The following is a 72,089-nucleotide window of genomic DNA, read 5'->3' as shown; positions in this document are numbered from 1 at the left end:
ACTATAAATATTTAGGTTAAGATGGTGCATGTGTGATTTCAAGTCTGAAATGTACTCTTAAGGATGTTTTGTTGAAAATCCTATGCTTCCGTGTTTGTAAGAAGAAATTTCAATAGTCACAGGTGTATCTGAGGTGCTAGCTCAAAATGTTAACTAAATCTTGAGGTGCTGTAAGGTGTCGTCTTTGCTGAGTCCCAAGCATTCTGCCTGGAATTATGTGTAATGCAGGCAACTGATTCTGAGCTGTGGAGAAAATCTTTAATCAATTGTGTATGTTAAATAGCAGATTTAGTGCACTCATGCCAAAAAGCCAAGGAATGTACCAGTGCCTAGCTAAACTGGATATTTTGGAAGGCTGTCCCATGTCTTCACTTCAGGGCTAGCAAGATTGCTTCTCTTCCTTTTATTTCTGGTGGTATTAGAGAGCATTAGTCTTGTTGCATATTGGTGTATACCTAAATACAACTTTTGTTACGTACTTTGTGTATGTTTACAGTGGAGTCTGAAATGCTACTGCAGACTGATGGATCCCACCTAGCATTGTCTGCCTTATTTGACTGCTTGTAGCAGACCAGAAAGCTGAGGTTTTGGGCATCAAAGGAATGCTTCAAGTCACGTGCAGCCTATCTAGCCTGCAGTGAAGTCAGTGTATTCCTCATTTATGATTCCTTAACCCAACTAACTACGTTATTAAGTGAGCACAAGCCTTCCTGCTGTGCTGTGATTAGTTAACAGCTAGCATGCAAAGTTTTAGGATAAAGCAAACACATTTCAAACCATGTTTCTAAGCTACTGGCTCTTGATACTGGTTCCTGGAGAGCTAGCAGAGAAAGCATCAGAAAGGAAAAGGATTTCAAATCACTCTTTAAGATTACTAGTTCTTACTAGTGTGGCTCAAGTTGAGATTAATGTCATCTGTTAGCTGAAATAGTCAATTACCAGATAGTTAATGGAAAGGCAAAGGTAAGTCACTAAACTAATTGCTGCTAATTAATACAGTAGCTTTTTTGCTTTCTTCTGTAACCTTAGGTGTAAAGAGGTAAGGGGTGATTGTAGATATTTGTCTCGCTTTAATTTTAGAAGTCACTGCAGTTGCCTTAGAAATACCATTTGTACAGCCAGATAACTTAAGCTTAATACAAAACGTTATCTCTAAATTTTTGTAATGGATGTTATCTGTATTTTCTTATCATTTGAACCAAGAGAAGTCTTGTTTAGAGAGGAAAGTGAGTTGTGGTCTGCTATGTGTCTGGATATTGCAGTTCATAGAATTAGCTGCATTTCTCTGGTGTCTGAAATCTGCTGTAGTGAAGCTCAGATACAGCATGCCTTGTGTTACTGACCTCAGGGTTTGACACATCTTCTCAGTGTTTGAACCTACCTACAGGAACTCTGTGGTGTGGAAAATAGATCTGAAGATTGATATGCCGGGCTCGTTTGAGAGACTGGTACTCTGCTTACTCTCTTAGTCTTACTCTGCTAAACTTAGTTTCCCAAGAAGAAAAGTGGTGTAAAGATCCCAACAGTGTTGGGTAACAAAGACTTCGTCTTTGAATGTGCTCAAAGAAAGATGACTGGAATTAAGTGCATTTAAGATCAGACTGTGAATTCAGTGCAGCCTTGAAGCAATTGTGCCCTATCTTATATTTTTGTTGCCTGAGTTTATTTACATGTGATTTAAAAAAAGAAAAAGGATTTGTTAACAGCTGCTTGACTTTACGTGGAAGTCAATCATTAACTAGTAAGCAGGCATGAACATCTGTACAATTAAGTGCAGTCAATGTTAGCACTCTCCTTGGCTCCTCCCAGCATGGTGTACATGCAATATGGGCTGTGTCCTTCTCAGAACTGCTCTTTACGTCTTAACACTTTAATCATAGCTCCAAATTGGTATGAGGTGACAATCTGTGAGCACAGGATGTTGAAAGCTAATCAAGAGCCTTTAGTGCCATCCCTGTTCACATTCCTTGTGCTAGTTAGCTGCACAGCCTGCTCTCCAGCAGTTGTCCCAGTGAGGTGGGCAAGTGCTGAGATGCTGGGACGTGAGTCTGCAAGTTTGATCTCATGAGACAAGGCCATGCTGGAGAGAGGTCTGAGATGAGATCGAAGCAGGTCTCCTGCCCAGCCTGAGCTTCTTCATGTGTACCTACATTTCTTTTGAGTGCAAGAACTGTTCAGGCTTTGCAGCAGTCTGGGCTGTGGTCTCTGTCAGAATTGTGGCATAGCACCACAGGTGATTGCGCCAGAACTGCTGACAGGTATCAGCCCTGTGCTGGTGCAAATGGAGAACTGCAGAGGGATGTGCCTCTGGGATATGTGCCACATACTACCATCAAGATCTGCTGCATGTACATCGCGTCCAGCTGACCTGTTTGGGGGACTGTCCTGTCTCCTTGGTTGCAGTATGGTTTTACCCAGTGAAGTGTTTCATTCTTCTCACAACAGGCTTGTGTTTCAGTAATTAAAAGTTCAGTTTGAAAAAAATGGCTAATGAACAGGCATTTATCAAATTAAGGCATTTACTGAGAACTGTAGTAGTAAAGCATAGTTCAGAACATGTTGCATACTGGAAGCTAAGTTGCTTAACTTCTCTATTTGGGGGGGAAAAAGAACCACATATATTGCCGTGTCATATTCCAGCCTTGGTTATGCAATTGTCTTTCCAAAGAGTGATGATGCAGACTGATCTATTTTTATTCTTTTTGTACCCTGCGGCACGCTCCCTAGAGCAAATCACCACAGTGGTTTATTTCAGAATCTCAAACCACAGTAATTATGATAAAATCTCTTTAAAACTGTTTTGTTTTGTTTCACGCATGACGTGACACTTGCTTGAGTTGATTCTGACAATAACATTAAGCAACTCATTGGCCTCTGCAAAACTCAGGAGAGTTTTCCCTTGGCTATGTAGGGCTCCAGAAAGTGCTTCAATTTAGTATCAAAGTGTTTAGTTAAATATTATCTGTTCTATTCATATGTTATACATACAGATATTACAGCACTGTGGTTTAAGATTACTTTATGTAACTGATTCACTACCTGAAATTCCTTGGCTATTCTCCATTTTTGTCATGGAAGCTTGATTGCTTTTATGTCCAGTCTTTAATCTATCATTTTTGTTTCAAGTAAATGCCCTATTTAATGTAGAATATAATGATAGCATCACTAGCTACAGCAAATGTAAACATTCACATGCACATTGTTCAGAATATTTAAACGGGAGCTGAAGATACCAGTAGCAGTTACATCTGCCTTCAGCTGAAACTAGATGCATAAGAACAGACTATGGTGGGAAGTTGTTTGTAAGTCTTTTTCTCTCTCTCTTTTTTTTTTTTTTTTTTTTTTTTTTTTGGTCACAAGATGATGTTAGTAGAAGAATTTTAGCCCTTGTTTGGAATATCTGCAGAGGATGATAAAGTGCATGGGAGGGATACAGTTTTCTTGAGTTGGAGGAGTGTATATCAAAAGTAGAGTTGAAACGAAAGACAAAAGGATATTTTTGTTGTTCCTCAGCAATGTCTTGATTTTTACACAGACTTTAATAATAGACCTTGAACTTGACATTGTGGAGCCAATGATAGGGACAGTGGTTTCTCTCAGGATTTTAACTTGTTTATTGAAATAGAAATGTTTTTCTAAGTGTTGGCGACATTGCAGTACAGTGACAAAGCATCACTACTAGAGACAGAAATGTTTTAAAGATATCTTTTGAGAGACGGTAAGTACATAGGCATAGTGAAAAATGGGACAATTCTTTGATTTGCAGTGATCTTCAGGTGAATGTAATGATGTGTATCTACAAAGTGAGAATGGTAGTATGATGCTAATGTGGCAGTGGAGGCTATCATCTTAGGATGATAGCTACTGTCTAAGTGACCTGTCCTATTGAGCTTGTCACTGTAGTGCCGGAGAGCAACCAAGGTGCTCAGTGTTGCCTGAGTGTGCATAGTAAGAAAATGCCAGCTGCAAACCTGCTTCTGCTGTGGATTCTCTAGTGAACTCCACCATAGTTAAATTTGTTGTTGTAAAGCATCTGTACTTATTAATGGATCCAGACAATGTATTTCATGCCATGTATTCACTTAAGTGACTTCTTGTCATTGTAAAATATAGAAGTATGTTTTACTGTATCTGTTTTGTTGACCCATAGGTCTGAGAATCAGACTTGGCAATGGCTGAATAATTAGCTGCACCAGCAGTGGTGCTGGAAAGTTTTAGGGTCATTTTTGGTTCCTCCATCTGTTCATTTACATGATGTTCAAGAGTACTGAGCTCTCTGCAGCATTGCAGATACTGCGGTGAATTGAACCCTCAGAGAGAGCTGTCTTTTCAGAAGTCTGCAATGCTTACTAAGGGTAGGGGGACAAAAGTAATGCCATTTGTTGCAGCTTAAACTTTGCTGTGCTATATCAAATAATGTGATGACAAGAGTAGCAGGAGCAAACTTGGAAGGAGTGTTACTCCAGCTTGACTGGAAATGGCATACCTGAGACTAGTGCATCTCTGCTGTGCTGAATTCTGCTGAATTAGTGCAAAGTATGATTAATAAGGTCGTCTTTATAAATCTGTGTACAGAGACAAACTATCCTCAGATACCTAGGTTTCAGTGGGAAAAATTCCTGTTGCTGCTCACCCAGAGTAGGATTGGTTTAAACATCGTCTGTTAATGTGTTTGGCACTGCAGCTCCTGTGCCTATTATTGATAACGTCTTAGTTTTCTAGTATGAAGGATCCCTCTCTAGGGAATGAGAATCTTTTACCTGGTCAAAGGAGGCAGGATTATTTGCTTTTAAAAAGATTATCCATACTTGTTTGAAAGTAAACCAGATTTTTTTTCTTTTTTTGCAGCAGTATAGCTTAAGAATGCCAAAAATAGCAAGTTCGAACAAGGGGTTGTACAAATACTGCACAGAATCATTTGTCTATTTGCTATGATAAAAATAGAGAAATAAAAGCCTTGGGTCGCTGAGTAATAATACTATCTTGCAATGCCACACAATAAAATTTAGATGATTTTAAATACTATGTAAAACTAGTATTAATTTCTTTTGTATGGGAAGCCATAATGTCTGTTAGGGTTGTGGAAAAAGGACCTGTTATTCACTAATTTGTGATTTAGTTTATTCATATGATGTTTTTAAAAATACAGTGAAGTATTTTCTTTGATAGTTTTTGTATTTCATATATTAGAACATATATGAACAGATGTTCATATATTTGTTATATAATAGGTATATTTTTTTACTGACAAATCATTATCTTAGTATAAAAGTTAGATGTGAATAAATTACTTCTGTTTCTCCATTCAGATGTTCTGTTTTATAAAGGATATTGTGCAGTTTGTCACTGCCTATTAGTGACAAAATAAATGTACAGCATACATCTGTATAACGTCTTTATGGTAAAACATAGGATTATAAAGAATGAAATATATAATGTAGGCAGAATACATGATATGTGTATTTAATATAGGTTTTTATATATGTAAAACAATGCATACATAGCTGAAAATGTTCTTCAGCTTACTTCTGAAGGTTCTTTCTGGAGTCAGGTGGGATTTATGCTTTGTGTATTTCCTTTCAGCCTAATATGCCTGTATATGGTTTAAATAAATGCTTTTGCAGGGATGAAAAGAATATATTATATAGTAAAGAAAGTCATTTTGAGACACATTTTCTTCCAAAATGTAAGAATTTTTAATCAGGCTTTTTTTCCCCAAATCCTTACTGTGACACTACAAGAATTTGAACACGTCTTGCATGATTTAAGTTTTGACTGTAGAAACTTAATTGGTTACTTAGTCTGTCATCCATTGGGGCAACTCTTTCTTGCTGCTTATCCTACTGCTAGAAGAAAATCTAGAGGATGTTTTTTAAAGTGTGTAAGACCTCCTTGATGTTGTAACTTGAGAGCTTGCAAGTTGGAAGCTGTATGTATTTCTTGTTCAACTGAGACTGGCATTGAAAAATACTCTTTCAGATCATCTTCTTGAAGCATCTGTGTAGAGCTTTGCTGTACTGTCATGAAAGCAATAAGCATCCCCTTTTGAGGTGTTCATAGCTATCATCAAAGTGGGCAAAACTGTATCCTAGGTGTTTGCCAAAATTACTGCTTGAGCCTTGAGTTGCATGTCCAACGGAGTTCATCTTGGGGAAAGAAGAATTAAGAAGGAAAGTTTTTCCCTGATAGCCTGCTGTCTGAGTGTAAACTATAGAGAAAGAATAGCGTATGCCATTACAACATTTGCAAATATGCATAATTATGCTTCTTGCTGCTCTTAGTGTCCAGTGGAACTGCTAGAAGCCAAAACTAATAACAACTTGTTTCCTGCTCACGTTTGATGAAAATTTGTTTTGCACAATGGAAGGGGAGAGGTTGAAGCCTGTCAGGGAGTTCAGTCTCTTGTGTCTTTTCTGGGTGTGGAAAGGGTACAAGGCATTTAACATCCTGAATCAAGTGCGATGCTTTACAATCCACAACTTTTCTGAAGCGATTCATGAATTGAATCGTGGTTACTTGGTGGGCAAGTGGCATTGCTTGCAAAGTCTTTTTGCCCTTCTTTCTTCTATCAGGAAAGGAGTCTCCTACCAGGTCTCTCTGAAAGTAATGCCTTCTGTGTAACGCTAAAGAACGTAATAACTCTCTGATAGAGCAAATTCTCAGCTACAAAACATCATTTTTTAGGGTTTTTTGCCAGTAATGAAAAAGAGCCCTCAACAACAGAGGTGACCCGCTGTCATCACTGCTGAAACACACCACCCACTGTCTTGCTGTGCTCACATCCACTGTTTGGTCTCCATAAACATTCAGAAAGCATCAGTGAATGTCATTGGATGTCACTGTTTTCCACACAGAGGAATTCAGTGCCACACCTTTGCTCCATAGATACTCCATAGATACATTGTGTCAGAGTGCCCCTCTGCTGCCATCTGTCACAGCAATGCAATGTAGTGGAATATTGGTGGGAAGGTTCAGCCTCTGCTGCCATACTGCTAGCATCCATCTCTGACATTGCAGGCCACCATCTTAAAATAGGAGACATTATTTATGGAGCAGCCCTTGCACATAGGCAAATTGTATTGTATTTGATCTGTGAATGCAGAGTTGGAGAAGTCCAGTAGTTTGTCTTTGCTGTCTACTGTCCAAGTTGGACTGTGTCATAGTTTGATGAAAAAGTGAAGCAGATTGCAAGTCTGAACAGTCACCTAGAGTAACAAGCTAATTTATTTTAAGTAGAGCCTGCTTTCATCTCACTTACCTAAAAGTGAGCCTTCCCCCTTCCCTGTGATGCAGACAGGCTGCAAACAAAATTTGGAAAAAAAGATTCTTGTGCCTTTAGTATTCGAGGAAGCATGTGAAACTCCTGAAGTCATTGAAATAAGTCCTCATTAACTGTCCAAATACACTATTTTCATGCAGTACTATAATAAACTGAGCTGCTTTTGTCATTTTCAGTATGCTTTCTGCATGCTTATTGGTGGCCTGTCTTGAGTAGGGGCGGGAGGACGGGAAGTAGCATAGGTTAGTCTTGTCTGGACCCATGGTGTATTGCAGGAGTAATGTAAGGGCCACTGTATAGTCTTAACATAAAAATGCCATTTAAAGCAATGTTCCTTAACAATAGGACTTTGCTTCTGAGTATGTGCTACAAGCAACTTCAAATAATACTCGTGGAACTAGTAATTATTTTAAAAATGTTTTCATATTGAGGTAGCTCCAGATTTCCTTCTTATAGTGTTTTCTTAAATATTATCTCCTGTTACCCTGTGTGGTTTTACTTGTTGCAGCTGATTCTTAAGAAATGAACTGACTGCGGTACGATGTGCACTACTGGTAACTCATGCAGATCACGTCACGTTGAAGGGTTTTGGCATTGGGATATTGCAGAGCAGGGAGAGTATGAGCTTGAGGGTGGGTGAATGAGGAGAGCTTCCATTTTCCAGTCTGTTGCAGGACCACACATGGTTTCTCTGGCTCCACCAAAGTCACCTGCCTGCTCTTTACCCACTGAGGTGATCTTCTCGATTCAAGAACCTTCTTTTCTCATTTCCTGTTTTCCTTCACATTTTCCTGTCTCCTGAGATCAGTGTAGTATATTAGCTGGGGTGAAATTTACAGAAGTCTCCTGGCTCCTGTAATAGATGTGAAGTGTGGTGGACTTTCACCTCCTGAGTCACGGTGAGAAGGGTGCTGTATATATGAGAATAAATACTAGTGTTACTTACATATACATATATGTGTGGTAAAAGTAACGTTTACAAACCATAGAAGTCCAAATTTTGTTAGACTAGGAAACAATGAAGTTATTCTTATTTATTATGTTCATAATGACTAATGAAATTGAGGTATATGCATTTATCAGCAAAGCAGTAAATTATGAAGAAGAGAAAAGGAAGGCAGTGGAAGAAAATTCACAACTTCAGACTCAACGTATTTCATTTCATTAATGGGAATCCAGATAAAATGTAAATACTTCTGTTCCAGGGAGTCTGTAACTAGCTACCAGGCGGTATTTTGAAAGTGCTTTTTGTTGTGTAGAAAAATCAGGAACTACTTTTTTTTTTCCTGTGTGTTTCTGATTTAGGCCTGCTTCTCATAGCATACTTCTAATGCTCTTACTGCTTTTCTCCTCCTACCTTTTTTGTGAATGTAATCATTTTTTTGTGCCATAAAATTGCTGTAACTATCACTTCTTCCTGTCTGGAATAAAATTTTCAGGTGAGTATTTTGTTATAGCTCATTCTGCGTTCTAAATTAATCTTCAGATCATGCTTCTGTCTAACAAGTAGTTAAAGACCTGTTCCAAATGACACGTAGTTTCTTTGACATCACTGTTTAAATAAAATCAAATTTTATTTTAGCTAAGAATGTACTGATCATATAGAACATCAAATAGATGTCAGAAACAAGGGTGTCATTTAAGCAGCATAGGATTCTTAAGTACCTGTCTCACTGTATTGGGTTCATTTTAAGTTCTTGACTGTTACAGAATTCTTTAAAAAGGGAAATTAAATACATTGTACCCTACATATATTGCATGATTTTTTCCTCCAAAAAAAAAGATAACACTTTAATGTGCATTAGAGCTTCAATGGACCATTAGCATTTAGTATAAAGAAACAAATAAAACCTCTCTGTAATCTTCCCCTCACAAACTCTGTAATGTGAAAGCTGTGCTTCTCTCTGCATTGCTGCTCTCATCTGCTGCATGATAAGTAGCAGCCCAGCTGAAACTTATGTCCTAAGAACTGATGAGACAAATTAATATCTGAAATGAGAATAGGAGGGGGGAAAAAGCTGATTAAGCGCATGCTTCTTAGATTACTGTCGGAGTTAACAAATGCATGCGTAGTAGGGAGAAAATAAGATTTTCTGAATGAAAGTAGAATAATTTTTGGAGTCATATGTTATTACATGAGTGTTTACAGGAGTCTGAGGGAATGAAACAGCAGTTCTGCTAAGTCCCAGTACAGACTTGGCAGGAGGTTATGACAGTTGCCATCATGGAATTCTGTGATCCTGGATAGTTTAGACTTTACAGTAATTTAGACACTCCAGGTTCTTCCAGAGCGAAGTCAGAACAGGCAATAGCAACAGTCATGGTGCTTTTAAATCTTTAAAATTACAGCTGATCCTTGCAGCATTGTGGCTAATATGTAGTTTCGTTTTTGGAATGAGGAATAAGGTAAGTGCCAGGAGTGTTATGACACATTTCTGTGAAGTAAACAGGTGTTGGGGAATCTGCACTTCCATGATCAGGTGGCTCTTGGCTGTCTGACTGAAATACAGAATCTCTTCCCATAGGAGGTGGATGTCTGAGCTGAAGATATGGGTGCTGATGACCCAGTGTAATGAGAATTTATTGCTAAAGGGAAATTTCACATGCAAGGCTGTCTTTATGCACGCCACTTAAAGCATTCTAGTAGTTTTATGTTAGACAGTTCAGAACTGTGGACTTTAAGGAGAGTAGAGGTTTCCTCTTAGTGCCTTAGGACTGATCTTGCTGTTCCTCTTCTGCGTGGATACTTCTGCAGCTACTGCAGTAAAGCTGGCATCTTTGTTCAGTCCGTGGCATAGATACCTCCTCCATAGATACCTCCTACTTTTTTAAAACATGGCCTACGTATGCAAGCAGTCAGACATATAAATAATTTTATTTTCCTAGTGTTGAAAATCAAACGTGAGTAAAATGTCTGCAATTTGACTGTCTCTTTCACTCCTGCTTATCTTGCCTTGTGATTTCTCATGGGCAAGCACTGTGTGCTGGTGAAAGTAATCCAAACAAAAGCTATAGCAGTGCGGGAGGCTGGGAGGAGAGATTTCTTCAGAAACAACATGCAAAGTTTGTCCTCTCGCTTTTGTGCCTCTCCTGTGATACTTAACCTTGGTACTAATTGTTTTATGAAGGTTCTCCAGAAAAACACCTCAAAGGAGTGAGTGTGGACAGCTCATCATTCACGTAGTCAGTTTTGGCATTAAAATTGCACCTTTACAAATATTACAGGCCTATGGAAATAATACTGAATGGTGCCAAGTGATAGGGGGGAACTATATTGGGACAGTGTGCAGTGACAAAGAGTGTGGGAATGTAGCAGTGAAGCTTGCTGATACTGCAGTGTCCAGTCAAAATCATTTCACAAGCTGCAAAGGCAATTCTTGGACTCCTATCTCAAACAGGACAATGATGAAATGATGCATTCCTCAAAAAGCGTGTTCAGAATGTATTTATGGACTATCTTCAAAAAGCTAATGAATTTCATTTGACGCATAGTGTTGGGGCTGCAAAGAGAATTGTGTATTTGATAATAAGGGGAAAACCTAGCACATTTCCCTGATAATAATTGTCAGAACTAGCTGCAAAATTAGGAAAAAGGAATGTATTTCAGGTTATTGTTAATACCGTTTAGTGATGGAATTTGAAGACTGTTGTTCTGAGAGTGGATAGTCAATACCATTCAGAACATTAATTATCTAGTAAGTGTGGCTCAGTTGGAAAGACAAGATGGTACAGGTTTTGAATAGGAAACATCGCTCTGAAAAAATGCCTTTTAAAATTTCAGTTATAGAAGTAATAATAAGTCTGATGTAGCTAGAAATTATGTCGTGATATCCTAGATGAAGCACCATGAGAAAGACTCGGGCTTCTAGGTGATTTGTTCTTGTCTGAGAGGCACTCATGCACTGAATGTTCAATGCAGTGCTTTCTCTGTGGCCTTCAAAAGAACAGTGTAACTGCAGTCTGCACCAAAATAGGTAAGCTCCTTCTGCACTTATAAAGTGCACAGAATTGTAGGTGTTGGAAGGGATTCTGGAGTTCATCCACCCTCCTCTAAAACTGCTTCCCTCCAGAAGATTGCACTGGAAAGTGTCCAGGTGGGCTTTGAGTATTTTCAGAAAAGGAGGTTTCAGAGCATCTCTGGACAACTTGTTTCAGTGTTCTTTCACCCTCAGTTTTCTCATTTATATGAACTTCTTGTGAAACCAGTAGAAAAGTATCCATGTAGAAAGACTATGTGTTGGGAAAGGAAAGGAAAATGTGACTGTGAGATGCAAATGCAGGTAGATCACAATGGTGATATCCTGTATTTTTCTTCTCAGTGCCTATAGTTAAATGTGGACGTGACTTATAAGAAGGAAAATACTTTGCATACACACTTTCCATTTTCTGTTCTCTTTAATTGGTGATCTATTTTGCAAAATATAATGACAAAGAAAAGAAAGGGCACGTAAGGTCTAAACGTCCATGATGAAAGCTCTCTTATTTGAAAAAAACAGACGAACATTTTGCAGAAGTAATTTCAGTCATTTGAGTCTTTTCTGGTTAATTGTCATTGTACATCATCTCCCTCCACAGCTACCTTTGGTCTCTTTGGTGTGAGATAGGAAAAGAGCTGAAGCATGTATGTTCAATTTGCAACTACAGTAACAGAAATTTTGCAAAATAATTGTTCAAGCACATCAGGTTCACATCTTGCTCCTTTGGCTGCTTCCTTTAGCTCAAAGGTTCCTTTTCTAACCATTGAATTATCCTTCACAGAAAATATGGAAGCAAAAACTTCTGTCTGCATGTAGATGTTGCTTTATGCTATAGGACATTCTGCACCTTGATTTCCAGTTCCGTGTGTTTTGCGTAGTAAAACACCATTTGGGAGGCCATCACAAGTGTGGACAGATGTTTTAAAATATGCTTCACCAGCATCTTCTAGTAGATGGATATGTGAAATAACTGCAGGAAGATGTTTCCTTGTATTAACAGCATGTACTGTATAAAAAAAAAAAAAAAAGCAGTATTCTATATCTTGCTGAATTCTTGCTTACATTTCTTTCTTTCTAGAAATGTTACATCTGATTATTAACTTTGAATTTTCTCTTATTTTCTCTGATTGCCTGGTGCTAGAATGCTTTGTTGTAATTGCTTTTGTCATAACCAAAATTGTACATGTAAAATACATTGGTAACTGTTTAGTTTGATTTATCTGCTTTGCAATTATTTCTCACTGAGATGCTTGAAACTTTGGCTCACATAGGTATGTATAAAAGTATTACTGTTAATACTGTTAATAAAAAAAACGGCAGCACAGAAGGGTAAGTGGCTGTCTTCAAGGCAGTAGTGCTTAGGTGCTTACTGTAAGAAGATGAGGAGGCTTGATAACTGGAAGAGGTGAAAAGCGTCAATAAAGACTTCTGACTTTTCAAGAGAAGTATGTAGAACTCTTATTTTCTCTAATATTGCTGTTTGAAATTACAGGCACAAAAAAAACCACAACAAAATTGGGGAAAAAAAAAAGAAAAAAGAAAAAAACAAACAAAACGAAAAAAACAAACAAAAACAAACAAACAAACAAAAAAAAAAAAAAAAAACAAGAAAAGAAAACACCAACAGTAAAAACAACAGAAAACATGAACTGTGCCTATCATGAGTTGTAATGAAAAATTCTGCCCAAAAGTTTGGGAGCATGATCCCATGCACTCGTGCATTGTTGAGGGTCCCTATACAGCATATCTGACACAGGTGTACCAGCTGCATGTTGGAACTAGTAGAATGTGTGTGTGTGTGTGTGTGTGTGTGTGTGTGTAATCTGTTTTGCTAGATGTGAAGGCTGATATTCTCTCTGTATTACAGAATCGCAGCATGGCCCAGTTGGTAGGGACCTAAAGGATCATCAAGCTCCAACCTTTCCACCTCAGGCAGGGTCATCAACCTCCCTATTTAATACTAGACCAGGTTGCCCCCATCCAACCTGGCCTTGAACACCTCCAGGGATGAGGAAGCTTGTGGTCCACCTGATAATGGTTGTAAATGTGTGAATGAGATAAAGCTAAGAGGGGGCAGTCTTCAGAATAGCTTGACATAAGTAGAAGTTTGCCTGCTGCTGAGGTCATCTGAGCAGCAAGGGGCTTCTGCATTGCAGATGCCAGTGTGCTTGCACGGGCCCTCTCACTGCTGCTTTGTAGATACACTTCTCCAAGCTTTTTTTCAGCTCAAAGTAAGTTGTCTCTGCAACTGAGCTTGTTTGTGTTATGTTAATTCTGACTGTGTGTGTCACTGCCATTTTGTATAGGCAGTAACTACCTGATGGTAGAAAATGAGGCCAGACTTGAATATCTTAGGTCCCTTTTCTGAGTTAAATGTATATACCTGTCTTGCACAATGAACTGACTTTTCTGCTTGTTGGGACAAAAATACCTGTTTTGTCATGGGGATAAAATAATTTTTGTCTTTGTTGGCTTCCTTATGCCATAACTCTACACTGTCAGATATAGATTTTCTATTTTTTCATCCCCTGAGTATCCTTTCTGACTGTCCAAAGATAATGGCATTGCCTGTCTGTTTTTAACAGATTAAAGCTGACAGCCTTTTCTATCGTGAATAGGATATACATGAGTATTTCCATTCTAATTTGGATCCTGTGCTCTTCGTGTGTCTTTCTTCCTCATTCTTCTCCTCCCAGTTCAGCAATGCAGAATCTCTTACTGAGTCTCTCTCTGCTCTTTTCACCTGTTTTTCTCTTTTTTTTCTTTTTTGTTTCCCATCTCGTTTTGCTCTCTCTTTTCAGTTGTACCCTTTCCTTCTTTGAAGTGAAAAATGTGTTCTTCAGCAGGTTTTAGTTTTCTTCCTGTGAAGATATAAGCACAACACAGTAAATGAGTAAGGTGTAGGCAAGCACAGACCAGCAGAGTTTCCATGGCTTTGGCATCATTCTGAGCAGTTGAGGGGCTTCCTCACTTATATGTGACATGCGGATATAAAATGTCCCATAGATTCTTCTTCCATCTGCCCATCTGGGCATGTGTCAGCTCTTTGTGTCTGTTTTTATGAAGTGGAATGTCTGTGTTTCCCAAAGCTTGGTGATGTGGAAGTAGCTCCAGAACTGTGCAGGGAGCTGCCTGCTTAGTGCTGTGAGGGGTTGTCCAGAGGCAGCTGTCCCAAAAGAGGCAGATTGCTTAGTAGAGCAAGTAATCAGAGATTGTTTAACTAGAAAAATTCATTACATCCATGATACAGGTAAATTCCCAAATGTAGAGTCAACCAAAAAGCACGCAGATCTTCTGTCACTGATGATTTACCACTCTGAAGGGATTGTGGTTTGCCAGCTGCCACCAGATTTATGCTGTGTCTTTGTTCTTCATAGCCTCACTTGGCATCCATCACTCTACAAGCTTCTTCATCCTCTTGAGCCAAAATGCTAGCTTAGTCCTATATATAAGGCTGTCTTATCTCTGAAAAAGGGCGTTCAGCTGAAAGCCATTTTCTTTGTAGGGAGATGCGTATAATGTCAAGTTTTTCAGGTGCCTATGCTAGACTGGTGTTAGACACTGCTTGTTAACAGCAGCTGTTGTTGTCGTTTGTTTTGTTTTTAGACTTCTTGATGTCTCATCTTCCACTCCACGTGTCACTCTTGCATGTACATACTCTATCACGCGTACCAACACACCAGCTAGATTACTTCAGGAAAAGCCTTTAGCTGATTTCCTGGTTAGCTTTTTGAACTAATGGCTTTTTCTTACAAGCATTTGGATAATCCTGTGCCTTGCATGAAGACTGTTCACACTGTCATTCACCATTTTTGTTATCTTCTGCCTGCATCTGCAGTGAGGGGACATCTGTCTGTCTTGTGTCTCATCTTGCTGCCAGAATGATCAGGAGGGGGTAGGCATGTAGGATTGTCTGGGTTGCTGTTACTTGTCTCAGTTATCTTCATGCCCTTCATTTGGTGATCCTAATTAAAATGTTCAGGTTTGCAGTAGGATGATCTTAGAGTGGTATTATACTGCAAGCAAACTGAAGTCTGATCTCTGTATTTATTATAAATCAAAAGCATGGCAAGACAGTTCCAAATATTGGTGGCTGTCCTTTTCTAGTTACATAGGTAATCATCAGGTTGTTTTCTTCTAGGAACAAGACGTATCGGTGGCTGAGGAGGCAATAACTGCATTTTGGTAACAGCAATTGTTGAAAGTCAATTTTCTTTAAATATTGTAAAACATTGGTGCTGCTCAATATACTGACTTTTTTAAGTTCAAGGTGATATAACCATCCAATAGCAAGTAAATTTTTTTCTGACAAAAAGGTATTAAATTGATTTAATTAGGCATTCCAGCTGTTTAATGTCAAGTAAGGCATATCAGAAACTGGAGTATCATGTTGTGTGCGTTAAATCACAAGAACACTGTGTTCCTGTGAAGGACCTATTGATTTGATTGCTCTTTTATTTTTTTTGCAGTTCGGTTTATGGAAATTATAAATGTTTGCAGCTAATGACTGTATTTTATCCTGCTGAGATTTTGTTCTCTTTTTAGTTAATGGTTCTTAAAAGTATATAGATTACGTAAGAGGGATGGAGTTCTTATAGTGTGATTCATGTTTTTTTTTTTCTTCATGAATGCTGAAATCTCTTTCAACTTTCGAGAACTGTGATGTAGCTTATTAACTGAGCTACAGATAGCACTGTATACTTATTCTAACCAAGTCATAATGAAGTATTGAGAGGTACAGACAGTCCTTCAGAAGGCTTCTGTGTGAAGCAGAGATTCTTATCGAGACCTCTCAAGAAATCAGAGACCTCTTTCATTTGTGGGAAAACTTACACTTGTTCTCCTTTGGAAAAGCTGACAGGTTCTGGTCTGTTTTTAAAGTTCAGCGGTGTCAGGCTTTATGTAGTTCTGCAGAGTACAACTTGTGCTGGTGGATATTGGAGAATTGTCTCCTTTTCTGATCGAGTCCTATTCTCATTGTTTTCACTATTCCCTGTGTGCTATTATGAAGCTGGTTTATGTGATAGTTCCTTTGCTCACAGTTACAGCTCAAGATTTTGCGTTTTCCCACATTAAAAAAAAAAAGCAATGCAGCTAGTTAGTTGAAGGGGAGAAGAGGATGGTGTTTTACGTATTGTTTGTGAACCTGTGTATGGGGTATTTTTTAAAATATGTGTAAAATGTTCATATTGGTGCAATTAATGTGGATAAATGCCTTTACTTTCTTGGTAGCAAAAATGTTCAGGGTCAGGGTTTTTAATATGGTTTGGCAGTTGAAAGTCTGTTGATAGTTGTTTCATTTGGCTGCAAATCGCTATTTTAAAATGCTTATTCGAAAATGTTTGTGTTGAGATTTAAAAATTCCATGGCTGGTTTTCCATGCCTGTGTATGTATGTATGTGTGTATATATACATATATACACACACACACACACACACACATATATATATATACACAGCTGTTTATATTCCTTGCCAAAATATACATGTTTCTTAATGCCAGTCATATGCACTGATGTGTTCTTAATTTGTTAAAGTACAGTAGAAGTACATTTGTAATTTCAGATTATGGCCAAACTCAGCATACTGTCAGGCTGCTGTCTGGATTAAAAAATAAAAAATAAAAAAATACTTGGATGCTCATTCTGGTCTGCCTATTTAAATCTGATTCAAAGAACAAAGTATACATTTCCTTTCAGTAGTACTGTATCTGTAAGAATTAATGCTTATAACTAGTAGTAACTTATACTTTTAAAGCAGCCATGTGGTTAGAGTGTGATGTAACTCGGAAAAACAAAAACAACTCTGATTTACTACGCTTGTTGGTGCACTTATCTATTCCAGTGGATATAGAATTGCAGTCTTACTTGGATGACAGCTAGACAGCAGCCATGAAAGGCAGCAGCTATTTCTTTACACACTGAGAGCAACTCTTTCCTATATTAGTTTCAAAATCTGACTTTACTGTATTATTCTTGTTTTTTTTTTTTTAAGCTTCTCTCTTGAGACAGCTTCTCAAATTATATTTTATCCTTTGAAGTTTTCTCTGTAGTTTTAAAAGAAACAGTTGAGAAGACTCTTAAAAGGTCTGCGGCTTGTGTATTTTGTAGACCATTTCATAAAATAAGGTAATTCTCTCCCTTTCCATGTTTGCATATGCTTCTGAATGGTCTCTGAGCAACTTCTGCTCCACAGGAAGCTGAGAACATTTAATCTAATCAGAGGAATTTCACTGATGTAGCAGTTGTTCTGTGCTGAGAATGGTATAAGAGGCTTTAAAAAAATATTATTATTTAACTGTTCTCCAAGAATAAAGTCAGTTTTCTACTAAATTCTAACTAAAATTAAACTGGAGGAGTCCAGGGATTTCTACTAATTGAGTTTTAACTTCTCTGAGGAAAAGTTGTGGGCTTTTTAAAGCCATAATAGACTTTATTATTCAGTAAAGTGACTTAGTGTCTCTCCTCTGAATTTAGATGTAATTTTTAAATTTGGTGCTTACATCAGTCTTCTGTATCCATTCTTGAGTGGCTTTATTTTTCAGGCGTGCTTCATTCCAGAAAAACAAGTCACTGTGTAAATATACCTTAAGGAAGCTAGGCTGATAAATATGTTACTGCTGGTCTTTCTCCTGGATTCATTTTGAACTTAATTCTGGTGCTGATTTTAACACTTTGTTCATCTGTCTCATATTTACATATCAGTTTTGTCACAAGCGAACTCACAAATAAGAGGTTAAGCTGAAGTGTGTGACTGAAACAATGATACAGTGGATCTCTTGTTTAACAGGGATGAAAGGTCTGACATGCTGCATTGCCTTACATTGCCTTCTTGATTATCTTCCCAAAGCTGAAAGGCCTTTGAGGTGGTCCTGCACCACATCTTTATTTCTAACCTGGAGAGAGATGGATTTGAAGGCTGGACTGTTAAGTAGATAAAAAATTGGTTGTATGGTCATAGCCAGAGGGTTGTTGTCAATGTCTCTACATATCTGGGTGGAGTGTGGTCGTCATGAGTGGTGTCTTCCAGGGGTTGACCTTGGGACCAGTACTCTTTAGCATCTTTGTCAGTGGCCTAAACCAGGCATGTCCAGCCTCTGGGCTGCATCTGGCACAGGTTGCAGCAGAGTGTAGTTCACACTGCTGGGCCTTCGTGGAGGTGACTGCCCTGCTGAGTGCGAACCCATTGCTCAGCAACAACCAAACATTGGTACTGATTGCATTATCTGAGCTCAGACCAGCAAATAAGGCAGGCTCAGTGCGGCCCTAACTCAAGTGATGGCAAATAACTGTATGCATAGTGATACTCTGGCTAAACACAGTCCTGTGAACATTGGAAAAATATGCATCTGTGCTACCCATTCTGATCAAGGAACTTAGAGTAGAACTTAAAAAGAGTAGGTTTCCAGATTGCTTATGAAGTCATCAACTTACGTTTGCAACTCCATTTTCAGACAGTGTAATTATGTTATCGGCAGATTTTCAAATGGAGCGTACGGAGCTGACGTTATTGCTGTATGCTGAACATTTATGGAGACCAGACAGTGGATGTGAACAGTGAGGTCGTGAGTGGTATGTTTCAGCAGTGATAGCAACAGCTGAGAATTTTTCTCTATCAAATACAATGAGCACACTAATTCTATCTGTTGTATTTTCCATGGAAATAAATAGGTGACATTATTTTTGGAACAGCCTTACATATATATGGCCAAAATAACTCTTCTTCACTCAGTGTGGCCCAAGCAAGCCAAGGGTTGGATACCTATGATATAGATGATGGGATCAAGTGCACCCTCAGCAAGTTTGCAGATTATACCTACGTACTGACACAATAGAAGGGAGAGATGCCATTCAGAGGGACCTGGATGTGCTCAAAGGGTGAATCCATCTGATCCTAATGAAGTTCAACTAAGTCATGTGCAAGGTGTTGCACTTGGGTAAGGACAATCCCAGATACAAGTACAAGCTGGACATGAGGCAGCATTGCTGGCTTAAAGCCTGAGAAGCCAACAGTACCTGGGACTGCATTAGAAGAGGGGTGGCCAGCAGAAGGAGGGAGGTGTTTTTCCCACTCTGCTCTGCCAGTGTGAGGCCCCATCTGGAGGGCAGTGTCTGAGCCTGCGGCCTGTCATGCAGGATTGATGCAGAGCTGTTGGAGCAGGTGCAGAAGAGAGCCATGGAGATGAGCAGAGGATGGGAGCACCTCTTACGAAGAAAAGCTGAGTGATTTGGATGTTTTTAGCTTGGAGGAGATCGTGGGGAAACTCACTGTGGCATTCTAATACTTGAAGGGAGCTTATAAAAAAGGGAACTCACAATTTACCTAGCCTAGTAGTGATAGGACAAGGGAAAATGGTTTTAAATTAAAATAGGGTAGATTCTGATAAGATATTAAGAGGAAATAAATTCTTCACTTGTAGGTAGTGAAGCACTGGCACAGCTGCCCAGAAAGATTGTGGATGCCCATCCCTGGAGAGGCCTTCAAGGCCAGGTTGGATGGCATGCTGGGCAGTCTGATATGGTGGGTGGCAGCTCTGCTCACAGCATTGGCGTGTGGAGCTTGATGATCTTAAATGTCTCTTCCAAACTAAGCCTTTCTATAATTCCCATTTTTCCCATTTCTTTTTATCTCAGGGGAGTCCATGTGAAAATCGCACTTACAACTGTGAGGAGTTCCCTCATGATTATTATTAGTTTCTTTTTTTTGTTAGTTTGATTTTCTAGGTGAGTTTTTCTGGAGCCTGAGGAATATTGGTGTTGCAGTAACTAATCTTGCAAATGCATCCTGGGAAGGTAGGAAAATAAGGGCAGCAAATGTGATTGCAGATCTACAGCCTAAATGTTGCAATATTGCTGGGAGGAATCATATCATGACATGGGAACAAGGCCTTTCCCTTCAAAACAGTACCAGCAACATTTAAATTATTTGTCTAATCAGTTCCAAAATGTCTGGTGTTACCACATCACAGACAGTCTGTTCCGTTCTTCAGCTGTCTTTTGCAGCTATGGAATACCCTGAAATGGGATATTTAGAGCCTTTCATTTCCTAGATAACGTGGCTTCTGAAAATCTAAGTTTAACTAACACTCATTTAAAGAATGTAGAAAAGTTATGCTTGCAGGAATCGGATAAGACATAGAAGACTTTGAAAATGATAATAATTCACTTCAGTATCAATACCTGTGTTTCCATAACACATTTCTGCAAACTTTTCTAGGTTTATGTGCTAATAAGCTAAAGGAATTAAAAATAATTGCCAGAAGCATTTCACTTGCAAGTTCTAACTAACTTGTAGAGAACTGATAAACATCTGTTTTAGTGCATGTTAGTTATTTTGGCCACAGATATTTCGTGTCGTCTATCAACAATCTCTCAGGGAATGTTCAGTTTAGATAAGCAAATAATTTCAGTTAACTTCTTAATTTCTTAGTTATATGTGTCTGTTGTGTATTTAGGTTTGCATGGCAGTTCTGAGTTAGTGAAGAGAAATATGGATGACATTTCGTTGAGGTTACAGTGAATGAAGAAAAGGCACAGGTCTTAAAAGAGAGCATCACATCTGGCATGAAGTTGTTATTTCATACATATTTTTCATCATGGTAATTTATAAATTTGTGATTAGCTTATCATGTCTTTCTTTCCATCAGTCTTTTCTCTTTATTGTTTGAACTAAATTCCTTTTCTTTCACATCCTCCTGCATAGTTCCTGTTTTACATACCTGATCATTCTTATTCTTACCTCTTGATGATCTGAGGTGTACTTCCACCTTTCCTTAAGTTTGGTACTTAAATTTGAGTGCAGTACTCCAGCATAACCTTACCGATACCACAGAGCAGCTTCACACAAACTTTTAATCTTTTAAGTTTCTGAGAATGTTTCATGGATCCTTTTGAAAACCTGACTGGAGCATTATCACTGCATCCACTTCAGATCTGCTAAACACTACATGTAATAACCTACTAGAGAGAGACAGTATTGGACTCAATTTGTTCTTGTCTTTCTTGTAGTCTTGTCTTCTTTGTACTAACAGCAAGAATATTTGCAAGCTGCCACTCGTAACTTCTAAACAAAAGTTGTGTTGAGTTCTTGTTGTTGTCTGAGTCTTGTTAAAATTTGCCAAAAAAACCCCAACCGTGTGGTATCTCTAGCCTGAATGCTTAACCTCATCACAGTTACTGGTAATTTTCAGCCACTTAGCATTCCCATTCAGATTCTTTGAAGGCTTTGAAAAGGTGTACTGTGTATTTTGCAGTCCAGTGACATCAGTGATGGATGACTTCTTAAACCTGTGTGAAGAGTACCTGGAAGAATTCTGTGTCTGAAAAATTATTGCTGCTTTTTCCCCCCCCCATTTCTGTCTCTTTCCATTCATTCCATGCTTTTTGCTTTTGGTCTACCATGTTCAATCAGTACAGTTATATTTGTGGTCAGCCTTTTGAGCTATTCTCCGTTTTCTGAGTGATGCTTTCAGGAATTTCAGATCGATAAAGAGATTGACATGACCAAACTCCTCTTTCAAAGATAATTCTCACCCAGCAAGCTTGGGTTGTTTGCACTTCTGTTTGTATCATTCCTGTAGAAAACAGGTAATTTACTTCTACTGATCTCTTTTTCCACTTGAAAGTGATACCGTTCCTGTTGGATCATGCTTCCCAATTCTGTGAGTGATGCTGCTTGCCTTACTTTCCTTACATAAATCTTGGCCACTGTGTGTCATTTGAGTCCTGTCATTCAATTTTCCGTGTACTATCAAAGTCAAATACAGAAGAATTTTTCCTCTGATTGTATTCTTTGCTTTGTTAATCAACCATCTATCCCAGTATGCAGCACTAATTGTTAGAGAGTAAGCACTATGTGTATTGCTATCTCAAAATGATATGTGTTACTAGCTTAGGACCATTGTCATTTTGAAGTTCCTAAAGTAATGGAGCAGAGCTCAGTTTCTTGGCTGAGATATCTTCAACCTTGCAACTGCAGCTGACTGTGTAGGTACAATGATAATCTCCCAAAAGCTACTGTTAGCATTTAGAATTGTGATTGTTAACACAAGAATTGGAAGCCTTCTTTGGCTGTGTGCAAATACGTCTTTCTATTTTGTGTGCCTTTGGGCTCTTATAAAATAATGAGAAATTTATGAGGCCACTTCACTTTGTAAAAGGAGGGCTTGCTAGCAGTTTTTCAAAATACATGACGTCAGTTGTGTCAGGGATCAAATGTTTGTTCTTTCTGATTGCTGGTCTAATATCTGTGATTTGGAAAAGTCCCACAGTTCTTAATGAAGGAACACCACCTACAATGCAGTAGAAAGTTTGCACTGCTTTTATAGGTAATGGTTGGAAAAATGCAAAGAGATACTTCTGTGCTTTTGGGAAGAGTGAAGTCGTGGCTTTGGGCAAATAAGATAGATTTAAGCTCTGAATTTGAAAATATGTGGAAGTTAAAGATACAAACAAACAAAAAAGAACACTTAGAAGAAGGCATTTAAGTTACCTGTGAGATATAGTATTTCAAAAACAAAGTTTTGTTGTGGGAGCACTGTATGCTGTGTTTCAAAGAATTTGTAAACCATGCTTAATTTCACAAATTTGCAGTTTTATTTCCATTGTTTTTCAGCAAGTTTCCATCTGAAAAATAAAAATAGGTTATTTCAAACAAATAATGTGATTTGTGGTAGAAAATAGAATGTGCAGCTTAGGCTGTTGTTGTGGATTTTTTCCGTGTGGTAATTGCACATGTAGTCTGGTTCACTCTGGAAGGCAGTTTAATGCAATATGAGCACCACCTTAAACGGAAGAGGGCAGGGCTTTTGTAAACTGTCAAATCTCCCTGGTAGTCAAACTGTATTCTGAGCATTTTTAAACTTCAGTGGAGGTGATATTTGCTGGTATTATGCCTTCTTATGTGCTTTCTCTTTCTGGAAGCTACAGGCAGATAGATGCTGTGATGCTTCTTGCAGTAGAGCTTAGCATTACAAAAGAAACATATCATTTCAAAATACGACCTGCTCTGATAAATCTCATAGTCAACCTACAAACTAACACAGTTTTTCTTATTACTACCTATTATTTTTTGTCTGTTTTAATCCAGCTGTTATACTGTATTCTTGGAAATGGAGGGGCTGGGGGAATCAGAGTATCAGAATCTCAGTGCTGTGCTCAGCTTTCTTTCTGCTACTCTAAAAATCTGTCAGTTCATTTAATACAGAGTGAGGACTTAGGATAGGTAAATAAGGGTGGTATGAACAGTTTGACAGTTTTATGACCCTTTTTGCTCTGTGGCCTTTGCTGCACTGTCTTTTTGCCATGAAAAGAGGCAGATTTTTTTTTCCATTTTATTTTAGGTATGCAGTTCACCATTTCAATTGCTGTGTTGTTTGCATGCCCCTGTAATTTTTCAGACAAAATAGCAGAATTAATTAGACAAATTTATGTATTAACTGGAGACTGAAGCTGTGTAAAATGAGGTGCATTTCCTTAGGAATAATTCTCTTCTGGGGGGGCAAGGTAAGAGGCATAACAGACTGTACACTTTGTGATCTGCTTTTTCAGCTCAGTGTGGCTCTTAGCTCTTTTCATTTTTCATCCTAAAAATGAAATGAGAAGCCTTTTCAATTTTTCAGTAATGCAGAAATCATTACAGTACTATCACAGATTTTATCCAGAAGGTGTGACTTTCAGTCCTATCTAAAACCGCTGTAACCAGTTTGGAGGTCAGGAGGGAAACTTGCCAGGATAAGAGAACTAATTATTTTCTCCTCATTCTTTCTCTTTCATAGTTCACACAGTGAAATTTTCTGGTTGGTTTCTTGCAGGGTAAATCAGTGGTATCTCTGATGCAATAAAAATTTTCCTCTACTTTCGTACCAGGTTTCTGCAAAGACAAGAAGAGATCCTCCGAGCTCCTGGGAAGAGCTGAACTCATGGCAGTTAAGGCCAGATAGGTGTAAGATTGACTGTAGTTCTTGAATTTTCAGATTTAGTAAAAAGGTTTTTCAGAATTTAAGCTGTTTTCAGAACTTCTAATGGGGTTTTTTTTTTTGTGCATTGCAGTGTGTTAAGACTGACTCAAGATATAGTGGTTTGGAAATACTAGCTTTTTTATTGTGAATATTTAAGGTATGTGGACGTACAAGGATGTTCGATCTTAGGTGGTTACGTGATTTCTGCTGTAATGGAGGGAGTCCATTTCACAGACTGATGTGGGGAATACTTAATGCAAAAACAAAAAACCACTTGCTTATATCTGTTTACTTATAACTGGATGGCCACATAAACAATCTCATTTTTTTTACTCCAGGGCTGTTTGTCTGTCCTGACATGTCTGAAGAGCTTTCATTGAACTGAAAATTTTAACTATTTGGTGATGGGCTTAACTTGTGATGACCATTGAGAAAACTGTAGTATGTCTCCTGTGTTGCCTATCATTTTTCTGCAGTACAGCAAATTATACTTTCTCTCAATTTGTTTGTTTGCCAAATGGCACAGTACTTAGCCCTGCTTGCAGGGTGTTGAGAGAAGCTCTGAATTGTCCATTCACCTTTAAACAGAATCAATTAAAGGGGGGAAAAAAAAAAAACCTCTAGGGAAACTAAAATGTACTTTCTGTCTGTGAATAATATGAATTTTGACAAGTTCTAACAATTTAGGTCACACTTCTCACTTTATGTTAAAGTTTCATCTACCTCCTGAGTAGTTCTGAAAATAGCATAATGCAAAAAAACCTTTGAGGTCCCTTCTTCAGTTCCTGTTCCCAGGGACATCCATGTATGCTGGTATTTTTAACTTGCTTTCCTATGGAAACAATGTATGTACAAAACTTGTATGCTTTATCGGAGGATGTCTTGTGTGTGCCAAGTTTCTTCCTTTGCACATAATCTTAAAAATAATCCTACTGTTCAAATTCTGCTGCAGATAGAATAGGAAAGGTATTGTCAGTTTTGGTTGTTGTGAAAACAGATTCTGGTAGTGGTCCAGAGTTGTATCAAGTTTCATGGAAAAACAGGCAAATTGTGATGACACTTAATAGAGAAAAATGCTACTGATTGATGTACATATTGCACTGATTGTCAAAGAATCCAGATAAAAGGGAGGTTTTGTAACTGCATTGTCTGTGACAGTTTTGTTCAGTGTTTAAGAAACTGTAAGCTTCAGTCTTGATCATCCTCATTCCCAAGCAGGCAGGAGAATTAGCTTTACTAGATTGACATTATTAGTGTTTTTTGTTCCTTGAGCCACTCTTCCCCTAATTTCCCTCTGGTATTGCCAGAACATGGCAGTTCATGAAAGTCTTTTGTACAGATTCTGCTATCCTGGCACCGACTGTGCTACCTGTTAGATGGCAGTCTCTGAAACTGAGAGATGATAGAGAAATGAAAAAGCTGCAGGCAGTTGCATCTATTATGCCTGTTGTCTGGTCAGTGAACCTTACTGTTAATAACTCGAGAGGGTTTGGTGAAGGGAAAGATAGATGAAGAAGGTTTGAAAGTGGAGAATGTGTTGTGAAGAGGTGTAAGTGTAGCACACTGCTGTTGGCTGTTGTCAGTGAGAGGTGGAACGCATGTCCTGAGCATTTGAGGTCATTTCAGGAGAAAAGTACATAGAAAGAGAGTGGCTTGTAAGTGTTGATGACTTTCTTCCTCTGTGAACTGTATTTGTTTTATAAGTTTTTCTGCTTCCTGCATCATTGTGTAACAAAGATTTCCAGTTTTACTGGAGAGGAAGCCCAGCAGTACCCAGCATTGCTTGATGAAAGTATGGTACCAGATAGATCTGTAGGTCTTTGTACTGAACTGAGGAAGTGACTCGACAAGGTACATTTCACAGCTACCACAATGAGAAAAAGTGTACTGGGCAATTTTTACCTATAAAAGAGAGTTTGCAATGAAATTGTTCTGATATTCTTAGTTATATTAACAGATGCTGCCTCAGTGTTATAGCAGAGGAGTGGCAAAGATCAGCAAACAATTTGACTGTGATAATGATTTTTCTTTTTAATGGAATATGTAACAAATGCTCCTTGTAGATTTAGAAATGCCTATAAGACAAACATGTAAAGATTTTGTCTTTACATGTTTTTCTGAGAAACTATCACTGTCAGGAATGCAGTCTTAAGTTGAAAACTTCCAGTTGCTTACAGTTAGTAAAATAATATCTACATCTAGCTATACAGTGTGTTTTTATATTACTGGTCTAAAGCAGTAATGTCTGCTTCTTGTATTCTTTAACTTCCAGTATTTTCCTTGTACCCACTGGGAAACTATAAGGGTCATCTTGTTTTGCCTTTTATTTGTTATGTTTTATGTTCCTGATATTTAAAATGAAACATGCCAACCATGTCCAACCCACAGCCTGGCCCAGCCCGCCCTGCAGCCGCCCGCTGCCCCACATCATCGTGGCAGCAGCTCTTCCCTCCGAGCAGCCCGTTCTGTCCCTGGACACGCACCCATTGCTCACAACAACTGAACATCAGTGTGTGATGAGCTGGAACCAGGACATGGGGAGGGCGCTGTGCAGTGCTAACTCGAGTGACAGCAAATTATTTTATGCGTTGCGATAAGCTGGCTAAACACAGTCCTGTGAACAATGAACAATAGGGAGCCATGCGTTCAGTGAAAGGAATTTGAAAATAGGTTTCAAGAAGGATTGCCAAAAAAAAAAAAATCGGTTTTTTGGATTATTTGGGACTCTGTTTTCAGTCAACATAAATGTTTCTTGGGAATTTTCAAATGAAACATATAGAGTTGCAATTAAAAAATGTATCGCATCTCTACTGGAATTTTATAATTCCTGTCTTCCCAAAGAAAGATATCCCTCACTTCACAATCACATCTTACTCACGTCATCTGTTTTTGGCAGTGTCTGTATTCATGAATAGCTATTTTAAAGGATGTACTTGTTGCTCTTTTCAGTGTTTGAATAAAAACCTTAAAAATTAAGGCATTACTTTCAGAGCAATCTTTGTAAACGCAGCCCTAGACATGTCCTCTTCCTTCAATGTGGTCCAAGTTTTTTTGTTTGTTTGTTTTGGAGACTGAGAGTAGTATACCCAATGCAATGTCTCACTCAAAACCTAGAAAATAAAAACAGATTTTAACTATCAGCCCAGACAAGGCAGCAATTATAGTAAGAGTCTGCATGGCTTTAAGTTGGAATGTGTGATTTATGTAAGAAAATGATAGGAAGATGCTGAGAAAGGTGGTTTTTTGAAAGTGTTCTTTACCATAGAAAGCAAGCAGAACTTGATTTTTGTTGAATCTGTGCATAAGGCCTGTAGAATCCTAATTACAGTATTTTTGATGGAAGTCTGCTTTCGTGAAGATAGCAGGGATGCTAATGTTCACTAAAATTGAGCTAAAAGGTCATCAAACTGTTATTGTGAGGTGGGCCTAAGCAACTCGGCTTGCATACAAGCAGCTATTTGCTTGCGGTCTGTCAGAGTAGAATGAATGCCTTCTGCCCTATAAAGAACATGGAAGGGTAAATGACATGAAATGGGTGGGCAGTTGAGGCTCACTGATATACACTACCCGGCAGCGTGGGGAGTGTAGCCAGCTTTGACCAGGTGCTGGCCTGCAAACCTCACCCCTACAGTGCTATAGGAAACCTCCTCAGAATCATGGAAACTGTGGTTTCTGTTAGTTAATAAGTGGAGGATTCACTGTTTTATCTTTCTGTGCTCTGCAGTGCTCTTTAAACTTCTACTGGACTTTGTTTCTTTTTCATGTCATGAGGTAGGAATTGAGTTCCGAGCAGCTCAGCCCAGTCCTTCACTGAATATCTATGACTTTGCTTTCTTCCTAAGCCCCCGCCCAACTTTGCTATGTTGTGAACTCGCCTTTCTCAAACGCATGCAGAGGCCCAATGCATCAGCTGTGGCAGTTTCCTACCGTTGCATTTGGTCAGTCCGTCAGTCAGCCACCAACGCTTGGGTATGGGTCCTAGAAGTATAAGCTGTGACCTATCTTTTTGCTGTCAAAGCTCAGCAGAGCTGAATCAGTTAGCTCTTAATACACACAGCATAAAGCAGTAGAGGAGGCACTGTGGCACTGCTCCTGCAGAGCAGGGAGAAAATATGCCAAGTTACACTTGCTTTGCTAAACTTTTTTTGCATGGAATATGGGATGTTTGTCCTATTGAAGGCCTTGAAGAGGTTAAACAGCTGCAGTTAAGTTAGTTGGGGTGCCTTTTTCTAAAGGCTAAGAGCTGAAATAATTGTAGGTGCCTCTAGGAATGAAATAAACTGGCATATGTAAGAAAAAATTACTCTCTTTATGGTGTGTAACTTTTCGTATTTGGCAGTTACTGCAGCTGGGATCTTGGTGTTTTCCTGTTTTTGTCAGTGTTACAGATATGTATTTTCACGTGAATGAGTTGTTCTTAAGTAACTTTCTAACTACATGGGGACGAACAAGCTTTCTGTCCATGTCTGGCACGAGCATACTCTTCAGCTAATGTTAGTGAAAGAAAATTTAGGTGCTGTGTTCAGATTTGGCTTTTGCTACTGTGTATATCTGATAATACTTTAGGAAGTTTTGGGAGAAGTAGAAGATCTTACTGTTCCAATAACCCTGTGGGATTGTTTGCAGGACAGTGATTTATGGGCTCTTTTTGGCAGTTGTACCCAGGGCTCAGTGTGAAAATAAAATCTTACCCTCCCTACTGAAATTGTTTTAATAGTTGTTCTTGAAGTCTGTGTTTGTGTAATGGCAGAGCCACAAACGTGGATCAGCTGATGACATTAAGTTTGTAAGTATGAACAAGCTAAATAAACTCAAGGCAGTTCTAAAAGCTGTCAGAACTGAGTTGTCTTCCATGTGTGGGACGATGGCATTAGGTATCCAAGTAAAGAAGTACATTAATTGCTTGAAGGCTAAGATGTACAATGGAGCTAGCTGTAGCAGGAAAATACTAGTACCACCTTGAGAAAGGATTTTTCTGAGGGCTTTATTCTCAGAAAATCTAATTTTCTGTGTTTCTTTTTTTGTTCCTTTATGTACCTAACCACAGGTATGATTTTTAGTCTGCATCCCTGAATGAGTGGAGAATACTGTTCAGAAGTCTTTTATGTTATGGATACTTTTCAGATAATTGGAAAATTAAGTTTGGTGGTTTTATTTTTTTAATCAATTTTTATGTTCATACAATTTGTACTGATTAAGGGCAAATGAGATCTGTTTTCTTCCAGTATAGTTGTGAAATTAAATTGAAGACTAGGTTTAGTGATGTGGCTTAGAATGGTTGTGTAATATGGGAGGACAAACTCATTGCAGGGAGGAGTCAAATAATACCTATTTAATATCTTTTCATATGCATATTAAAACCATTTTAACTATGAAACAGCTCACCTCAAGAAGATTACTCACAGAAGTTATGATGATAACTAATACCATTGTTTAAAACATCCACAATTAGTTTGTTATGTACAGCAGTTCAGTATGCATCCCTCCAAACTATCAACTATCATGCCTATTGCTTTTTTTGTTGGTTTTTTTTTTGTTTGTTTGTTTGTTTTTTTTTGTTTTTTTTTTGAGGGTTAGGAATAAGGGCTATGCCATGAGAGTGGTTAGTATTCAATTTTAAAACTCTTCTTTAAAGACAGCATTTAATTTCACAGTGCTCCAAGTCATGTATATCTACTGCTCTATATAAATGTTTCATAGTGGAGGTGCTGGTGCCATAGCAGTGACATCTCTAGGCTAAAGGCAGGTTGATCTGTACTAATTTTATCCAGTGTAACACTGCTAGTTTCCTAAGTATATTAGGTGACTTATTTGTACCTAAACTACAGGTGACAATTCTTGAACAGTTTTGCATCTAGCAGGATACTTACCTGGGCTGAAGAACAGTGGGAAAAAGGAAATCCTAAGCTGTTCTGTCAAATGTGCATCTGTAATGGCATAGTGACAAAAGATTTTTCTTTTAACAGATTCTGGAAAATAACAACACCAATGAGTGACTTGATCATTGCTCTCAGCTCCAGATGATTTGCCCTGTTTTTCAGAAGGGTATGTATACATCCATTTATGAAAGTGTGGGCAAAATCCAGTATCATTTTAAGATGTGTTCCTGTTGCTTTTTTTGTTGGGTTCCTTTGCATGTATTCGTTTCTTTTATTTTTGTTTGTTTGTTTTGCTTTGACAGCCACACTTAATGTGTCTCATCCACTTGATCTCTAACTTACTCCTTTGTTCTTGATCTAACATTATTTTGCAGCATGACGAAATGCTCTGTCAGTCCCTTGTTGCTAGTTGCAGGTGATACTGTGTGTCAATGTAGCAAAAGGCTTCAGGTCTCTCATAAATGCCATTGAGTATCTGGCTCACCAGCCTCTTAGTTTTGCCTGTCATTGTTCCTTTGAACTTGCAGTCTGCTGAGGAGCAGGATTTCATTGCTGTATCTTCTTGTACAGCTGCATACTGATGTGGAGGAAAAAGGCGTTCATGTTGGCTCAGAGTTATGGGCTGGATATAGCTCGAATGTTTTCCTGTTAGTCTGCATGTAAAATGCCTCCCGGGGTGATCCTTCTGATAGCTCATTTTGTACTGCATACTTGTAAGGTGCTTGGTTGCACAGTGGTTCAGGAGAGAAGACAAAGTTCTTCTCTTATATGAATTTTTGAAGAAGGTTAAAAAAAAAAAAACAACTGTATGAATGTGACCAACTTATCTATTTTATTGAAAGCTGTATGAAACAGAAGGAAAATTAATATTAGCTTTGGAAGAGAACTGCGTGTTTGACATAACTCAGAAAGAAAACATAGGGAAATAAAATTCCTTTGCATTCCAATAAGAGCTGCATCTGGTCAGTCAACTAAATGTTATCCTTCTGTGGTGTAGACTGCCTGGGATCTCCTCTTGATTGCCAGCATTTAGCATTGAAGAAATAGACGTTGCTTTTCTCTAAAGAGTTTGCAGGTCAAGTAATTTAGAAACTAAGAGAAGTTCATTAAAAGATAACTTAAACTGCTATTCATACTTGAAATTCAAGTACCTGTAGAGAAAAGCTGTTGAAAAATGGCAATTTGTCCTGTAAATTCTGTTATTACTGCCAGATGCTGTTAGTATTTATTCAATTACTTAAAGTAACAGTAATCAAATTCACCTATAGAACTAACAATATATGTTGTGTATGCTGTGGTAGGCCCAGTGCAGTGCCTCCTGGTCAGTGGCAGAGGAACACGTTGGTGGCAGTCACAGTGGTAGTAATAGCAGCAGTTCCACCCCTGCCACTGTGAATGGATCGACATGAACATATCCAGTGCTTAAGCTGCTACTCTTGGAAAGCTGCAGTTGCTTTGTCTCTGTGTAGCTATAGGTGAAGGCAGTGGGGCTACGAGAGGTCAGATTTGATTGGAGCGTGCACACCTGGGTGGAGATAGGATGTTTACTTCTGGAAAAATGTTTATTTAGGGGAGGGCCAAAGGGTAGATGACAGTTGTACAGTAGTTCAATGTTCATAGTAAAAGTATTTACCCTTTTAGTAAAAAAGTGATGAAACTGGCTCCTGCAGAATGCGTTGGTGGCCTGCATGGAGCTGGGATGTTCTGTTGCTGCTTGCAGTATCTCCTAACAGACGAAGTCTGAGATGCTTGCCTTAGAGCTGAGGAGTCTTAAGTACGTAAAGGTAGTAGAACAAGAAATAATCAGGAGTAAATGGGGCAAGGAATATAGGTAGTGTGTTGTACTTGAAAACATATTGCTTTGTGTTAAAACAAAGAAATAGTCTGTGTAAAACGTAATGAGGGAATTAGCAATAAGTCTAATATTTCAAATGAAGAGTAAATTTTAGTTGCAGTAGGAAAGTAGGACATGCCAGTTTGAGCTACCCCTATAAAAAGGAAAGAGGTTCTTATAAACGAAATATTTACATTCTGCTCTTTGGGATGTTGTTTTAAGCAAGGTAAAGAGGAAAGCTTAAGGTAACTTCAGTGGAAGAGAATTGTCATGAGCTGTCACCAATCTTAGTGGTTTGCTATACTCTTAAAAGTTTGAACTTAACAAAAGATGGATAATAAATTGCATGATATTTTTCCAAACACTTGTTTTTCCAAAGCATTTAATTTGTAACTTAAACTTCTTTTACTAGATGTCGTCTGTTACTGAAAATGGAGATGTTACTGCTGGAAAGGCAAATGAAGAGAAAACATATAAAAAGGTAAATAAGCCTTATAACCTTTTCATTTCATGCCTTTCCTTTCATATTCATAATTTAAACCTGCTATAAGTGAACCATACTTCAGAACTAAATATAAGAACAAACAAAGCATGTTCTGTGGATTATTTGAAAGTATTTTATTCCTTCTGTGAAATGATAAGCTAATTCAGTATGGTTTTAAAATATACATTCTTGATAGATTGGTGGAAGTTCTTTGCTCTTAGCAACAGAAATACCTCTGTACACAAACAGTTGTCAGAAATTTAATACAGCGAGTTCCTGAATGTTTTGAATGTTTATGCCAGATGCCTGAGCTACAAACTCACTTTAACACCTCTTCAGTGTTTGCTGCAGAGTGCACTTCTTTTTTTGTAAGGAAATAGTGTTTAAGAGGTGGCGTATTTGGTGTAATATCATGCGTCCATGGTGGCAACATGAGGTTATTTAGAGATTGGTGGTAGGTAGTATTGTTTTTGGCTTTGGTTGTCTCTCAGTGGTTCTCTGGAAGCAGCGCTGTTTAGAACCATCAAAAACCATTGGTAACTAAGATGAGACATATACGTGCATACATATGTACGTGCTTACACAAACCAGTTTTTAGTTACTGGATTTGATCTTTTTCCTTGACAGATATTCTCTAAGAAGTAGTGATATGTTTCCATAACGTAGTATTAAGGTCCATGTGCTCCTACAGTATATGTCATAAATTAGGAGATATTATTTCTCTGTGTTTCCTACAGCATTGCTGGGAAAGTCAAGAAGAGTAAGCTGTTTCTTTTCCCACTCCTCACTCCTTTTGATGGCAATGACATTTTAAGTGTTTGGGATGTCATTCTAGATTATTTTCTCAGAATTTTCTCAGGAATGAAAGAAAAACAAGGTTTGAGAAAATGTGTGGTTGTCTTTTTTAGTTAAAAATTGTCTTCAGTTTCTCTGCTTATGACTTCAAAACACTGAAGTCTTAATAACTTTCCACATCTAGTACTAAAAAAGGTAGAAAAGCTATATGCCCAGGGTGGACATTAATGCGGTCTTATAACTGCCTGAGTAGACTGCAGAACTTGGTAGTCCCTGCACAGGAGAATTTGTATTCCTTTCAGTCATCCTATGTGCCTTACTTTGTTCCCATTCAACTCATAAGTTCAGAGTATTCCAGAGAAAGCCTTGTGAGGATTTATACCATGACACCAATCCTTCTGATGTTCTGTGAAAAGTGCGTCCACCACATCATACTGGGGTCTCAGTGTCATCTCCAAATTCTGCTCTTTCCTCTGAGCTTCCAATTGTTTGTTTGTACATGGATCTTACAGCAGTTTAATTTCTTTTCTGGTATTCATACTCCCAGTTGTTCTCAGTTCAAGATCCTGTGTTATGGGTACCCCATAGTTCAGTGTTATTGCATATTGCCATTTATGCTCCAGCTTCTGAATACTAATAGAAGATAATAAAGTTTAACCCTAAAACCGATGCATGAAGAATTTAATGATAGTGTGTTTTGCTTTTAATTATGTGTTTCTTCTCATAAGGCAAATCCTTTATAAGCCTTGCACTTCATTCTGTTTCTCATCTTTGCAAGATATTCCATATAACACCATTGAAGGGTTTTTTGTTTCTTTGTTTCTTAATAGAAGGCAACTGCATTTGTGTAGAAAGATGTTTATGAGGTGAGGCTGGCAGGACCTGTGTTTGACAGCAACATTTCATGTCATCTTCCATTTAATTCCAGATTTTTATGAAACCTTCACAATGGCACCACTTTCTGGTCATGTCTTATTGGCAGTTAAAACCCACCTATCTTTAACTGCTCACATCAATTTTATTTCCTTTTTTTTTAAAAAAATTATTATTATTCAGGCTCTTCAGTTGTGCTTTACTGTATTGGCAAAAATTGCTGACAATTTTTGTCCTTTGACTTTCTGTGATACATTCTCCAGAAATCTGGGTTGGGAAGAGCTTAGTTTCTTAGCTAATTCTTTTTCTACTGCTTGGGCAGTTCCTGCTCCCATCTGCCACATCCCTTGATGGAAGTGGGACTGCTTAGGCAAGATGCTCCCGTAGTTTTCAGATCAGGCCAGGCTTGCTAACTCATTCTTATTGCTCGGAGGCCTCCTTTCCATCTTTTTGTTCTTGTTGTTTAAACGTAATTGAAGTGGAGAAACATATGATGTTTGTCTGTTCATTTCAGAACAGGCAAATTGCACATCTTGGCTTGAATTTTGCCTGTTTGGGCTTTGTCTCTGCTTTGCTTTGACCTTTCGTATACAGCTCCAGGGCAACTGTGTAGCTGTTTCTTAAAATGGAACTGATATATAACTTTGATCTGGAATATTTGTAGCAGTGATGTGCTGTTTTAAGGAAGTGCATTGGTTGGTCTGGTAGCCAAACAAGTTGCATCATGAGGTGCATGTCTGGAGCAGTTCAACAAAGCAATGAAGAGTATAACAAGAGATAGAATGGGTAACCAAAATGTAGTTCAGAAACACTGACATTATAAAAAATTTTGTAATGCCAAGATTTACTTGGTGATTCAGGGTATTTCTAGTGTCAGTCCTAGGAGTTAATTGTCCTGAGATGTGCTGATAGTCTCAGCTTTAAGGTCATGCTTCCAATACAGAGGGCTTAGTGAAGGAAGAGTCAGTGTCATCCTCCTGCATCTCCTGCTGTGGGCTGCACTGGTTCCACATGAAGACTCAGCAGCAACTTTATTATAAGCTATGTGGTCTGGTCTTTTAAGTTTTCCTTGGACTTTTCAGCCTTTTCCCAGAGTGAAATGCTGTAGTGTGCCTCTTTAGCTTCTGTTTACCAGCTCTTACTGTAAAGCTAAAAACAAATGAAATCCTTGTGGATAAGTAAAGTTCTGATACAACTTCGCTTGAAAGGTTATGATTTCCTTACATAATGATGGTGGAAAGGGGGAATGTCTCAGTCTCATATCACTTTGTCCTGAGTAGTTTTTGCTTTTTGCCTAGTTGCAGTGTCCACTCATTTTTCATAATAGTGTGCAAGGATTATGTCCATACAGCTTTCATCACATTAATGTGTCAAGTGCATACAAATAGGAAAAGTAATACATGGAAAATGTCTGATGTAAAATTTAGTGAATCATAGGGGAAAGTTAAATAAATGTTGGCTTTGGAGGCATTTTCCATTTGTCATATCCACTGAGAAAGAAGCCTAACAAATCAATACATATTAAACGATATTTTTGCTTGATCTGGAAATGTAAGGAAATGTAAATATCCCTTATTAAGAACTGTGAATAATTTCTTCATAAGGAAAACATGGAAGAAAATGAGAGAGAAAATAATTGCAAACTGTAGCTTTTATCTATTTTATATATGTTTAAAAACATTTTTTCTTGGAGAAAGGTGAAGGTAGATTAAATCTGGTGTAAATAAAACTACTTTCTTTAGCACTGTATTGCCAGGCTCATTGACATGAATAATGGTTTACTGAAGTGTTTGTCCATCTGGGGACAAATTGTATCTTAACTGTTGTTTGAAAAGAAAAGATGTTCTGCAGTGGCAGAAATGTTCACCACCTTTTCCTTGTGGGTTACCCTTCTGAAGACCCTGGAGCTGATGTAGATACTGCTTTGAGTGCACTGACTGAAGTAGAGATAGGCTATGCAGTTATGTCTAGTGATTTTGGACAGCTGGAGAGTGAATTAGAGCTGAAGACTCTAATTTGCTCCCTTTTCTGCTGTTTCCTGTATAGCGTGGCTCATCATGCAAATGCTGTCATTCAGAACACCACCCCACACTTTTCCTTCTTTAACCCCAACTTTTATTGATGAACAGTGTCAAATGGTGCAGGGTATAGCTTAGGTGCAATGGGGTAGCTGCCCTGGCTGCGTCCCCTGCCCACTCCTTGTGCACTCCCATCTTCTCACTGGTAAGGCAGCATAAAAGTTGAAAAATCCTTGGCTTTGTGTAAACCCTCAGTGTGTTAACAAGACTGTTTTCATCACAAATTGAAAGCACAGCACTGTACCAGTTATTATGAAGAAAATTATCTGTGTCCCAGCCAAGGTCTGAAGGAATCTTATTCACAATTGAGAACTTTATTTCTGTGGTATTTTCGTTGTGTATTACCAGTGTGTTCCAAACATGTCCTGAATTCATGTAGAATAGTCTTAAGAGCTATTATAAACATTTGTGATAATAACTGTTTTTAAGTTCATCCCAATCAGTTAAAAATAAACTTTCATTTTTATGAAGAAGTTCTTTCCTCAGAAGGCAGTGAGTCACTGGTACAGGATGCTCAGAGAAGCTGTGGATGCCCCATTCCTGGAGGTGTTCAAGGCTAGCTATGATGGGGCAGCTGAGCTGGTGGGTGACAGCCTTTGCCCATGGCAGGGGGGTGGAACTGGGTGATGTTTAAAGTGCCTTCCAAGCCAAACCGCTTCGTGTTTTCACCAGGAGGAAATAAAGCTAGGAATAAGTTAGCATGTAGACCTGTCAGTTCTGTTTATGGAAATTCAGATACTTCCAGTAGTTTCTTTATAATTTTGTTTAGTTCAGCTAAAATAGTGATAGATATCTTACTTGTCTGAATTCTTGAGGCCTTCTTTTCTTCAGTTTCCTTCAGTAGTCATGTTTTGACCCAGATCTCAGACAGAAGAAAATGTGATTTGCTATGCGCATGAACACTTTAAAGATCCAAGATGATGTCTTGATTTGCTAAAACGTTGTTAAAAGCCTTGCTCAATCATTGCTAAGAGTCCTAACTATACACGTTTTGGAATTCATAACTGTATCAAGACAGTGGCACAGTTATAAGTATGCAACAGTCTCTTATTTTTCTCCTGAGATTTTACTGATTCAGTTATCAGAATCTGCTGACAGTCGTGCAGCTTTTGCATTGCAGTGTAATCAGTCATATATAATAGTTCCTTAATCTGCTTCCTGACATTCCGTATAGTGATAGAAATAATGAGGCATGAACAGATCTGCTGAAGCACTGGAAATGTATAGAAGAAAATCAGACCAGAACACGTATTCGTATGTTCTTATTCTGGAAACCTGTTACCAGTTTTCTAAAATCTCTGCTTGTAATCCAAAGTCTACCCCAGATGCATACTCGTTTGGCATGATTATTTCTTATGGTAACATATTTTACAGTTCTTCTTAATGTATTACAATTAGCACCTTGCCTTGTTCAAAACTGGCTATCTGTGGCATCAGTCACTTTGCCCAGGAGCAAAGGGAATTTATCTGAAAAAAAGAAAATTAGCTACCTATTGTTGGAGCTTGCAAACATGTGCTAACAGCATTGCTGCATGACTGTTGGCACTGATTTACATCCAAAAACCAATGTGTGTGGGTAGAATTGTTCTGCCAACATTGAAACTTTCCTAGTGGAGCTGCACTGGAACATACATTTTCAGTAGCATACTACTGAATGTTTTGTACTCAGAAAGAAAGAAAATAATACAATAATAGCAGTTGTACTTGTTTAATGACCTAGCTTTATACTGGCATTTAGTGCAGTATGTCAGAAAAAATGTGTGTGTAAGCTTATATTGTGTAGCACAGTAATTGATGACTTTAATATGGAAAGTACAGTGAACACCATGTGGAACAGCATGTAACGCTTCATTGCTTTGTTCATAGGCATAGTTCTAGGATGCAAAGAAAAAGAATGGCCAAAGAATGTGGCATAGGCTGGTGTAATTGATAGCCTTCAGAAAGAGCAGATACACTCTGGATATTTCTACTTTCTGCTGCAGAACAGAGTGTTTTTCTAAATCTGTGACACCACTGCCATTTACATCTGGATTATACAAATAAATACCTGTCTTTTTGTTTTGTTTATTTCCTATTATGATAGATTGCCTTATAACAAAAACCTCGGGTAGAGCTCTCCTTTGGAGGTCACAGCTGCTTTTTGCAAAGAAAACTAGCAGGACTAAGGAAACTTTTTTTCTATAAGAGGGGCAGCTTAGTAGTAACTGTTAACTCCTGCCTTCCACAACAAAATCCAAAGATGGGGTGGATGGCAGAAGTCCAATTAAATGAAGTCTGACTTGCTGTGCAAGCAGCTGGCAGAGAAACAGGCAGTGTGAACTTAAGAAAGAGTGAAAGAACAGAGTGGAGTTGCAAGTTGTGGAGAAACACAGGAAAGAGTTTTATCACTGAAGTTTTCTAGTTGCTCTGTTTTTACATGCCCTTTTTGTAATTTAATATGAAAGGAAACTGGTAGTTCAAATGTGGCAGCTGCAGAGACATGCTGAGGTGGTCTGGCTGCCTCTGAACGCTTCAGCAGAAGCAGCTGCTGGAAGTGTTCTGTCAGTGGGACACTACAAGTGCCCAAAGACAGGAAAAATGTAGTGCAAAAGGAATGGACTCCCAAATAACTGCACACACAGATTGAATCTAGTAGCAATTTCTTGATGTTCAAGAGTTTTTTAAATGTACTGCATGGAGAAGGCTTTCTGTTTTCCAACAACACTGTCCTCAGGTGGTTTGACCTATGAATTTACACAATTTATGGAGACTTAGTTTCTTTTCATGGTTCTGGAAAAGATAAGCTATGTTTGCAGAGGAGAGGTGGTGTGTTTAGATTCCTGGTACCTGTGGTAACCAGTATAACTGAAGAACAGTTGTTCACTTGTAGGAAATTCGGATCTGTCCAAATCCATGCATCTAGAATAATTTTGACTAAGTGGAACCCTGGGGATTATTCATTTATTTATCTTCAGAGAGGCTGCGACTTTCAGGAGGGCTTCTGTATGCAAATCTATACCAATCCCTTTCTGAAATGCCATTGCTTAATGCCATTTTGGTAGTAAGAAGTGTGTTTACAGTGTAGACAGTGTGCATTGTGTTTCAGTTAAAAGAAGGAATCGAAGAAGTGGGGATTTCATTGGGAATTTTTGGTATGTTGCCAGACTCAGGTTCTTTACACTTACTCTGATTTCAGGGTAATGTAATAGTTTTATAAGACTTAATGTGAACATACATTATTGTAGTGTTATTAAAGCTTTGAAGAGCTTTTAAGGAACTATAGTCTGTTCAGGCTCTAGGAACTGATGCATGGAGAGGAGTTTGACGTCCTCCGTGAAGCAGCCTTTTTTTTTCAGCTAACTGGAGATGAGCACTATCTTGTGTTTTCACAAGGCAAAGAGCTGTGAAGTAGACAACCGATTCATTGATTCAGTTCTACCACCCAGTAGAACAGGCTGGTGAAAGAGATAAGAGCAGTCTTTTCTTCACAGATAGTAGTAAAAAGAAATGAACTAATGGTAGCTGTGTGGGAAAAACAGTTGCAGAACAGTGCTAATCAGCAGTGGTTTCTTATCTATCAGGTGCCGTTTGCTCCCCATGTCATAAATAGGACTGTCGTAACTAGGTAGCTCTACTATTTCATTAGAAAAAAATTGAAAACCTGGATTGTTTTACTTACATTTATTTATACGAGTGTTACAAAGGATGGAAAAAAAACAAAAATAATCTTGCCTTTCAGAGTGATAATGAGGTGAAATTTCTGAGGAAAAGAATATGAGCATTATAGCAGGTGCTTTATAGCACCTGCAATAAGCCAGGTGTCTTGCAAAAGAATCACCATCTTTGCCCTCGAAAGTTCATAGGCCAAGCTTCAGTTGCAGTAAAATGAGTTATAAAAAAGGAAAACAGATACACAAGGACAAAGTTCATATCCTTTAAGTTCCATATGACATTTCTGGGATGTGCTAAAAAGGGCAAGAATGTTGAATTTGTGGACTGCTTGTGGGGAATATGAAGCCTTAGTAAACATCTGATTGAGTGTTAAGAATGGGAAAACTGAGAGTAGGGTAAACTTCATAAAATTAAGTGAAGGCTGAATCCAGTGCAGTTTCTTTCTGTTCATGGTTGTTTTTTGCTTTTTAAAAATATTGATTCATTATTATTAATAGTCCCATAGATAGATAACATGTAAAAAAACCTGTTTAAAAGGATAAATGTAATGTGACAGTGAACAAGATGGGTGTCCAGATGTGAAGCACAAACTCTATTCACATGTGTATTGATTTGATCGAAGTTGCATAATTGCTGCTTGTGCTGGACATTAATCATGCATGAATAGAGTCCTTTCAAAGAAAGAAAAATGTGAATCTTCTTACAACACCAGCCAGATCTTTTTATTAATCAAAGTTGCAGTCGAAGAATGGTAGCATTGTTTGTTCCTGCCAAATTGCCTGTTCTGAACTGTTATAAAATTGCCACTTCAGCTTGGTGTGCAGTCTTAATTAATGAGGAGCTACACATCTCTATCTTCTCTAAAAATAAGCAGTGGCTCTGGCATGTGCTGTTCTGAGGACTAAAATATGTGTAGTTTTGTATATATGAACTTTTTCTTACGTAATTTTCACTCCCTTCCAAAATATTTTTGTTCAAGTGCTGCAGTAGTTCTGGCCATGGAACTTAAGGGGTTTTCACTGATACCATGTCTAGTTTGATGGATGAGAGATAACATCTGAGAACAAGCATCAAAATGGTACCTTTGAACTACTGAAAGTACACCATGCAAAGGGAAGTTATTCCCTTCTTGTCAACCTTATTTACCTTTTTAGTGGTTTGCTTTATTCAATCCTTTCATCTTTTCTTTGCTTCATTTGCGCTTCCATGTCAGATGCTATTTTTTCAGAGTGCCCTTCTGCTGCTTTCACACATCAACAGCATGTAACGGAGTATTGATGAGAAGGTTCACCCTCTGCTGCCATACTGTCAACTTCTGCCTCTGATGATGGGCAAACATCATAAAATATGAGGCAATACTATTGGAGAAGACATTGTGCATTTTCGTGGTATTTTTAACTGTTTTTTCCCAGAATGTAACACATACAGTTTCAGACCCTGGAATAGGTTTGAAAGTCTAATAGGCTTTTGGAACAACACAGTATTTCTTTAAATCTTTTAATTGATAAGAAGTTGACTCTAGATGAAAGTTTTCTTCTGCTCTTAAAGGCTGAGAAAGAAAGGGGATGTGGCATTGTTATTACAAAGTTATGTTACTGATAAGAACAGAAATTTATCTGTAATTAACTGATGCTTGAATTCTTACTTTCTATGCAGACTACGTCCTCAGCTATTAAAGGTGCTATCCAGCTGGGAATAGGATACACTGTAGGAAACCTTACTTCAAAACCAGATAGAGATGTTCTTATGCAAGACTTCTACGTAGTGGAAAGTGTCTTCTTACCCAGGTAAGGATAAGCCCATTCAATCTATTTTCTAGCAGAATTTCATAATGAAATTCTACCTAAATATTTAAAATAAGAGTTGTTTTACAATTATGGCAAAATTGGGTTGGAAGATTGAGGCAAAGGAACTTGAAAATGCTCCTGTCTTCATGTTGTCAAGTTTGGTTCATGTGTGGAGTCGGAATGTTACTTCATAAATTGTTCCTAATAATTTGCAGTGAATCATAGAATCATAAAATGGCTTAGGTTGGATGGGACCTCAAGGATCATCAAGCTCCAACCCGTCTGCCACAGGCAGGCCACCATCCTCCATATCTAATACTAGACCAGCTGCCCAGGGCCCCATCCAACCTGGCCTTGAATACCTCCTGGGACCAGGGCATCCACAACCTCTGGGCAGCCTGCTCCAGCACCTCACCACTCTCATGGTGAAGAACTATCCCTTGATATCCAAGCTAAATCTTCCTTCCTTCAACTTAAAACCATTTCCTCTTGTTCTGCCATTATCTCCCCTTGTAAAGAGTTGATTTCCCTCCTGTTTGTAGGCATCCTTTAGGTACTGAAAGGCTGCAATGTGATCACCCCACAGCCTTCTCTTTTCCAGACTGACCAAGCCCAGCTCTCTTAGCCTGTCTTTGTAAGGGGAGGTGCTCCAGCCCTCTGGTTATTTTTGTGGTCCTCCTCTAGGCCCACTCTAACAGCTCTCTGTCTTTCTTCTTTTGGATGCTTATATCAGTGCTTGGAGATTATTAGTGTTAATAAATGGGAAGAGGAATTGACAGTGTTCAGAATAATTGCAGGTGGGTACTTCTGAAATTGATCTCTCCTAATGTAAATTTGGTAGTTTAAATTCCTAATTTCCTCTGAACTGAGAGATCTTTCAAGAGAAAGACACTGTATTTCTTATGTGAAAAGAAGCATTTAATTGCATTCTCTATTCAGAGGACTTGGGAGTATCCATATCGCGTTCTGGTGAAGATGGTGAAGGGCCTGGATGGTGAAGGGCCTGGAGCATCTCTCCTATGAAGAAAGGCTGAGTGAACTGGGTCTGTTCAGCCTTGAGAAAAGGAGACTGAGAGGGGACCTGATCCAGGTCTATAAATATCTAAGGTGTGGGGGGCAGAATGGCGAGGCCGGACTCTTTTCAGTGGTGAGTGGAGACAGGACAAGGGGAAACGGCCGGAAACTGCAGCACAGGAAGTTCCGCACAAATGTGCGCAAGAACTTCTTTACAGTGAGGTGACGGAGCACTGGAACAGGCTGCCCAGGGAGGTGGTGGAGTCTCCTTCTGTGGAGATGTTCAAGACCTGCCTGGATGCCTACCTGTGCGACCTGCTGTAGGGAACCTGCTTTGGCAGGGGGGTTGGACTCGATGATCTCTGGAGGTCCCTTCCAACCCCTACAATTCTGTGATTCTGTGGTGCCAACTGTAAGGTTCATGATCTTTCTCTTGGTGATTAGATATAGATTTGTTACCTGTGTACTTATCCAGCGTAACCACAATTTTTCACTTGTTCATAAAAATAAAAACAAAGTACAACTTAAAACTGAGAAGTTTGTATAGCATGTAAAAAAAATTTACTTTTCTTTTTTTTTTTTTTTTTTTTTTTTTTGGAAAATAGATTGAGCCATCATATTTGCAAAGTGTCCAACTGTGATAGTTATGCAGGGTTCCATTATGCGGGGTTCTATAGTAGTTCGTGTAACTGTTTTGTTGTTTGTGAAACAAAATAAAACATATATGTTAAAAGTGTTTCATGATGTAGCGCAACTTCAGGCAAAAAAAATCTGTTTTTTTTAACACATGAGATCAAGATAAATAAAATGGTTTGTAGTCATTAGCATCACCGACCTTGTGAAATTTGCATCCTTGGGCACTTAGAAATTACATTTTTGTATTTGGTTATGTTTTTAAGGGAGTACTAGGAGAGATTACTTCTGGCTGAAAAAGAGAACAAAGGCAAAAGCAATAGCCTATTTGTACTAACATAAAATTGATTCTAAAAGCTTTAATAGCACCTTTCTCAACAGTTATCTTTAAAAAAAAAAAAAAAAAAATCACAACAAATAAGAGCATGAAGAAAATGATGTAAATGAAAGAAATGCCTAGAGCAGCCAGTGATCTGACTTCTTGTTTTTGTGTAGCAGTCTAGTAAGCAGCAGTACATAATACAGTGACTCATAATACAGTGACTCATCTTGACTGTAACAAAAAGCCTTTCTATGCAGAGCCTTGCTGGTAACACTCTGTGAAACCAAAAGTTGGCTATCCATAGAAGTCTCTTAAATCATGATGTTTCACTTCTTAAACTGACGAAAAAAATCCATATTTCAAGTCCTTCTCTTGTCTTTATTTAACTTGCACCTTTGTCTAAATCTTTTCCACCTGAAGTGCTGTTAACTTGTATAAATCATAATACAGTGTTAAATGAGTTATAATAATTTAGTGTTACAGACTTCAGTCTTTCTGGCTATTAGTATATTGGGTCTTGACATTGTATGGATAACTTCTAAGTCCTGTCTGCAGCTGACTTCGCTACTACAGCTCAAGATAAAAAGCTGAGGCCTCATGTCCCTTCTGTGTGAGGCTGAGCTCCAGAGGTGTGGTTCAGGTGCTCTTCACACTTTCCTAGGACAGTATTCACATTTGAAGACAATATTGTAGAAGTCACTATTTAAATGCAGCTTATGGAAAATGAGCTCTGTGTCCTCTAAATGTTTAGGTTTTTACTTTTTTTTTTTTTTTCTTTTTTTCCTCCTACCATTGGGCTGGTGTGGGTTGAGTGAACTAACATGAAATTAGTTATACCGGCAGACTCCATGGACTCACTACTGTCTGAGAGATGATGAGTATCCAGGAACAAGCTGAGGAGAAGCAATGCTTTTGACCAGTAACTGCACCGGGAAAAGAACCTGGCAAGGCAATGTAGCAATTGTGAAGCTTGAAGTAGTCAATTACTGAAACAAGAAAAAACTACATTTTTCTTCTTGCTCTGAGTACACATAATTTAGCTGCAACTCCAAGCAGGGTATTAACTGAATTTCCATGGCCTCGTCCAGATCTAGCAGGTGTGATATAGTCAGAGGTGAGAGGACAGTTTTTGCTGTTGAAGAAACCTGTGTGCCTGTGAGCACAGAACATGAGCACTATTGTAGTAATGAGAACAAAATAGATCTGAGGTAGTAGAAGTGCAGCGAAACAACGGCCTGTGCTCCAGCAAGCAAAATAGTATTACCTGTGCCCTTCTGGGGAAGAAGCAGTTTACAGTTGATCATAAATTTGTTAAGTGAGATAAGAAAATTAGTTTCTGCGTGTCACTGGGCCCTGATGTAAACCTAAGTTCTGTCTGTAGTTCAGCTCTGTTGACAATAGGAAAATAACTTCCTGCTGTGTTCAGAGTTTGTGAAGGAGGGAGAAAACTGTTTTTTCCCTAAAAGGGCACAGATAATACTGAACGTAACTGTGCTGCTTATTGTGGGAGCTGTTGTAAATCTGGATTAACCCACGGATTGCAGGTTATGCCTGGTCCAGAGTTACTTTGTAACAGGGTTAAATTGGGTCATAGTTTATCCTAGATCTACTTAGATCTTTGTTTCAGGAAGCAGTTCTCAGTAAAGTGTAGGTATCTTTGCAGGAGTGAATTTGAACTGCAGAATTGCTTGCTTTTGTTTGTGTGTTACTGCAGCTGTGGAAATGGGGAGATGCTTCTGTTACCTTCTCATTGTCCACATCGACCATTTGCCGTTTTTCCTTTTCCTAAGGAGTATAAAAATATGTTCCTTTTGGGGTTAAGTGAATATTAATAGGGGATGCTATAAGAAGGTGTATTTAGAGCTACAGTTAGGACTGAGTGTAAATGGTACTACGTAAATGTTCACTTTGTGCTAAAAAAAAAAAAAAAAAAAAAATGCAGTGTGCAAGTGACCCAGTTGATTTTGGAAGTACAGTAACTGGAGTATCAACCTAACTCCCCTCCATAGGTTGAAATTACATGGGAAACTGTCTGTTTTTAAATGCTGCTTTGAAAATCCAGCCAGGAGGTTCTTATCTGGAGCTTATCTTTTGCAGCAGTGGCTATAGGATTTGTGGGAAAGTTCTGCATCCTGCCAGTGTTCCCTCTTCCCTCCTCTGTCTATTAATTCAGGTGTGTGAGGCTTTTTCTCATCTTCCTGCATTGTGCTTTGTGCCCTGACCTCCTTAGTGAGATGAACCAGTTCATGTCTTGGTGTCACATTTTGTTCCCAAATTGGCCGTTTGCATGTTCAGGATGCAGAAGTACCCTTAGAGCTGTTTGATTCAAATTTGGGGCCAGCTCAGAGCTGTGTGGCCTTGGTGGGGCCTGGTGCTGAGCTAACATGCCTCACAGTTTCAGGCAGCGATGACTTGAGCAAGTCACTAGGCTGTGCAGCCACATGTGAGCTGGGAACACGACACCTTGCTGAGCATATCCAGCAGACACAGACTGAGGAGGCATGTTTTCTATGGTGATGCCTGGTGAGCTGAACTCCACTCCATCAGCTAACTTTCGCTACTCAGTCATATGCAGCTTCAGAAATGCAGAGCATTTGGAGAAAGGCTTCATCTCTTCTGGCCTTCTGAGATGCAGGCCGCTGCTAAGCACAGCTGTGACTTTGATATTTTGCAGCAAGTTGTTAATCAGTCTTGTGTTTTTCCCTTGCTAATAGTCTGTATTTTCAGGGTCTGGATCCTGCGTATTGTGAACACTTGTTATGGTTTCTGATTAAACTAGTAAGTCCGTTTGGCGCTATTGACCTGTATGCTCACTGCAGCTTCAGTGCGTTGTTCCTTGTGTATGTGCTGTTCAAAAATAATTACTTTATTTTCCATATGTTCTGGAATAAATTTCCATGTACTGTGTACTGCTGTCCAGCTTAGGAACAATTTTAGTTTTAACTAATGATCCGTTTTCTATATACTGCACTTATGAAATGGCTGTGGTATTATCAGAGAATATCTTCTGTCTTCATTTTGGCCCTGGTGAGGTTTCAACAATGGGTCATGCTAGCAGAGTAGGGATGCATAATCTTTTGCCACACTTTCACAAAATAAAGAATGGTGTTATGGCTGCAGGAAACAGATCTGTAAAAGTGTGTTCTAAAAGGTAAGGTTTCATTATAAAGTTTAGATGATTAGCTCTTGTGACAGTGGTGTTACGTGGCCCCAGACTCCCAGAGAATAGGCTGAAAGAGCTGGGGCTGTTTAGCCTGGAGAATAGAACACTCTGGGGGGACCTAATAGCAGCCTGTCAGGTTGCTTTAAGAAAGGGGCTATAAGAGAAGAAAGGGACAGACTTCAGCAGGATCTGTTGTGGTAGGACAAGTGGGAAATAGTTTCAAACTAAAGAAAGAGAGATTTAGATTGGGTGTAAGGGAAAAGTTCTTTATAATCAGAGAGGTGAGGCACTGGAAAAGTTCACAGTATGGCTACATATTACCCTGAGACATTCCTATACTGCAGAAAAATGCAATGAGGTAGCTGGATATATATGTAAAACTTCATTTCAGCTAAGATTGGCATGCTGAAAGAAAAAGCATTAAGCAAGCTTAAGTAGAAGGAAAAGTACTAAGTTCAGACTGTTAACTTATTGACTTTTTTACTTCATAATAATAAACTATAAATGGAGTTTATTTTAATTCCTTAGAGTCATTGTATGAAGGACTACAAAATGAGCAACCGAGGTAGCAACATTTACTAGCTGTTAGCTGTATGGTTTAGCAGTTGAAAAACACTACTATTCTGATACCTTTGTATACCTCTTTCGTCATCTACAGACATCTTTTGAAGTGTGGTTTCCAGCCAGAGGCAGGGTGGTTTTTTTTCTTCTTTGGTCTCATATTCCAGAATCTGAAGTATGTGCCTTTCTGGAGCCTGAGAAAGCTTTTTGTCTGGCTTATACTACTTAATTAGCAGCAGTTTAGTTTTATTGGTGGTTTGCATGATGGGGTAGCTAAATGGGTTGGGGAGACTTCTGTAATTAGGTTGTTGTTAATTATTGTGGGTGACAGGTTTGTATGATGGACATTAATGGTGCAAGATCTAAGCTCTTAGATGTGTTTGATTAGAGATTTATGATACCTAAATCAATCTCTATAGAAAATCTGCTTAACACTCTTTCTTCATATTTTCTTTATTATATTCTTTTTTTTTTTTTTTTTGTATACTTTGTATACTACTGCTATCAAGCATGTAGGTACATACTGCATTTCTGAATAATTTAGTTAGGGTAAATGTCTAAAGCAGTGTCAGAAGAGCTGGTATTCACCACTATGTCTGGTCTTATGAATTTTATATTCAAATATTTATCGATCTACGCACAGATTGACCAAACTTTATCTTAACGCTATTCTTCCTAGCTTTGAAATTATAGCGTAGAACTTCATTACTCTGTTTAAAGCCTTCTTTTAATTTCCAACATGAAGGAAACCACAGACAGATTTTTTTGTATAGCATCTTCCTGCCAGCCTTTTCCTTCAGCTTATAAATATATACGCTATAAATAGTGTAATGTTCATCTCAATACTCATACAACTGCATCATGGGAGTACAGAGGGAGTGTTGACGTAAATTAAGGAAAATTGTCACAAGGGTTACATTCTTTTTATCTGCTTCTTTGAGAAAGACTGGCTTCCGGACTGGCCTGCTCAACAGTCTTTCTATGTGGATCTTCTGGTTTGAATCAATATCTAATGTGTAGCTGAATACCATTTTCAATAATTCCCCACTCTGTATATAGCTCATGTTCCTAATTAACTGAGCATATAAACCAGCAGTGGTTTAGACTGAGGTAGGATAAAATACATGATGGGACAGATGAAGGAACAGAAAACCATCTAAAGTTCAGGGAGGCTTTTCAGTTTTGCACTGTACTGGCAAGGAAGGGTGAGATAGTGTAACTGCATTTAGCCTGCAGAAAATGTGCTGAGGATGCCATTTCATAAATAATGCTGAACTAATAAAAGCTTGCTGGCACACGCAAAAAAATTGGTAGACCTACTTCCCTCTGCTTTGCATAGTTCCTGCCCTCTTTGTTGTGCTATAGTGTACTTCTATGCTCTCTCATTTTAGTACCTTCTTACCTGTTTTGCAATTTTAGTGTCTTTAGTATCTCTGTCTGATCCCCTTGTGAACCAGTTCAGTTCACCACAGTTTTCCTTTCTGTCTCAAAGCTATTAGCTCCTAAAAGGGAGGTGATAAGCTGTAGCTTTAGTTTTAATATGATCTTTATGAATGTGGAAGTGGGTGGTGAAAAGACTTACAGCACAAAAGGAGAGAGAAAGGAGTTTGCTGGTGATACTGTGTATCTCACAGGCATTTCTCTGACACTGATTAATGCTGGTGCACAGATTTTTCTGTATGTACGACTCTAGTAAGGCCAGTGATTGAGTTAGGTGGCTTTACATTAATGGTAAGCTTTGCAGGAGGTGGCTAAAAATGGTTCAGTAATAAGTGGGTTTGTTCTATTTTTGTTTTTGTTTACAGTGAAGGAAGCAATCTCACTCCTGCTCATCATTACCCTGACTTCAGATTTAAGACGTATGCACCTCTTGCCTTCCGATATTTCAGAGAGCTTTTCGGTATCAAGCCTGATGATTACTTGGTAAGAGCTTGCATTTTTCCTTTGAGTTACAAATAATTTGCACTAGTTTTGTACAGAGGAAGATGCTTTGGTGCTCAAACAGGTAGTGAACTTTGTATGTGTGGTATTTAATTACTAGTGAATATTTTTACAGTTTTACGAGAATCTTAGTTTTTCATCTTTGAGACAACTGCTTAAAAAATCGTGCCTAATTAGTCAATTAACTAGAGTAACAGTTATCCAGCACATTGTTTTTAAAGATTGTATTCAGAACTTCTGTATTGATTATGCAGCATATACGTGTTTTTGTGTTATTGTCTTCATTAGTTGTGTTTGTCTGCAAACATTCCCACTTAAACTTGAGAAAATTGGAGTGGAGGCCTAAGAGTTTTAGAGTATATTCTTTTTATATCCATATTGTATACTTGGAAGTCTAATTCTTCAATATTCAGCTGTTTACATGAGAAAAAATGTGATATATTTGCTATCATCATAAGAGCAGGCTTTATTTGTTAGAACCACTTTGTGCACTGCCAGAGACAAGGGTCTGCTTACTTTGCTTCTCCTGCTTTTGGAACGACGGAGTGAAAAGGGAGAGCTGGATGTTTCTCTCATGTCCAGTCTGTCTCATGCTGATCCACATGACAAAGTAGAGCCCCTATACAAGTTAGCAGTTTTGAACATCAGTTTTATTGTTAACATCTCTAAAAGATGTTTTTTAATATTTTTTTATTATAAGTGGTAGCTGAGTTTTTGCAATCAGAAGAATTTGATGGTTTCACTGAATAAAAAATAATAAGTTAAAATGGTATTGGAATATTACTAAATATATTACTTCACAGACTTTGTGTTTGAGTACAGCATAAGCTTTTTTTTTTTTTTTTTTGCTTTTTAGGCAGTGAACTTAGAAGAAAAATATAGCTATCCTTGCTTTTATTTATGTTGAACACAAGTCTGTGATTTTGATTTTGTAGCACTGTGTATGGAATTGTATGTGTAAGAACAGATAATTCCTTTGAATTACAGATGTTAGCTGCTGGGAAATGCTGTTGGGTTGGAGTTTTATGAAGGTGTTTTTATGTAAAATGTTCTATTTCCTTTTCTGGACCTCGAGAAAGACCAAGCATTCAGGCTGTGTTGACAGCTTCTAGTAAAGACTGTAATTTGTAAATACTGTCACCTGTGATTTTTATTCCACCTGAAGAACTAACTGCAGTAGTCTAAATTAAAGATTACAGGAAGGCTATACTTGCTGTTGATGGAAATTTGTGTCACCTGCTCAGCAGTAAAATCACAGATTACTGATTGGTGTTGGAAGTTTCCAGTGTAGGCAACTTGATTTAGATTATTTTTATCCTCTAAACAGCTAAACACACCACGGAAAAGGAGCATCTCTGTCCGAGGAGCTAGAAATAGAGAAAGCGTTTCAGTGGTCAAATGCAAGCAAAAGCTGAATTAAACTGATATCTTGTTTCCAGTTTCCATGTAGCCATTGTGGAAATGCATTATTTTTTCTTATTTATTTCCAAACTTTCAATTTGGGCAGCTGTTGAGAAACTCTTATTTCTGGTGAAAGAAAAGAATGAAGCTTTTCTGTGCCACTTTTTGGGGGAAGTGTGTCTGGGACGTTTCTTCCCCTGTTGCTGCAGGTTCCTCTTTTTCTAGAGTAAGGGAAGGCTGAACACAGTACTCCAGAGAGCTGAGAGTTGAGCAGTTTCAATATTATACCACATCTCTTCTTAACAATACAAAAGTAGATTTCCTTCAATTTTTTTTTAAATACATTTGGAATTTAATTGTGTTGTAGTAAGTGATGCAGGCATCCATTGGATTTCTACTTAATCTGCAAGCAATCCATTTTTGTTGTTTCTCACTCTAAACAGGCATCACATTGCAACCAGAGCAGGTTGTAGTCCATTGTGGCCCAGAGGCAGACATGATCAGTGGCATACTGTAATCAGAGAACAAAACTTAGTGTGGGACTCTGTTCCCAATTGGTTATTACCACAGAATTCCTCTCGGTAGCATGTGTAGGGATTCTGACTGAGTAGTCCTACTTATTATTGTGAAATCTGGATCTGTCATGTCATGATCATAAATCTTCTATAATGTCTAAAATGACACTTTGCTATAAGAGCATGCAAACTGATGATTCAACAGGGAAGGGAGAAAGAGAGAATAGAGTAAAATAAGGAGAGGATAAGTTATAGCAAGCGTAAGTAGGCTTACATGTCTGATTTCCAGTGACAGAGGTATACAATTTTACCTTTAAGTGGGAATTCTTGATTCTTAAATGCTGTGGTTTGGGGGAGGTTTGGTAGTTTTCAATTTTCTATTTCACTTGATCACCAGCAGTTTAAAAAAATTGATCTTTAGGCTTTTATTTTACAGGAACTAACTGTAAAATAACAAGCATATAGTGTAGGTTTCTGGCTCTTTCTTACTGTGTTTTTGAAACGGTGTTTAATGTTAAAGATAATTGGTTTGAAATTTGTTGGTGAAGCTTTGTATATTTTGCCAAGAAAGATTCAGGGGCTGTAATACAACCAACGTTTTGCTCTGAAGGCCTGTGTAGCATTAGAGATTAGTAGTGCTGTTCTATTGTTAGACCACTGCAGCCAACAAAAGCTCATCATTAATTGGAGCTGAGCAAACAGAAAATTAGAGAGAGGAATAGGCAAAATTTTTATGGCATGCATTTGTAATGGCATAAAAATTCCAAGAACATGAAAAGCCTCAACCAGCACCACTACAAGAAAATGCACAGTGTTTTAGCATATGGGAAGTACACTTCTTTAGCTCAAGTGTCAAAAAAAACAAAACAAAACATTTGCTACATTTTCATATATGAGTATATCTACTGTCACGACTCTCTTAAATCATTGGCTAGATTCTGGTTAAATTTAATGAAAAGCAGTTTTCAGCAAGTAAAAATTTTTCTACTTTTTTCCACCATGGAATTCCTTAGCTCATCTCATGTGCTGACCCAGTAAGCCAAGTTTACTTTGTTATTGAAGCAGTTATTCTTTTTGTTATGATAAGAGCAGAAGACCTGCTACTAAGAATAATTTCCTGGTGCTTACAATGCTCATAATTTAGGTCCTGTGTAATTTTGTTTCTTTCAAAGACTGAAGCCTTAAAATTATTGCACTGCATGCGAGGTTTGCAAATGCATAAAGCTACTGATGTATAACAGAAGGAAAGTGTGTGTGAATGAAAGCTTAATATTTCAAATAAGCTCTTGAGTTTTATGTAAACAGATTTCTCTGTGGTTTTGGAGCTTAGTGTCTTTTCTCCACTTACTTTGAACGTAGTGTAAACTGTAAATTAATGAAGGTCAATAAATGTGCATTAGCATCTGTGTGAGGTCTGGTTCTACTAGTGAAGAATACTTGTTAGTTATTTTTCCTCCTTAATGTGATCATAAGTATTACTGAACCTCTGTGAAGAGAAAGCCTGTCTAAACCTTCAATATAATGGTCCTCCAGAAATGTATTTTTCCTTCTTGCTGTTATTTAGTTATCCAGTTTCAAGCAGGCATATTATCAGAAAACTGCGTTAGCAGTTATACTGAGGTGATTATTCTAAGAGTATCAGCCCTAGTTGCACAGGATATGAATTACTCATTTGGGTGTTGTACAACACTTGTACTTCTTGTGTCTTTTTCTGATGCGCTTCCAACATGTGTGTCATAAATAAATGTCTGTGAAAAGTGAACATTTGAAAAGAAAATATCATCATGAGGTTCACAGGTTTGCAGTGCTGATGGTGCGAGTGTGGATTGTTTCTGTCTTGCTCACTCAGTTCATTGCCTTGAGAATTTATTTGGTGCAGTGCTTCGTGGAGAGGGAAGTTGTCCTGCTTCCACAACTGTGCCACATGTCCTCAAATTACTGTGACCCAGTCTGCTGTACTGGGTAGTAGTGTTTTTGCTGTTGAGGCCCAAAGGATGGAACTCCACAACTCCTCTGTGTTTATTTGCAGCTGCAGTTCTTTGTATTAAGCTTCTACTTAAGTAATGCATGCACTGGCATTAAAAAACTTTTTTGTTTCTTCCAGTATTCAATCTGCAGTGAGCCTTTAATTGAATTGTCCAATCCAGGTGCCAGTGGGTCCTTATTTTTTGTAACTAGTGATGACGAGTTCATCATCAAAACAGTTCAGCACAAAGAGGCTGAGTTTCTTCAGAAGCTCTTGCCAGGTTATTATATGGTAAGTAATTGAAGTTTTTTTCCACCTTTATATTCATTACCTATGTGTGTACAGTTTACATCACACTTCAAAGGATTGGAAGGCATCATTTGATGACTTTATCTGTATTTTTCATAATATTTTTTTTACCTTTCAAATTTATACTCCCACATCCATCAGAAGGAATGGATATAAATCAAGAATACATTTAGGATAATATTCTCTTAGCATTCAAGATGAAGCTAAATGTCATCTAAAACGCTACCAAATCTTGCTTCTAACAAGTTAGTAACAAAAAAGACTTCTAAATTTCTAATTCAGCTTTTTTTCTCCATTCTTTTTGTTTGTCTACCCTCTGCATTTCGCTCAGAGTGGACAAAGAGACTAGACCGGTCAGTTTCTCTTTTGTTTCTAGACTACTTCAGTTTCTCATGTATTAAAATGATGATGTTAAAAGTATTCTTATAAAAATAATTTATTCAATACCTAAATTTTAAGTAGAACCTTTTTGAAAGCTAATGTTAAGTTGATTGTATTGTTCTATGTGTGTCAGGCTTTAGAAACAGAAATCATCAATCCAGAATAAATTAAACAATTCTCCTTTTTTCAACAAAAACTACTCAATGTGCATATAAACAGATTCTTCTGGGTAGTATACAAGACTTTGGAATATAACACCTGTGATTATTGTTAGCCAGATTTTCTTTTCCTGTGTTTTCTTAAGCAAGCACTTAATGTTATCTTCCTGCTTGTACAAAGAATGAGGAATGTAGGGAGCCTACAAACAGGAGTGGAATCAACCCTTTGAAAGGGTAGATAACTGTAGGACAATGGGAAATGGTTTTAAGCTGAGGGAGGGAAGATTGAATTTGGATGTCAGGGGGAAATTCTTTACGGAGAGAGTGGTGAGGTGCTGGAAAAGTCTGCCCAGAGAGGTTGTGGATGCCCCATCCTTGTAGGTGTTCAAGGGCAGATTGGATGGGCCCTGGGCAGCCTGGTCTAGTATTAAATGTGGAGGTTGGTGGCCCTGCCTGTGGCAGGGGGGTTGGAGATTCATGATCCTTGAGGTCCCTTCCAACCCTGGTCAGTCTGTGATTCTGTAAATGTAATTGTGATTACAGTAATGCAATGGAGATTCAGTATTTGTTTTAAAAAAAGCATTAAAAAAAAACTGCAATGGTAGGTACTCCTTTTTCTTGTTTGTAATCAGGATAATCAGCTCAGCATAGGTTTGAGTTGAGCATTACTACGAGTAAATGTATGACCACTTTTCTTTGCTTCTAGGAGCTTTATTCTTGCTTTTAACATATACAAGGATTTCCAAAATGTAAAGCTTTAATCACCCTGTTTCCATGAAAGCAGTTTGTTCCCATAGGTATATGTTCTAACTTTATAATAATGCAAGACTTGAAGTAATTTTTCCCTTTCTTGTGTTTTCATGCCAAAAACTGAGAGTAGTTGCATTCAGAAGGATGATTTTTACTCTCTCCTCTCTAGTGATCTCCTACTATTTTGATGGTGTGTCATGATTCTGTAATGACCTCAGACTCACGTGGAGACAACCTGATCATTTGGCACTAATTTTCATAATGAAAAGCCTCACGGAGGCAGAGATTCTTCTTTCTCAGAATCCAAGTTAGGGCAGTTGACCCAAACTTCTTCCCACATGTGAAATGCAAAGGTTATTCAGATCAAAACAATAAAATAAATCTTTGGGTAATGTTTAGGTTAGCCCAGTCTACACTTTCATGGGATGTGGGAAAGAGAAACCTGCTATACATGCAGAATCAGAGATGCTTTCGTATTTGTCAGAATAGTGCATATCAAGAAGTGTGATTGTGGTGGTTCAAACTAAATTGGAACTACCTGTCAGGAGGTAATGTGTGTTGGTAGCAGCATCTGATTTTTTATTTTATTTTATTTTATTTTTTTTCTTCCAATACTTGCGTTTAGCCTTTACATTGGAAGGACAGTGTGGTTATGTGAAGCCTCTGGGCGTCACAGGAGGTTTGTTTTGTGGTAGACCTTTCACTTTTAGTTTCTTTTCAGAATAGTGTGGTGTGTTTAAGAATTGTTCAAGGAAACTGCGCTTAGTAGGAAAATCTGTTCTGTTCTCTTGCTCTTTGTTTACTGTCCTTCGGCATAAAAATAACTTTCTTAAGCATGTTCATTCTTCTAAATAAACGTATTTAAATGTATCCCTTTTGTTTTAGAATCTGAACCAGAATCCAAGAACGCTTCTACCCAAATTTTATGGGCTGTACTGTGTTCAGTCAGGAGGCATCAATATTAGAATTGTTGTTATGAACAATGTTTTGCCACGAGCCTTGAAAATGCATTTCACATATGACTTGAAAGGCTCCACGTATAAAAGGAGAGCATCAAGAAAAGAGAGGGAGAAGTCCAACCCAACGTTCAAAGACTTGGATTTCTTGCAAGACATGCATGAAGGATTGTATTTTGACTCTGAAACTCACAGCGCATTAATGAAAACATTGCAACGGGATTGTCGCGTGAGTAAGATTTATTGACCATAGCATCTTTTCTGTTCATGTCTATTCTAGATTTAGTTCAGCAAAACAAGGAGTAGTATATAGCTCTCTATGTTGTTTAATCTGCCAGGTCCCTCTCCATCCAATTTAATTAGAAAAAACAAAAAATGTCAAAGCACTGATGAAAACTATGTTTTAGTTGGTTATTAGGATTTAAGGCCCATTTATGGAAATACAGCTAAATACAATAGAGTATTTCTTATTATTACTGTTTTCCGTTAATTTGAACTTTTTAATGAATCTTTCCTGATGCTCAGCAAATAGACCTGTAGTACTGCCATTAGGTAAGATTGAAGAGTATTTAAAGTAGTAGGCTCAGTACTGCTTTGGTGGGGCTGTCTCATTCTTAGTGGATAGAAGCCAATAAACTGAATAATGCAGGTATGTCTTGTGGCAGCAGTCTTAGTTCTGGAGCAAAGTAATTTCCCATGCTGAAAGGTACTGCTTGATGTCCACATAAGATTTTGTAGATAGGGAGGGATGTCTGCCGTTGTGAACCTAGTGAGTGATATCAGTGTCTCTTGTAGGCAGAATTGTTTTTTATATAATAATTTTTTTTTCGGTAGGAAAAAAAAAAAAAAAGTAAAGCTAGAAAAAAGAGGAGCTACTCAGTTCCCACAGAGGTCCAAAAGAATCAAAGGGGGTTGCAGAAACAAAAGACCTGCTTAATAATTTTTGATGATAAAACAGAGAAATGCATTGACTGAAGAAGGCATAGAAAAGGCATCCTGAACATCACTTAATTGTTCATTGCCACCTGTTTTGCAAGATGGAAAATGTGGGTAGATTTTTTTTTGCACATGAATAGTACTTTTTGTTTAATTAAACAAAACTCTGCAATGTCTTGTGCTTGATTTGTAAAACTGGGTGACCTAACGTTCAGCTGCATATTCAGCATTAGACATTTATCTAACGTCATGCATTGTTCTTTTTGTAGCCTCTTGCATTGAGCATTTCCTGAGCTCCTTCCATGTGTGATAATGCAGAATGCATCAGCATTCTGGACACCCTTTTGTGCACCCTCCTCTTCTTGTTGAAGGCTACTTACCCAGGCAAAGCTTGGAGGGTAACCTGTTAAGCGGAGTATAAAAACAGAATCTAATAAAGGGAACACAATTGAAAAGTAAAAACAGGAATTGATAGTCTACTTGTTGTTATGAAGGAGGACTCTCCCTGCTTTGTTAGAAACGGTTGGTAAAGTCGTGGCATGTGTTACTGGAGAGCTCTGTGGAACATCAGAGCCAGTAAGCAACATTTTTTATTCTCGCTTTTTTAATATTAACATCCCCATCTGGTAACTGCTCCTGGAGCCATATCACTAAGCAAGAAGCCTGGCTGACCTTTCTGCTGGCAATAGAGAATGTGATGAGGAACTGCCTTATCTGTGCCTACTGTCACAGGCACACCCAGCTCAGCAGCAAGCTGGTATTTTCCTTGGTCAGCCTTTTGGTGCAATTTTAGCTGTAGAAACTCTTCTTGCTGCCCTTGTCACCTACTGAACACCTCACCTCTAGCAGACTGTTAGTTTCACTGATAATGAATGTAGTCTCTACTTGCACAGGGCGTGTGTCTGAGTTCCTTTTTTGATTGTGTTCTATACCCAGCTCTGGTGTTCCACACTTGTCAAGGTGGTAGGAACTGAAAGCTTTATTCACATACTTTTTTTGTGCTTTTTGCATCCTAGCTAAATGAAAAATTGTAATATTGCAGTGGTCAGAAGGATGTAATATTCTTGAGTTCATGGTACAGGACAATAAATACAGTTGGAAGTTTGAACTAGCTTTCAAATTCCAGACTGTCATGGAGATTTAGTAAAGCTATCATATTCTTGTGAGCAGGCACTATTATAGTGACTGGGAGTTGGGATGGAATGCAGCAGTATGGTGCTACTGATGCATGTTCTACTGGCTGGACCTTCACTTAAAATGTTTTCTGCGAAGCCTTACTCATCTCAAGTTTCTAAAGCCAACATGCCTGTTTTTTATATAATGGTAAACACTGAGAGTATTGAAAGACAGGTGTTTGAATCACTGCTACTTAAACCATATTTTATTTGTTAGTTTATTATTTGTTAGTTATGCTCATTACTGTGTCAAACTGTAGGCTACTAAAAACAAGGTGAATTCTCCAATTTTCAAGTAAAATTCAATTATGACAAATATGAAGAGAAACTGTTCTACTCAGGATGAGACAAAGATGTATAAGCTTTAAGCAAATACTAAGTAAAACCAAAATCAGTGAAGACGGTTAAAAATGCATTTTCAATATTGTTTGGTTTTGTTTTGTTAAAGATACACAGAATTGAACTCCACATCAAACTTACCTCTGTGTTTTCTGATAAACATTTAATCACACAGGAATTCTGTATAGAGGAATACTTGTGTATAGATTAAGGATAAGTTATGTCACTAACTGAAGTTTTAGGTACAAGTAACATGACCATGTCAGTTTGTGAAAGAAAGGCTAGAAGTGCATTAACTGTAGTATTTTATTGTACATAGGTGCTACCAAATCAAAGTAAAGCTAGGCATCTATTATTGTGTGCTTGATCTTTACTGAAGCTCTTTAGTAATTCGTAAGTGCAAACTACCTGTTTTCTGGGTAGAAAGCATAGGAGAAAACACCAAGCATGTTCTCGGGTACCAGGAATTAAGTCCAAACACGTAAGAAAGGTTGCTTTTTGAACTTCATATATTAAAAAATCAAGAGTTTTACAGGTAAGTGTTGATCAAAAGGAAGAAAAAAGATCCCTTTTAAAATGGACAGTGTCATGATTATTCAGAGATTGTTAGGTATCTAGATGAGCTTGTAGAAAACTAAGTGCATTAGCATAACTTTAGATGAAAAACATGAATTTCAGAAGAATAGATAGTCATGGATTTTTTTCTTGTAAATCTTTGCTTCATGTATGTGCTTGCACATATGCAGTATGCCCTTGAATGTTAACTAGTCATATACAGGAATTTTGACTGTCCTATTAAATACAGCTTGGTGATGTTTTTTTTCCTACCTGCTGCTGAATCCAAGAGAAAACAAAAAAGGGCTAATTAAAGGTGTATGTCAGTGCAGTTGACTGTAGTAATTAGCTATATGGAAGAAATTCTTCGAAGCAGTCTTTTTTTGCTCTTTACTTTGCTGTTAGTGTCTGCTCAGTAAGATGCTTATCTGTAGATGCTGTGATAACTTCTTTTTGCCAGTAAGAATGCAGCTCCCAGTATGTCTCCCTCCTCTTGCTTTATATATACCCTTTCCAGTGTATATAAATACTGGTGACAGAAAAACTGTCTATGAAAATTGAACAGCACTTATTTATCCTGAGGTTAAAATTCAACAGGGAAATTGCAAAGATATGATATTCTGAAAATTAGCATAAGATTTATTCTACATCTACTTAAAAAGAGGGGATGAAGAAAACAAACAGTGTTTATAAGAGCACTAGTGGTCTTCATTACTTCAGAATGGTTTTTGTTTTCCTAGTGAAGCATATTAAGAAGCCTGCCTAGAAGTTCAAAATTTATTCTTCTCAGTGACCTTAGTGGGCCTGTCACTTAAATTACACAGACTAATAGACAAATCAGTTCACTCCAAGCCCAAGGTTTTTTGTCTTGCATTAAATGATAAGTTTTTCAACAGAAAGACGGTTTATTTAAGTTTTCAATTGAAGTGTTAATGGCTTAAGAATAGGCAAAGTATGCCTGGAGATGCTGTGTGGCTTATGATTTCACTGGGGATATGTCTTCCAAATTCTGGAAAAATAACCTTTTTCTCAGAAAACACAGCAATAAATAAAGCTCAGATTCAAGTAATCTTTCATTCTTCGCCCCTTTCCCTAAGGTGTTTTACTGCAATTGAGGAAACCAAAAACATTCCTGACAGTTAATATGAAGATTGATGCAGTGATCCCTCTTTGGAGGAGTACTTTATTTCTTCCTTGTATTTTTTTTTCATTAAAAAAAGAAGTCAGGAGAGTAAGTAGGTGTTCCGAAGGAGTATTGTGACTATTACTTTGCTAATATCTCTGTGCTATCTATAGTATGAAATATTTGTGAATGCCGTTTCTCGTTGCTGGTCAGAGTAGGACTTCAAGTCATGTTTGTTTATTGTTTTGTTATTCCTTCCCAATGCCTAGCATTTTTCAAGATTTTAGGACAAAATGCATTACTGCTAAGATTTTGAAGAAGAATTGCAAACCAGATGATTGAGTTTGGCTTTCTTTATTGGGAGATTTCCCTTCTGATAATTTTAAATGGAAACTAACCCTACTTATTCTGAAGCTGCACTTCAACAAAACTACGTCTTTTTAGTTTAATGCAACATCACCGGTCAGTAGGCATTGGACATTTGCACACTTGTTTCTGAGAGTGCATATTTTTGTGAAACAGACTTTTCTTCTGTATTTTTTTTATTTGTTTAAAAAAAAAAAAAAAAGAACGAAAATAGTTCTCATTATGTTGGAACGTGATCATTGATTAGCTGTTAAATTCATTTTATTTCTGTTATACTAGTTCTTATGCCCCTTTTCTGAAACTCTTATAGCAGAGGAAAAGCCTGATTTTGTGGTTAACCTTACAAGTTTATGAAAAAACTTACAAAATTATCTTTTTCTATGTAGTATTTTCTTTGATTCTGTGAAAATTGCAGGAGCTTTTATGGTTAGCAGCATGAACAGAGATTTTGCCGTCAGTTCGTACCTTGGGCTGTATGTGGTATAAAAATGAAATTACATAGCAGGAATACGTGCTTTGTTGTTAGTCACTGGCTGAGCTTGTTCACTGTGACCTTGTCTGAGATGACTCATGGAACACTTCAACATCTGATTAACTTAGAAAAGAGAAAATCTGATTCAAGGAGTTATTTTTCCTTGTTCAGAAGCAATGTATTCTGAGTTGCAGCTTGACTGGGCTATTATATAGTATGAAGGCAAGGTAGTGCTTAAGGCTGGAATGCTGAGAGGCTTACCAGCTGGAGGCTGCTGGTAAGCACTGCTTACAAACAAGTACATGACAAGAACGTTCATCTGTCATTAACAAACACAAGAATGTTCTTGCAGAAGTTTCCCAGTAGCGTTCTATTAGCAGGGCACATCTCAGAGTGGTTACATGAATAATGATTGGGCTTCTGACTTTTCCTTCACAAGGAGCTTGTTTCTGAGAGTTAATATCAATTTCTAGCAGTGCTGTCTGGCTGGCATCAGATATTTCAATGAGCTTTTTCATTTTGCTGTGAATACATGCCTTTATTGAACTGATTTCTTTTAGGGTTCTTTTTATTTTTTTGGTGCCTTTCTTTTTGTTTTTTTTTTTGTTGTTTTTTTTTTTTTTTTTTTTTTGCGCTAGATTAGGAACTCAGTTCAGTACCTTTATAGCAAAAACTTGATACTGCTTATGAAGAACAGTTAGGATAGCAGAATACCTTCCTGTTTTTCTGGTGTTTCTTTCCAGTAGCTTTTGGAACAAAATAGTAAGTTGTCAGAAAGATTATCTGTCCATTGTACAACAAAAGCACTGTGGGTTTAAGTGGCAATGACGAATTGATGTAGTCAGAAAGATTAATTTTATTGTGTAAGGGGTCCATCCCTTTGGAATAGGGACCAGCACGTGATACCATAGCTTTCCATGAGACTGTATCAAATCCTAAATGTGGGTAATGAATTAATGCTGTTAAATCATAGTGACTCTAATGTAATCTAATTAGAGAGTGAGTAAGGAATAGGTTGAAGGCAGAATTGCCAGGTATTATAAATGTAAGAAAGTGATAATGCTTTTTTGCAAACTTGACAAGCTGGTGAAATCCGGCTTTGCGTAGACAGTGTTATTAGCTATTCTGTTGTGGTAATGTTATTGAGGACGAATCCTGTTTCTTGTTTTGGTATTTTTTTTTTTTTCAGCCAGCACAGAAACTAATGGAGTGTGGTGACAGGCTTCTACTGATTGCATATTTTCAGTGGCTGCATTATATATATAATAATATAATAATGTGTATGAGAAAAGCTTAGTAACTAGCAAATGGTAAGGAAAATTCTAGGATTTATTTGATGCCAAGTGTCTGGGCTTTCACATCTGTTTGTTGTGCTATTCTTGCAGTTAGTGATTATAAAACAGGAAGTTAATAGTCACTGACACAGTGAGCAGTAACATTTCCTTATGTTGTCACATGGTAATTTAAAATATGCTTTTCTTGCATCCTGAAACTTGGGTGAGTTCTGTTTTCAAAAGATGCTCTGGAGTACTAATAGCCATACCTATGTATGCATTTTTCTTGTCCCATTCATCACTGACCTGAGTGGGTGCGGGACACTGAGCAAGTTCAAACCTACCACACTGTCTAATCTCTTTCTTTCTCTCTGGAAATTGGTATGAGTCTGTGCCTTTTCACTTAGGTTACTTTGTGTTATGCTTGCTTTCTTCACCCTATGTACCAAGAGTGAAGCAAAAATTAAGCTATTGTGTCTCGTGGAAACAAATACCAGAGGCAGGAAAGAATTCAGCTTCTAGTTACTTTGACAAGTATATAAGAAATATAAATGGAGTGGAAAGGAGCTTTCCTACCTCTTTGCGTATATTTGATCACTGAAGTTAAAATTATCTTTGGAGATTGGTATTAAGTAGTAGACTACTTTTTCCGTATACAAATTCACAGAGCATTAAATGCTTCCTGGAGGTTGCCAACAAATCTAATTTTGGATTTGCAATACATCATAGAGTTCACATGCCAACTCAGTGTTATGCTTAAAAATATTTGTGCTTTTGGTTAGCTGCACTTAACATAAAGAGTCAACTCTTAACATAGAGAGTTTCTGCTCTTTGTTTGTCGTCACTATAAAATGATCACATTTTGTTCCCACTGAGGTAAAAAGATGTACTAGTACCTCTTAATTCAGACAAAATTACACCTTTGCATTGGGCATTGTGTGCTAAAACTTACCATAAATCATTGCTGAGGTGAATGAATGAAAGGAAAGTTAAATGGCACTGCAAATTTTCCCTTGTTTCCCTACTATTTCTCTCCTTCCACATAGCACTGTCATTATCAGGGGTAGTAATCCAGCCTCTTTCTACTAACATTTTTGTTACGTTGCTGTGATTACAGCTTGTTTTATTTTATGTTCACACATTGACTTGAATATATTGCCTTTTAATGGAGGTATGACAGATATCTCACAATGATGTCACTGACTAGAAATATATGGTACATGTGCATTAGAGAAGGCGGCTCTGAAAGAGCAGTACTAAGTGATTTTCCTGACAATGGGAAATGCTTCAGGAATACTTTTTGAGTTAAAACAGGAAGTGGAGAAGAGTACTACTTTAGCACAGGCAGAATTTCTCCTTAAAGCACCTGGAACAGGAATTACAGTTATGTGTAGTTCTTAAGTATATAGTGGAATTTTTAATTTTTTTTTTTCTATGAATAAAGAAGAGTGAATGTATCTTTCTTGATTACAGAGCAACATTATGTTACATTTGTTTTATATGTTTCTTTTGTCAGGTGTTAAGAGATAAGATAACTAGCATTTAACTTATATGGAGTAGTAAAAGATTATTTTTTAGGGCTCTTATTGTACGTTTTCCCAGTCGAGGAAAAGTGTTGCTGTGAAGGCTCGTTTTTATTGTGGTTCTCAAAATGCTGCTGTGTAACACAATTTCATGTAGCCTTTCCTCGTTTCACTGCAGCCAGTTCTTCTTTGTTCATAGGTTCTAGAAAGTTTTAAGATAATGGATTACAGTCTGTTACTGGGGATACACATACTGAACAGTAACATGAGAGAAAAAGAGGGTGAATGCTCCCAGAACGCATCTGATGGGAAACGTCCTGGAGGGCAGAAAGTTCTCTATTCCACAGCCATGGAGTCCATACAGGGGCCTGGGAAGTCAGGGGACTCTGTTGTAACAGAGACAACAAACACGTAAGTGCCATACTACGCTCTTAACGTTGACATTAAAAGTTCTCCAGACAGTGTCACATGATGTTTATTGGGAAAACATTCAAGACTCATTTGTATTTCAGGAATTGAAAGGGTTTTGCATTTTAACTTTTTCAAAGCTTCACCATCAAGACTTGCTGGAGACTGAGAAGTAAAAATGTTGAGTAGTTGACTGATACCTTCAAACAGCTGATTGCAAATATTGTTAGTTTCATTTATGAAAGAAATGTCATGAGGCACCCGTTGTAAGAGTCCCAGATATAAACTAGTCTTAATTAAAAACAGCCTGATGAGCCATAGTTAAAAACTATTAACACCGAAATGGATGCTTCTGTAGTGCTTACTTTTGATATTAAAGTAGTATACTCAATACGCAGGATTGTATAATCACTGCTGAAGTGCAGTCGTATTTGTGTACGCTATTTCTTGAGGTTGAGAATGGCTGCTTTTCTCTTATATTTCTGTATAACAAAAGCTGCATATAACGATACATATTCATGTATTCGTATATTCAGTTGTTCTTTCTGTTCTTTCCTTTGAAATGCATCCATTATCAATGAGGATATTATGATCACCATTCTTAATCTTCGTAGTCAATTCTTGAGTATAATGAGGGTTTAATTGAATATTAGAAGAATTTTTCTCACAGCTTTTGAGGGAGCTGTCTGTGTAAATACAATTAACACTATGAAAGTGTGTTTAAACCTACAGCAGATAAATGAGAGAACCATGGTACTTTGCATTTTAGAGTTTCCAAATGTTCTGTGGTCTAGAATATAAATTAGGCGAAAAGCTGGGTTTCATTGAGGTTTTTTGCAGTATAACTTTTACACAGGGCATGATGAATGCTGTTGTACGATTACAGAGGTGTTGCACCAGCCATTTGGCAGGGGGTGTTCATTTTTGGTTTTGGTTTGTGTTGTTGGCTTTTTGTTTTTTTGTTTTTTTACTTAAAGATACAGCTCATTACATAGGGTATCCAAGAAAGCTCCTGTGGTTATTAAGTATGGGAGACGAGGCATCATGTAGCGGTGAAGATATTGGGTGCTACTCAGATAATGAGAAGTGCAGTATTGCTACAGAAAGCCCAGTGCAATCCTATCCACAAATCACCCCCAAATATACCTTATTTATGATAAGTATGTAACAATCTATCTGAAGTACTTTAAACTTGCCGTTTCAAATCAGTTCTGTGCTAAGTGAGCTACATCTGAATTTGCATTGTGGCATCCAGCTTTGAAATTGTCTTATTTCTTTGGATTTGTAGGTGGGTTTATTTCACCTACAAAGCAACAATCAGAGATTCTAACTGCACTTTTATTGTTTCTGTCAGAATGGGAGGTATTCCAGCTAAAAGCCATAAAGGAGAAAAGCTGCTTCTGTTTATGGGGATTATTGATATTCTGCAGTCTTACAGGTAAATGGCAATTGAACTTCTGCTGAATAAAATATTTTGAAATTACTTACAAATGTGGACATTTTATAGAACAGTTCTGACTTTTTTTTGTGTACTTAGGTTAATGAAGAAGCTGGAACATTCATGGAAAGCTCTTGTTTACGATGGGGTAAATGTTTTTGGTTTTGGTTTATTTTTTTATTAAAAGTAATGGAACTTTGTTTTCTGTTAAACAGGAAAAGGAGAACTCTGGTATATTTGTAGTCTACCATCACCTTATCATCTAAACTGTTTCTGAAATCTTTTAGGTTGCTCTTAATACGTGCTCTGATTTTTTGTTGTCCTTTCGAAAAGCAGGTAAAGTGATCTTGCCTTTGTGACTTACACAGGAGTAGCCATTAGCAAGACATTAAAAAACTCATGTTCTGAAAACTATCATTTTCAAATTCTGCAGAGATTTTGCAGAACATAGCTATTTAAGTTTGAATTTGGAATTTCATAAATGTAAACTTTTACCTAAGAGCTATCTTTCCTTAAAGGAAATAATTGCTTGAGCTTTGTTGTTTTCAGTAGACCAGAAAAATGTGGTACTGTTTACTTGATGTGTTGAACTTTTATCTTGACGGTATAAGTTTGATTTTGTTATAGAAAATGTGACTAAGACCTTTTTCAATTTTGCAGGATACAGTTTCAGTTCACAGACCAAGTTTTTATGCTGATAGATTTTTAAAGTTTATGAATACAAGAGTTTTCAAGAAAGTTCAAGGTAAGAGAATAGTTGAGTTTGCTCTTCTAGGCATTTTCATAATCATTATTTTCTAACACTTCTGTCCTGGTAATACAAGAATCCTTTCTACAAGATCATGTACCACTTATGCTAGCAGAACTCGAGTTTTTTCATTAGAGATAGTGGGATTGTACCCTGGTAGTAGAATTACGTATTTGCTATGTGTGGGTTTTTTTTGGTTTTTTGTTTTTTTTTTTGCTGTATCCTTTTTTGCTGTATCTGTTTTTTTTTGCTGGACGTCTGAAGATAAGATAGGTTTCTGTATATTGACATTGACAGAAAGATAGATTTTGAGCTAATTATGAGTCTTGTCCTGCTTCTGTTCATAGCAGTACCCTCAGTGCTTTGTTTAATGTGAATAAGTAAAGACTGATGAAATATCCTCTTCAACATGTTTGAATGTAGGCAATCTTCCCTTTGATATGGATTTCTTATGTGCTTTGTCAAAAAGAAATGGAAAGTTGGGTTTAACTAAGTCTTTCATCTTTATTTCTTGTTTCTACTTTTTGCCTCCATTTCCCCTTTCCTTAACACTTTTATTCATTCTAAAGGGCAAGATGCATACTGTTAATAGGTATTTACAAGAGAGAGAAAATGCCAAAACCCACCATCACAGCAGAGGAATATCACTACCAAGAGTTATCCAAAGATTTCAGTTTTAATGTTTCAGCAATAATTTAACTTCTTACTATTGTAACTTCAACTTCTCAGAAATAAATTGAATTATTAATGTAATTTAAAGAAGACCATGTAACTGTAGACTTTTTTAAGTGTTAGAGAAGGGGGAAAGTGACCTTAAGCAGACTCTGAGTGACAACAAACCAGAGAAGTAAATGATAGGTACTTTGTGAAATTTCTAAATAAGAAGACTGAAAAGAGAAAGCTGAGAGCTGACAAACTAAAGGATAGATGATGTACTTTAAGGAGAGTGAGGAAGTGTTTAGAGGAGCAAAAAAACCATTTAAATTAATTGTAATTAGTGATTCTTCATGTGCAAGCTATGTTGTGACAAGTATTCAGGAAAATAAACTTTTGGGGAGTGTTATAAATACTCATGAAAGGATGGATAATTCTTTTGTGAATATGTCGTGCTACTGAAAAGAGTTTCAGTCTGAAGCATCAGTTTTAGTGGAAGCTGTTCTGGTTATCAGAGCAATGAGGGTTTTTTTTTAGTTTTTTTTTGCTTTTTCAACAATCATGGCAGCTTATATAAAACCTTTAGTATGTAAGACATACAGATCGATTGGTTGCATCCTTACTAACTTCTGTTTCACTGTGAAATTATTTTTGAAGTCTGTGGAGATGATGAAATTGCAAGTTGTTGTTTTTTTCTTTTCCATTTGGTAAAAAACTGCATGCTTCTGACACTTACCCTTTAAGAAACAGTGTTCTGTGAGTTTGGGATTTTTTTTTTTAAAGCACAGTTCTTCACAAATAAATTTAAATCAACTGTGTGGCTAGAACGATGTGCTTGATAAAGAAGCATATATTCTAGAATGAGTCCTGGTTATCAGAATGCAGTATAGCAGTTAGCTATCTTGTTTAGCTGTGTGTTCATTGGAGGTGGAAGTTAGTTTGTGGAATAGACACTTTGTTCAAATGCTACAGGATTAATATTGAACCTATGGCATTGTGTCAAACTGATAGAGGATATTTTGTAAATATCTTTGTGATTAGTGTTAGTCTGGTCTCTTTTAATGTTGTCCTTAGTTATCTGAAAGAAGAAGAATGAAGCCTATACGGAGAAAGGTAAGAAAGAAATTGAAATGAAGGGTAGAAAAAATTAAATTTAAGCGTAAGGAGGGTGGCTGCAAATTCTTATACAAATAGCTTAAGGTGCTACACACTAAAACCTTTGGAAGAGATAAATAACACAACTTAAAATTATCACTTTATGGCACAACATTGTGATTAATATAAAAAGAAGACAGCAAGGAAATATATATTTAAAAAAAAAAAAAAAAAAAAAAAAAATTAAACATCAGTTCAGATGAAAGGAATGTTCCTCCTGAGATTGAGATCTCTTTGACTATGGAATAATTTTGCTAGGGAGCTAAGTTTTATGAGACACTACTCAAAGGCTTTATTATCTGGAACCTTTCCAGTATACACATTCCCTGTGCATTTGAGTATTTTCAGTTCTTTCTGGTTTTATTTCAGTTTCTTTCTGCTGGATTTATCTCAGTGCAAGATGGGAGCCTTTCTGTATTTGAAAACTATGGTACAACTAAGGGACATGATGCCTTATTTTCTTGATGATTTTTATTTGTCTGTCTCACTTTTTCAGGCTATTAACTTCTTTTAGTATTCCGCTGTTACTGATCTGCATACAAGGCTATTAATCTACTTTTGTATGGGTTAGCTGTTAAAATACATTATCATTTTTTCATTTAAAAAAAAAAAAAAGTAGGAGTGTATCTGTCTTTGGGAACATTGCTTTTCAACTTCAAGCAAGACATTTCAGTTTAAGCTCTTAAGCCCTGTTCTGAGTATGTGCTTTTCCCTTAGTGCACAGAATAAGCTTCCATAAATAACTGTGGAAATGTAGTAAGAAGATTCATCATTGGTCGAAGACTAGCACAGCAGCTATTTTGTTTTATATTTTTGCTCAGCAATTCCGGTTCCGGAATTCCGGTTTCAGTGGCTTTGATGCTCTTAACTTGAATTCTGTGATAGAGTATAATCAATATTCAATCAATAATCAAAAAACAATATAAATTATCCCAGTGCATCTGACATCACCTTTCTGCTTATGCATGAGAGTCAGCAGCTGGCAATTAAAAAACACCAATTGAACTAGCTGGCATTCTTCTAAAGGAGAACTATGAACAGAGATCATGATTCGATTGTAGTAACAATGATGAGATCTAGTGTTCCACTCAAAGTGCTGTTCAGGTGGGAAAGCCCTAATAAGAATTACAGCAGGCATTTTCTGAGTATATAAGCCATCAACATTTTGGAAGTGTTTATTTTATTTTAAAAAAGTTTAGGTTTCACACATACCACTGAAGAAATTCTGTAATAGCACATACATTATTATATATGAACGATTCATAGCTCAAAGAAATGGTTGTAACTTCTCAGAAGGTACCAAAACTTTTCAGTTTTCCTGTCTGGTTTTCTTCTGCATCAGTCTGTCTCTGAATACACTTACATAGGATGCTGTCTGATACATAGGATACTTCTAACAGTGATACAAAGCTTGGTTGACTAATTTGTCTTTTTGTTCCATGATCAGTAGGAAACTCCAGAAAGCAAATAAATAAAAGCACTTTGCTCAGAGATAAGTAACCGACCACTGCCTGTGGGTTTAGTGCTAAGCTATTTGATAAGTGATTTCTCTATCTGGATGTATACAGTCTACAGTCTGATCTGTACCAAGAAACTCTAGCTTTATAGGTGACTTACCTTTTTGTATGCTGTTAAAGATGTACAGGACATTGAAGTGACTTAATTCATCACCTTTTTTCATTTGGTAACACAGCTTTAAGGTCTTCACCTTCCAAGAAACGATGCAATTCCATCACAGCCCTAAAGGCAACATCACAAGAAATAGTGTGTGCCGTCAGCCAGGAGTGGAAGGATGAAACGCAAAGCATTATTACTGAAGGACAAAGCTACTCCAGCCTTGATGAGGAAGGTAATACCTTTCAACTCAACAGTCTGAACCATATTTTTAAAAGAATTTTGTAAAAGCGTGAACTAGAAGATCTGGAGTCTTGCTAGTCTTCAGAACTTGAGGTTTGGTTACTCTTGGATACTGCATGGAAAAAGTAGTTTATATATCAAGGTTTTATGACCTTAGTTTTCTTCTTGTTTGCAGGAGATCCTAAAACAATTCGTCCAATAGTTAGCAGATTAAGGCCAGAGCCAGTGCTATTCTTTTGTCTGATTTCTAAATAAATATGTCACATTGTTTTCAAGCTCAATTTGTTTGCCCCAGAGTCTTTTTGAAGAGACAGAATCTGCTCCTGTTAGAGGTCATTTCCAGCCCGATACAAAGGAGAAATGACTACTTAATCCTGTCTGAAAAGAAGGCTCACATAGTGTGAGAGTGGTCCTGGCTCTTAGAAGAATTCATCATATATTCATACTGCTGTTTAATATTTGTCTCTCCAGTTGCTTTGTATTCTGATGAATGTACTGACTAGCAGTTGAAATTTGCCTTGTAAAGACTGTGGGTATGGGCGCATCACAATATCATCTATTCAAACATGTGTAGAAGCTTGGAGAACCTAGTGAGAGTACCAGGTAACCCCATATACTTGCATAAAGGCTTCTGGATTCAATCTGAAATGGAAGTTAACCTTGTTCTTTATTTTTGTATATTCAGTACTGGGTTCACGCCGCCGGCCGGATTTAGTACCAAGCACTCCATCTCTGTTTGAAGCAGCTTCTCTGGCAACCACAATTTCTTCTTCTTCCTTGAATGTAGATGAACGTTATCAACGTGATCAGCCTATGCTCTATTCCAGCAGGTAAATTTATTCTAGCTTTTTTTTTTTTTATTCTATTCCGTATTTAGAAGAGGACTCCCCACTGTTCTGGTAAAACTATGGCAACATGTTCAATGGGAGGAGGCTCTGCAAAATTAAAATCAGAGTGAGAGATTTTTTGTGTAGACCAGTGTTGACCATTACCACTGAAGCAGAACTGCTGTAATCCTATTGGATTTGTTAAGTATTTTGCAATGGGGTCAAAAAGTAAAAAGCATAAACTCAGCGTCAGTGTTACAGTATGCTTTGAATGTTACAGTTTTCTTTGAATTTTTTTATCATTTTCCAAAACCAAACTAGGCATTGAAAACTTACTTAGGCCTTAGTCTGTTCCACAACCCAAACTATACTAAGGTATACAGAATTTAGAATACTTGTTGTAACTTGGCTGCAAAAACGAAGTTGGTTTTTGTTGGGAAAAGAAACTGCTTTGAAGATGATCTTTGTTCTGGATGTTCAGTGCTGAATGGTGTGCTTTGAGCTCTTCAGAAGTAACCATTTGCTGAATTTCCTTGAATGTTGAACCATGGAGTGTGTCAAGAGCTTATCCAATTTTAATCCAGGACAGATAAAAATGGGAATGTTTTGATGAAACTTGTGAGCTAGCTTGGATACCTTGTAGCTATGTCTGCCCAATTCCATCACTGTGTCAGTAAGACTTTCTGGGAAGTTTTGTGTACCTGAACTCTACCAAGATATGTCAGAAGAAGAATTTTATATTGTATAGTCTTGGAGATCTTATTACTATGTGTGATGTCACAGACTAGCAGTTTCTTTTATCTGTTTTTGTCAGTATGGGTAGCTGATGTGAAATCAAGCATCTTGAATTTATGTGTGCTAATTTGAAATTGTGCTTTATATAGCGTTTATGTAAACTTAGTAAGCAAATTCATGTACTGTGATATAGTTATTTACTTTGTGTTGTCCAAAAAAGTCAAGGCGTTTCACAGGTAGTTTTGAGGCAGTAGAAATTTACTTTCTTATTAAAATGTCATGTGTTGCTTTCATATAAAACATGAAATGACTTGCAGAGTTCCTTGATCAAAGTGCTACTTTTTTATTTTCATTAAATTGAAGGAAAGCACACTGTGGCATCTTGCATAGATCTGTTTTGAAAAATAAAATCTGAATTAGGTATGGTTTGGTGATGGGTTTTTAGTTACAAAACTATGACAAGCTGTCACACGTGTAAGATAACATTACTAACGAATGCACGTTAGCAGAAATGGAGCTCTTTCAATTTAACTTCTGTAAGTCTTGTCCAATTTATGACAGCTGTACGACTTCAAAATTCCATAGTCTTGAAACAAGTCTTAGCTTTGCTAAAAATAAGGTTGTTAGAGTATTTAGCTTTTCTAATTTTCTGTAAGCATTGTATTTTATATTTATTTTATTATTACATGTCAGCAAAAACTGTAGAGCTGACTCATTAAAAAGTTCAGATTTAGTGCAAATAAAGTATTTCAACTACAAATCAATAATAGGGGAAAAGTATGCTAAAGTTCTTGATTTTTTTTTAATGTAAATATGTTCCAAGTCATTCTAAAATGAAC

The 72,089-nt window shown here is 37.5% G+C and overlaps 1 protein-coding gene across 1 annotated transcript; it reads left to right on the top strand.

Annotated features, from left to right (window-relative positions):
• Positions 1-32,339: 32,339 nt before the first annotated feature.
• Positions 32,340-70,522, top strand: PIP5K1B (phosphatidylinositol-4-phosphate 5-kinase type 1 beta; the record flags this gene model as incomplete). The annotated part of the gene is made up of 11 exons (XM_079548639.1): positions 32,340-32,408; positions 41,465-41,595; positions 49,094-49,211; positions 53,250-53,402; positions 55,595-55,894; positions 63,628-63,839; positions 65,191-65,274; positions 65,374-65,422; positions 65,935-66,019; positions 69,525-69,680; positions 70,374-70,522. 11 exons carry the CDS (start codon positions 32,340-32,342, stop codon positions 70,520-70,522), a joined length of 1,506 nt encoding a protein of 501 aa, XP_079404765.1.
• Positions 70,523-72,089: the final 1,567 nt, after the last annotated feature.

The sequence above is a fragment of the Tetrao urogallus genome, assembly GCF_951394365.1.
Source record: "Tetrao urogallus genome assembly, chromosome: Z".
Lineage (NCBI taxonomy): Eukaryota > Metazoa > Chordata > Aves > Galliformes > Phasianidae > Tetrao > Tetrao urogallus.
This window is presented reverse-complemented; position numbering and strand designations above follow the sequence as displayed.